Source organism: Puntigrus tetrazona, chromosome 16 (assembly GCF_018831695.1).
Source record: "Puntigrus tetrazona isolate hp1 chromosome 16, ASM1883169v1, whole genome shotgun sequence".
Taxonomy (NCBI): Eukaryota; Metazoa; Chordata; class Actinopteri; order Cypriniformes; family Cyprinidae; genus Puntigrus; species Puntigrus tetrazona.
In genome coordinates, this window is record NC_056714.1 from 2,473,216 (window position 1) to 2,545,304 (window position 72,089).

Consider the following 72,089-nt stretch of genomic DNA (forward strand, 5'->3'; position numbering starts at 1 on the left):
GTCTCGCTACTAGTTTTATTGGATCTCACTGCTGCATTTGACACTATAGATCATAATATTCTCCTGGAGCGTTTTAAACACGCTGGTGTACCCAGGGACGAGCTTTAAAGTGGTTTAAATCATGCATTATCAGACCGTTATCAATTTGTAGATATAAGCGGAGACCGCTCTGAAATATATGCCTGTAAAGTGTGGGTGTGCCTCAGAGGATCAGATTTTAGGCCCACCTGTTTCTCATTATATGCCTTGCCCCTGGGGAACATTGTTAGAAAGCACAGGGTTAATTCCTGTTATGCAGATATTTTACATTCATACACATTTCATCTAAGCCCATGATGAGTTATCAGAAATGTCTAAATTAACAGAGTGTGTTAAAGACATAAAGACTGGATGACTGAAATTTTCTTCTATTGACTCTAATAAAACAGAGGTGCTTCTTATCAAGACAAATTCATGTTGGCAAATTTCTGAGCTCAAACTACCACAATTAGATGGATGTGATATAGCGTTACTCCAAACAGTTAAAGACTTGGGTGTGATATTGGACAATAGCCTGTCCTTCGAACACCATATCACTCATGTTACAAAATCTGCCTATAATCTTAAGAAATGTGTGCTAAGCTCAGACACAATGCTCTCTCTCCAGATGCAGAAAAGCTGGTTCATCGTTCATGACATCTAGACTGGATTGCATAATCACTGCTCGCTGGTTGTCCAGCATCTTCAATAAACAAGCTTCAGTTGAGTGCAGAACACAGCCGCTGTTCTTACCAGGACAAGAAAAGCAGTCATATAACTGATTTTATCACTCCTGCACTGGCTGCCTGTTAATTTCGGATTGATTTTAAAGTACTGTTACTGACCTACAAGGCCCTAAATGGCTTAGCCCCCATTTATCTGACCAGCCTTCTGTCTACGCTACAACCAATCACGCTCTTTAGATCCTCAAAACTCAGAACCTGGTAGTTTCACTTAGTATAGCAAAGTCTACTAAAGGTGGTGAAACGTTTTCACATTGCACCAAACTCTGGAATAACCTTCCTGCGGAAATGTTCAGGGTTCAGACACACTCTCTCCAGTTTAAGTCTAGGCTAAGACATATCTTTTTAGCAAAGCATACTCATAAAGATTCCATAAACCTATGCTACACAGTACATCGCTGATTCCCAATAGTATGAATAGCCGCTACGCTGGTATCCTTTTGTCTCTACCTCGGGATGCATCCCGAGGCATCTAGTTCTGAGCCTCCAGTGGACCCGTGGGGAGATGACCTTCCTGCGATGACGTGAGAAAACAACCTTCCGATCTGGACTAATTCTATCTTGAACTTTCTGCATTATAATTCATCCTGCTGTATTGTAATGCATCCTGCTGTGTAGTGATTTGCTTTTGTCTGTGAATGATTTGCTTTGTTATGTAATAATTTGCTTTTGTGAAGCTGCTTTGGAACCGTATACATGTAAAAAGCGCTATACAAATAAACTTGGATGAATTGAATTGGTGAAACCTCCACTCTTTCAAGATGTTCCCTCACCTGTAGCTCACTAAAAAATGGGAACAAACAAGTGAAACAATGCTGCACATCCTTGAAGTAGGCGTGTATTAACTTTATGCATCTAAAACAGAAGGAGGGTACATAGAGGGTAGTTATGCAATATTTTGTGTTTGTCCTTCAGGAGAGACCCTCTCCTGTCTGGATTCTGTGTCAGTGCTGCGCTCCATGCTGGCCATTGGTGCAACATGGTATATACACTCCATGAGGTGTGCTCTACCCTTATGGCTTGCCATATGTTCACTATTTCATTTGATTTACCAAGTGTGTTGCAACTCTTCTGTTTGTGCTTCAGACAGAAGTGATTTCAGATACAGGAAATCCATGGCCGTGATGTAACATATCAATATGATGCCATTTCACAGTGGAAAAAGTTCATTGTGGAGTAGTGGAAATGTGAAATCATTCTTCTTGACAGTAATGGTTCACAGCAGTTGTTTTCCAGTTCTTATGGCAGTTGCTTTAAATCTCGGTATATCTATACATCAACCAGAAACACTAATTTCATTATATAATTATTTATATTTGATGCAATGGATTGCAGTTTTGGACAGTCATTTTGTTACTCATTACAGTTAGAGTTAGTAAAGAAAGTTTAAGACCAACTAAAAAGGTTTGACTATTTTTGCATTGTTATATATATATATGTATGTATATATATGTATGTATATGTGTGTGTGTGTATATATATATATATATATATATATATTTATATGTATATATATATATATATATATATATATATATATATATATATACCTATATATATATATATGTGTATGTATATGTATGTATGCTTATTAACATAGGATTATTGTTGATGTCTCTAGTAATTATGTCTCTGATTTGAAACTAAAAACTATTTTTTATTTATTCATGTTGAATGCCCTATTAAAACTTATATTTGTGCATAATGTTTGGACCCAGATATAGGTTATCTTCTATTTATGTGTCAGAAATATCATGAGCATTATAATTTTGTGATTCGTGTTCAGCTGCTCTTAATGAATGTATTCTTTATATTAAGTACATTTGAATCATCACAGTTTTTTCTGTCTTCAGTGTCCAATTTCCGTTTGATTGGGAAGGCAAAATTAATACACATAGATCATTTTATTTATTTGCATAAAGTTTGAGTAAATATATTTATATTTTTTATATTTAAGTGTATTTGCTTACATAAATTATGTAAATTGCACTGATTAAATATTTAGATAAATTAAATTATATTCACAATAATTAAAATATGTACAGAAATGTAATGTTAACAAATATTAAACAATGTGCAAATGTAATATATTTGCATAGTCTAAAATCACTACCATATAAGGAAATATATATATTTAAATATTGCCAATAAATGTATGTAAATTGTTAAAAGATTGTTGAAATCAAATATTTCAATATATTTCAAAAGAATCGTTATACGTCAAGATTAATCAATCAGTCATAGTAATCACCACCAGTCCATATTTGGCACGGGCTTCCGGCTGGCAGCTAAAACAGTGTTACGTGAGTAATACAAGTGAAACACCCCAGAGAATGTCGATTGCATTGTAAGTCTGATGTATAAACTACTCGTGCGTTCTGAAGATCACTTTAGTTCGGTGAAAATCGGCGGAAAGATGCGTGAGCTTCAAAGTATTCACAGTCCACAATTTTTTTATGAAGTTTTGATTGACGATAACAAATCCAGCCGCGGCGTTTCTCGGCGTTTGAGTCCATGGAGCTCATCAGCAATTACGGTGTCAGCAGATGATCCAGCTGATGTTGGTGACTTTCCTGAACAACTGAAAAAGTGCTTCAGAACAAAGGAGCTTCTCCTGCGGCAGCCGCTATGGAGAACAGCCCAACAGGATGAATCAATTAGCATGCAACATTAACTATATGCTAAATTAAATTAACAATAGTAAAAATTGTGCAAAACAAAACAAAAAAACCTTAATTAATTCAATTAATTAATTTAATCTAATATATTACATCTGTCACATGTTACCTTATTATGTATTCTTCATAGTTCTATAAATTTGACATACATTTGTGTTAGTAATTTCTTTTACCTTTTATTTCTTTGTTTCTCCTTTTCCTAGAAAAACAAATCATGGAAACAAGAAAAAAAGCATCGTGCATTCTTCGGCGTGACAGGAAACTATAAAAACTTTGCACCCTATGTTGCTGCCGGGACAACATATTGCCCCCATTTCCATGCGATGATCAGCAGATCTCCAGCCAGGTTTATGCACCTTGCCAGTTGGCGTTATCAATCGATCCATGTCCATCTGGTATTGAGCGACAGTTAGCACCAATCGGCTGATCCTGAGGTGACGCCGGTCTCTGGACCATCAGTCTTAGTGACATCTGACGGTGATCAGGCTGATCCGGAGCCATTGCTTGTCCAGGTCCATCCAGCTTTGATTTAGGGTGCTCTGAATCAGTTCGATCCGACTGGTTTCTGAGGAACGGTAAAATGTCCCAGGATGCGTCTACTCTTGATGTAACACCTATACCAAGTCTATCCAGTATCGAGATGAACTCGAATGTGGATTCAACCGAGTCTAAACCGTCATCTGTCTTAGGTCCCACATTCACACTGGATTCTGAGATAACACCTGTCCCAGGTTCATCTGATTTTGAGGCAGCTGTTGGTAAGCTACTGTATTAATCTACTGTTTAATCTGCATAGGACACACTTGGCTTGGCTCTTTTACATATGCTATTAATATTATGCTTCTGTCAGTTCCTTTTATAACATTCTTCATTTAGCATGAGGGAATTGATAGTTCTAATATTTTAGGATTTTTTTCTTGTATATTTATTTTGTATTTATTTTTAAGGACTAGTAAAAGTAGTGTGAAGTTTTCTTTGCATCAAGCCTTGTAGTTTAGAATGAACTTTATGTATATTCTTTCATTATGAGAAATCCACATGATGATTAAACATACATGTCCCATTTAACCTGTTGTCTCATCTAACATCATTATTCAGCCAGTGTTCTTCTTTCTTCTTGATGTCTAGACTCAGTATTTGACTTACAGTTTCTGATTCTTGCTTTTTGTGAGAACAATTGCAAGAGAAGATAGGCATCTCTGCATTCTTCTGCAGAACATGGAGGGCTGTTAAGTGTGCTGCCCTCTGCTGCCAAAGGGACAACAAAGTGGCTCCTGACCCGTCACCTGACCCGTCAACTGACCTGTCATTAACCCATCATCTGACCCATCACACGAACTATCTGACCCATCACCTGACCCGTCATCTGACCCAGGCCCATCAGACTGAGTAAAAGCCAATGCCTGCCCACATCAGTTTGGTTGTGAGCCTGTTGGTGAGATTCGTCATTATTATTGTACTGTCACCACTTTTATCATAGTTGTAGTTTACTTCTCCTTTTGGCTGTTTATTTACGTTTGTGTCAGTTTGCATTTATGTTTACAAATTTATCAGTATTTACATATAGCATGTCAGGAACTACTTTTATAATTTAAATTAATATACAATATTTTTACTAGGGACAAAATACAAACATGGCCTGACATGTCGCAATGTTAGAGCTAAAACATTCCATATAAAGTTTAGAATTAATTTAAATATAATATTTAGCAAGATGCTTGAGCTTAAGTGTACTACTTTAGCAATTGTCCTGCCCGAATTGTATTCACCCAGTGTTCTTCTTTGTTCATGATGTCTAGCCTCAGTATTTGACTTATTTTCTTTTGTCTTTTTGTTTCTTTTAGAAAAAACAAGGAAGAAGAAAGACATTCAAGCATTCTTCCAGCCAATATGGAGGACTTTAAGTTTCCCTCTTGGCCCCAGATTCATGTCGGGTTGAACAGGTGGACATCAGCCAGGTCTCTCTGGTCCCTGAGGGTGTATCACATGATCACCTCCATCTTGTTTTGAGGTGACAGTCACCTTAACCAGGTGTGATTCCCAGCAAGGCGTTCAGCCTCAGTCACACTTAACACATGACCCAGGTCCAGCAGGTGCGGTTGATGACTGTCACAGGACCATCTGGTGAGAGTGCCTGTCTCAAAGTCTACACCCAGTCTCCAAGCTGACAGTTGACATGGGTTTAGATGTTTCAAACCAAAAGCCATCCCAGGTTCATTCAGTTTTGGACTGACTGCACGTAAGGGTCTGGATGTTCTAGAGACCATCCCAGGTTCCGTTCTTGTTCAGACACCTGCTGTGGTTGACTGATCCCCAGCCATCATCCATGCAGGCTGACACCTGAGACTGATCTGGACGGTTCTCCAACAAAAACCTGTCCAATCCTAACTGGTTTTGGCCAACTGCAGGTAGTCTTAGTCTTAGGGTTTTGTAAATTACTTTTCATATTTTCCTTACATATAATAATTTTTCTGGTTCCCTGATATTATGTAAATAACGTTTTTGTCTGCCTTTTTGGAGTTCAGGTAAAGTTAATTAAAAGAAAGTGATGCTCATCTGTTTTGCATGTTTCATTTTCCAGCATCACTTTTCGTCTCATTATGAAATAATGAGAGTGAAGCTAGGAGAAAGGAGGCTTTGGTTCTGTGTGGGGACTCACAAATCCAGTGGCCAGAAGGTAAACTACTTGTGCTTTATTTGCAAAACATTTGTCGCTTTTATTTTTATCTTTGTTTTGTCCTCAGTTGTGTTACATACTTTTCCCTTTTTGTGAAATTTTGATTATTTTTATCAAACATGTTTAAAACTATTTTCTCTTTGCAGGTTGCTATCAAATTTCTACCTAAGAAGTTCTGGAACAAATTTATTAATGTGGTAAGTTAGCAAAATAATATATTAGTAAGTATTATTATATTTACATTGTCTCAATGTCAGTATTACACATAGAAATAAACAGTAAACTAACCTTTTGTATTTCTCTAGCCTGGATCTACAAAACTACTGTCAAGTGGCTATAAATGTGATGCGTGCATGAACCTCCAAAAAGCCCTACATTGTGCAAATGATCGAATGGTTTGATCCAGCCAGTCAGTTCGCCATAGTTATGGAATATCGCATCCATGCGAGACGCTAGACTTTCCATGCAGCCATGGAAATCGCCTAGATGAATCTGACACGTGGCAATGCGCGACAAGCGGTGCTTGCAGCTAAACTTACTACATTGAGCAGGGTATTTTCACAATGACATCCAAGGCGGACGGTGCTGTGGTCAACACAGAACACTGCAGCTCAAACTAATAGACTTTGGCTGTAGTCAACGTATTAACATGTCTTGTTCTGAAGGTGAGTAGACTTCGATGCCATATAATAAATATTGTACATGATTCAAAGCTTATTATCTCATTAATGGCTCATGCAAGACTTTAACAATGAATTGACAGAACTCCGTTTATCTTGTTTCCAGCCAGATCATCAATATGCAGTCAAATCAACAGTCTGATCTTTGGCTACAACCTTTTGGAAATAGTGTGGAGAACGGCCACTCCGTGATTTCTCTGTGCACATCATCCTTTGACTCCAAATACTTCCACTGGTGAGTCTACCAGCACACATCAATATGCACACACACATTAAGTCGGTAATTTTAATATCATGAGTGTTTGGTACCAATGACAAATTAACAAAGTGTAACTACAAATTGCCCACTGTTAAAACTAGATACAATACTAAACACTATGGGTTTTTATACATTTTCTATATGACATTCATGTACTGTGCTGTCATTAAAGAAAGTGCATGACTAACCAGCTTTCCTCTTTAAAAAACTGTACAGAGTTCAGAATCTAATAGAGCAGTGTCTGGACAGGCATCAAACCAAGAGACTAACCTTAGAGGACATTTTAGAGCATCCTTGGTTAAGCAGGACTGGAGGAAGGGCATAGACTCAGGAGACAGGTAGTGTGCTGCTTGAGGAAGGCAGATGCCAACCAACTCTTCAATGAAAAAGCAGATCATTCAGCAGACAGCACTTCACTGTAAAATGGACTAGGGACCTTTCACCTGTGGCATTGAATATTACACCTACTATGGAGTAACATTTGGCCAAGACAAATTTGTCAAGATTCTAGAATATTTTCTCAAAAATCCTAGATAATAATGCACTAAATAAAATGAACTAAATGAAGATAATATAGTGGTCTGAGAGAAACAATACTGAAGATAGGATTCTTTTTAGGGTGTTTACCACAGATAAAATAATACAGGCATAGACAGATTTTGAAACATAATTTGAAAATTCCCAGGAAAGAAAAGATAAAAAAGTTTATATTCTTCTATTCCTGGCCTGTGTTTCTGTAGTTTAGTACTCACATTACGGTGGAGTCTGCAGTTTCCTATTACAACAGACCACCTACCCACCCAGCAGTCTTACACTTAAATATGTTGTGATTCCCAAACCTATACATACATATATATACATACATATTGTGGCAGTTGGCTGCCCACTCCTGCGGTGTGTCATCTTCACCCCGTCCTTTGTGCGCCTTCACCAGGCTCCCGGCGGGAGTGGGTGTGTTAGGAGGCGTGGTGATATTCAGGTCTGGTGGCGTGTGAGCACACCTGAAGTGGATTTAGCACCGTCCGTCGCCGTTAAATGCGTATGCGCCTCTCTCGAGAGCCGGTCTTCCCCGTGCATGCCGCGCTGGTGTCGTGGGTCCAGGAAGGGTGCGTGGAGCTCGTCCGCCCGGCTGGCGTCGGTGGACCCTGGTCAGGCGGCGACGCGCCCGTGTGCGGCTGGCGGACCAGGATGCCGAACGTTGATCCCCCTTTGGCTGGCGGCCGGAGGAAAGATGCGGCGGAGTGCAGCGGAAAGCACGCTGCTGTCGCGCCCGGACCGGAGAGGGGCCTTTGTGCGGCCGTCGGACTCGCCCTTACCTGGACCTACCCCCTGGAACACTACCTGACCTTTCACTATCCTGCAGCACAACAGGGGGCACCAGTTCCCACTTTTTATTTGGTTCTTCTCCCTGGACACTTTATTTTGTATTTATTTTGTGAATAAAAAGCCTTCTCGGCCTGAGCCACGCCCACTGTGTCTGTCGTTGGCTCCTCCGTGACAATATATATATATATATATATATATATATGTATATATATATATATATATATATAGAGAGAGAGAATCTACCACTCTGAAGAGAGTTTGGGCCATGTAATGTCAGTATATTCAGATTTTAAGGTGTTGAATCAGGGCTCTACCTGGGGATACCATAGATGTTTTAAGAAAAGATCATTAAAATGGAGAAACTAGACCTTGAAGGAGAGTCTAATCTGTCTTAAAGGGACAGTTCAAGCTAAAATTAAAATAGCTGTCTTTAAAGCCCACACATTTTTTTCGATTCGAATTGCACAAAACTCATCCCTCAAAAAAAGTGAGGTGCGCTCTGATTGAAGTGTTGTGATTGGCCGAATTCCTCAAGCGTGTGACAGAAATGTTACACCTCACCGTAATGTGTTGCAGTATCTCGGCGCTATGACACACAAAAAAAGATATTACAAATAAGGCATTGATTATCATGACTTGGTACTGTCTTTTTACACACCGTTTTGCATCGCGCCTCTTAAACATAACACCATCTGCATTCACGATCGGAGTAATGACAAATAAGCACTAACCTTCACCGCTCAAACCTCACATTTGAATAGCAAGTATCAGGTTCTTTTAATAAGGAAACATAACATAACATAATCGCCCCATTTATAGTCTCCAGAACAGAATCAGTCCTTCAGAAAAAATGTGCTGAATACACTCTAATAGTTGGGTTGAACTGTTCTGGAGCTGTGTTGTAAACCAAACTTAACAGTGATTTCTAGTTGTGACTTCATCAAGGTGAATAATAAATGACAAACTGATTTTCATGTGAGCTATTCCTTTAATTTGCATCTATTTACGTGCCTGTTGCAGACAAAGACTACATTTAAAAATATGACTGTTATCCTGAGGACAGGAATTGACAAATCATTGCTTTAGAAATGTTCTTCGTCTGACTTCTTACTCTAAAAAAATTAATTGAAAGTTTCATTGGGGAACCAAAAGTGGTTCTCCTTTGGCATCAAAGTGAAAGCCTAAATTTGGAACCTTTGTTTTATACTTTTAAAGTTTAAGTAAAAAAAAAAATTATTACATTTTATATGATTCATGTGTGATTTTTGCACAGTCAATAACAGATGTATAAAATTATTGTATCTTGGCTACAGCTGACATTGTGTGTTTGCTCTGAGAGACAAAAGTAACATACAATGTGTATTTAATCATACAGATATTTGATGATGTATTGAGTTATGTATACTTGGACAGACATATGTAGCTCGAATACACAAAACCCTGTTAAACTAGATGTGCATGTAAACTTGCTATGTATGGATCTGATGGCCTCAGACCAGGATAACTGAGCAGCTGGCATGAAATGAACCTTGTCAGCTAACACTATCACACACACACACGCACACACACACACACACACACACACACACACACACACACACATGCACACTAACCTAAACAAACTTTTATATTGTTTCAGCTGAAGGGCCCTGAAATCTTCAGTCACATACACTGGACAAGACTGTGAGAAAGAAAGAGGGGTAGGTTATGGTCACTAAAAAAATAATAAAATCAATAGAAGCTTAGACATGGAAAATCAACGAATGAATGAGTAAAAACAAGCCACAAGAAGTTATTTCAGCTATTGGCATTTTAGTTCTTTAACATATTTATTCTGGTAGCAATTTTCACTATTAACGAGTTTATTAGTACTTATAAAGCACATATTTTGTATTCCTAGCAAATACCTAAACTTAACAACTACCTTAATAACTATTAGGAGCTGATTGAGGTAAAATAATAGTTAAAGATTTGTTGGTTGCATGAATTGGATTTTAAAATAAAGTTTGACCTTTTATCTAATTTCATCTTAATTTGAATTGTTTTTGCTTTAATTAACTATAGCAAAGTTATATTAGAGAAAGAGGAAGAAATGGCTTTAATCTATAATCTGGAAAGCTGTTTGTGTACTTGCCCCCAGGTCGACGCTTATCATTTTCACCACCGACTTTCAAAAATACAAACCGCATAGACACATTTGAGGCATTATGGGCAATTGATCGCGCCGGGCAGGGTGTGCATCGTGGACGAAAAATATCGTGACTTTCAAATCGAACAAAATGTGATTCAGATCCGAACAAACTCACAATATGCTTCATATGAATCACCTTTATAAATCAACAACTGCTCAGTGTCTCGATTCAGTACCTTTACCTTAAAACTGACAAGCATAACCTTGGACGTCTTGTTTCTTTTCAGTCTTATGTTCTCTTTAGTGGTTTTAGCGTCCAATATTTTTCTGTCCAATATTTTTCCCAAAGTCTAGTGCGCTTTTTTAAACCCTAAATAATGTATTTCTCAGTGCTGTACGACTCCTTCAGACTCTCGCTGCCAAAATCAGCCCTACTGACCACCCCCCACACAGTCTGCAGGGGGCCAGGGAGTTTATGTGTGTGGAGGGAGTGTGTGTGCGATTGTCGGAATGTGTGTGTGCGTTTGAGGGAAGTACTTCCTCCTCGCCAGTATTCCCACAGCCTCCATTTTCCTGTTGTGCTCAATGTGTCCGACAGACCCAAATACACAAGCAAACGCAATCGCCATCGTATTCATTTGCCTTTATCCCGTGCGCCTTTCTTCCCATTCCTTCCATGTCTGTCTGTTAGTTTATCCCCCCGTAACCTCGCCGATGGTTATTGAAATTGCATGGTTGGTATCAGTGAAATTCCTCTCTAAACTGATGTAGCTGTTGATGAATTACTGCCAGAGCTGGTAATTCATTCCAGAGACCATAGTGGACAGAAATCATTTATGGGAAATGTGTTTGAACGAATCCCGTCGTATTCATTTTGACTGTCCTCATTGGGTGTGTGGTTATGCTAGTCGGTACATATACGCACACACGCACTCGCTCTGCCACGTCGTTTGGGGTCCGCTCCCCTGGCCCCCCTTACAGCCCCCAGTGCAGACCAGAGCGCAGTGGGAAAATGAGAGACAGCTTTTCGGCGTGGTGGAGGGAATGCTCGGACGATGAGAACATGTAGTGGAGAGAAGTCAATAAGGAGGGGGAGCTGCTGACTGGCCTGTGGAAAAAGAGAGCGAAAGGAAAGGAGAGAGAGCGACATGTCATGATTCAGAGGAAAAATAGTTTGTTTTACAACCGTGTTCACATTTCAGGGGTCTTTCATATAGATCAGTCTGCGTTAAAACTAGACGAGGAATCAATTTCACGCCCTCTCTGCGTGTTACACATGGAGTGCCTTCAGTTGTCGGGCAGTCTGAGGGTTAGCTCATCCAAAAATGAAAATTCTGACGTCATTTGCTCATCTTCATTTTGTTCCAAACCTGCAAGTCTTTTGTTCATCTACAAACACGAAACATTTGTAATGAAACCTGAGAGATTTCCGTCTCTCTACTGAATGTCCACGCAACCAAAACTAGGATGTTTCCAAAATGTAATCCAAAAGTAATCCAAATCAATCACGCTGTTCTGAAAACATGCTAGAATTTGGCCTTATTTTTGCGTATAAACGCCGGTCAACATACACATTAAGCACACTAAAAACTGTAAACTGTAGATCAACTGTACATACTGACACACAAGAACAAGTATCATTGGTTCCTGTAAAAGGTCAAACGTGCTTGTTTGACATAAAAGAAGAAGCAAACACATTTGAGCTTCCATTTATCGTTTGTGATGTGCCCTATGTGCACTGATTCGTGTTTAATTGCGAATAAAAGTAGATTAAATGTGTTCATCAAACAAAGTGATCATGTCTCTTAGATCGAACAGCTTAATTCGGGTAAATTACATTTATGATGTCTTTAAGTGTCACGGTTTTGGTGAAATGGACTTTCATTGGAGGAACATACACCTCTCAGGTTTCATTATGAATTGTATTTTAAAGATGAACAACGATATAATGGCTTTGGAAAGACATAAAGGTGAACAAATGATGTCAGGATTTTCATTTTTGGGTGCAATAACCCTTTAAACAAGGGCAGTTCGTTAAAAAAGACAATTCTGTCATCACTCTCATGTCGTTCCAAACTAGAATGACTTTTTGTCTTCAGTGGAATACAAAGAAAGTGTTCTAAAGAACACTTTTGTCCATATAATAAAAGTTAATGGGTCCATTTTTTTTTTATATTGCCTTTGTGTTCTATAGAAGGAAGAAAGTCATACAGGTTTGGAATGAGGATGAGTAAATGCTGACAGAATTGTCATTTTTGAGTGAACTGCCCTTTAAACGTCAGTACAAAATGTGAGTACTACTATAAACATTTGTCTGACTCATTTATTAGGGGCGCACACAAACTAGACCCATATGGCACTGAGCCGTGATGCCTATTACATTGCATCACAGGAAATATCCTTACGGGAAGAGTCTTTTGATAAACAAAACCTGTGCTGATAAAAAAATCATAATGGAAAGTAGGGACAATTTGTGGGGGTTACAGCTGAGGAGTTGAGAGAAAGAAGAAGAGTAAAAAGGGGAGGACAGGAGGGGGAAAGAGACGAGAAGAACGAGAGAAGCCAACAATGTGACAAAGAAATGAAAATGATAGAGTGCCTGCGAAGAAGTAAAGGATGAGTGAGAGAGAGAGAGCATAAATAAGAGGTTATTTTGAAGTGAGTGCCTCAGTAGGAAGACAAAAGAGAGGGGGCGAGAGAAAGAAGGGTGGTTGGCAAGGTTCGGAGGCCCTGGCTTAGCTCTGAGTCTGTCTCCTAATGGGCTCAGGGCTCCCTGATTTTCAAAGCCAGAGGGAAACATGAGCACAGGCTCCAACCTCAGCATTCCAACACACACACACACACACACACACACACACACACACACACACACACACTCTCCCAGACCAACCTCGATCTCTCACTCTCTTCCGTTTCCCTTCTCCCCATCTTACAACAAACACTCTCATCCTTAAGCGTTCCCTTTCAATCCAACCTCAGCCTCACCAAACACACTTTCCCTCTCAAACCCACTTCACCCTTAAAAGAATTGTTCACCCAAAATGGAAATTCTGTCATCATTTACTCACCCTCATATCCTTTTAAAGCAGTAAGACTTTCTTCAGTGGAACACAAAAAGGAGAAATATTGAAACGTGTCCTGGTTCATTTTTTTCCATACAGTTGCAATTAATAGAATGATGTACTGCTGGCATTTTTGTAGGCCAGCCGGTAAGTTAGCATCACCCTAAAGCCCTTGACAAAAACCCAATAGGATTTTCCATTGGCTTTTGGGTTGCTCCAGAAAATAAGCTCTGTGAACTTATATGTTTTGCTCATTAAGGCAATCTTCACAAATGAACACAACTTCAGTGGATTTTGAAGCCTAAATATAATCGCTAGAATTAAAAAGCTAAATGTAGGCTATAAACGACCTAGACCGCAGTCTCAAGAGTTCACCCTTACCACCAATTTTCCGACCGCTCTTTTAATCTTAATGTAAAATCTACAGGTTGGACATTTTCAGTTAGAATACTTTGCAAGAGCTTAAACATAAACAAAACGAGCCTGAAAAAGCAGACTATAAATTTCACTTAGGTTTTATTATATTACTGCCCCTTAATCTGCATGTTTCCACCCATGGCACTGTCATTTTGTCTTTGCTTTTAACGCCATGGCAAACGTTTATCAGATCAACTGATGGTCAACTGTTCTGTTTTTGACTGCAGAGTCTCATCCCCAGAGAACTACAAGAGAGAACTGGATTTATTGATTTATTTACTATATATTATACTTCTGCCACACAAGTTTTTAACATAAACTTGTATGTGTTTGATGGTTTAAGCACATCGAGACATGAAAGAGAACCCTCTCAAAAGGGGCAGTTTTAAAAATGTTATAATAAATGATCTGTGCTGTATTTTGAGCTCACAATTCTCAGATATGTTCTTTAGATAAGTTTTTAGGTTTCAAAAAGTGTGGCACGGTAGAACTAGGCCTAATTTAAAGGAATTTATTTTAGCAGCTATTACAGAAATGTAAGAAAACATTACAGGTGTGCATCTTGACACAGAACAATGACACTGACATATTTTAGACAGCTTAAAACTTACATTGTATTGAAAAAATAACATTTTGCCTGCTGTGGCCATGGTACGGCAATGTTCCTTGTTTATTACATCAGAATGAGAGTGTAGTTCCTAGTCATATCATCTACCGCAACGTTTCATTTTCTGTCACGCTGAGTACAGAATGTCAGAAGAGTCAAGTTTTAAATAGGAACATTTTTTAAACGAGATGCTTCCGGTCTAATCAGATTCAATGATCTATGCTAAGCTATGCTAAATATGCTATCGCCAGACCCAGAGATCAACTGAATGAATTCAAAAAACGTTAAAACTCAACTTTATGAGAATGAGAGAATGAGCCTGCTTTTCAAAAAAAGTGTAGTGTTCCTTTAAAACATTTTCTTTTTGTGTTTTACAGAAGAAAGTAAGCCATTCCGGTCTGTAATAATTTGAAGGAGAGTAAATGAAGACTTGAACTGCAGTGCCGCCTCATTAGCATCCTGAGTCATTGTTCTATTGGTGCCTTATTATATGTGTCGACCGCTCTTGCAAATGACAGCAGCAAACTGTCACTGACTCACAGGCACACTGACATGCAACCCATGCTTTATTGTTGTACAACCAAGCCACTGACATGGTTCTCTCTGTGGCACTGCTTTCATAATACCACAGTAAAAAGACTGCCGAATGCCTTCTTCTCTCACACCACAGTCTGCAGGCTTTAAACTGCCTCACTACTCTTCCGAGTCCCATCAAAGTTCCACACGGGTTATACCGAGATGTAAAATGCCATCCGATGTGTCTGTCTTATTATAGATACTGGAAGTTGATCAGTTGGTGTGTGTGTGTGTGTGTGTGTGGGAACTCTCCTCCATCTGACACATCAATTTGTTCTCACCTTCTGACAACACAAGACATCGCCATAGCAACCTCTCACTTTGTCACCCTGCTCTTTGGTCCTGTTGAGAATGCATGAAGTGATAGCACACTTTACAAGCACACAAGATGACCTCACCACATCTTTGTTGTTCATTGGAGATGTGCAGTTATTACACTGAGAATTGCATCATTATAACTCTGAGATCTAGTTGGCTGACTCAGCCTTTCAAGGTAACATTATAACCATTATAATAATAGCATTTAGCAAATACCATTTCACACTGTCTCTTGACTAGAATTTTATTTCAATTGGCTTGTTGTTGTGATGCAAATGAATAGGCTCGCTGTTTCCTGATGTAAGCCTCTATTCTGTTTCAACTGAGAATACTATATTAACAGCCATTTACGAACACTGTTCATAGCACACCTACTGAATAAGCTAAGCTTTTAAAACAAAGACAACAATTTTTATAGATCCATAAGGGATGAATCACTGTCTGGCCAACTGAGTCATTCGAGATCGAGGTAAAGGTTAGAATCATTATATTGGTAGTATTTCAGCATACAATAAGTTTATACTGGTATACATGGTACGTTGTTTGCTTTTTTGTGCTTAGACGCAGAAACAGTGCCGTGTGACATCAGACTTAAAAGTAAATCATTTGGCATTAATGGCATTAATGTTTAATAAAAATACAAATATATTAAATGAAACATTCCTTAACATTAGCATATTGTGCCTATTTGGTTGTTTTTAGGAACTAATCAATAATAGCGCGATATTCTTCGCAAGCTATTTTTCTTACAAAGAATGTTATATTTAACATTCCAGGAAAAAGTTGAATATTCATTACCTGGAATCATATGGACCTAAGAGGTTTGATTTAGGCAAATCAACCAAACCATCTGGATGCTCTAGCAGCCATAAAAACAGTTGTTCTCAATCTTTTTGACTCCAAGCTTGTCTACAACAATTTTCCAGTCTTTTGTGATATGTATTTGTGAAGTTTGCATGTATAAATATATATGTTTTTATTGATTTATTTATACATGCATACAGACATATGCTAGCCTATATGCCAAATACATTTTTTATTTATAAATAATCACACTTATTCTACCTCACATGTCCATGTTTTTCTATTTTTTAGGGTATGTGTATTTAAGTGTTACGACTTATTTTAAAACTCGATTGGTCTCATTTGAAGTCATTTTGAGGCTCACTTGACGACAGAAGTAAGTGCTATAAGAGCAGCATATACCGCAGCAACCACCCACATCATTTAAACACCATGTGTAAATGACTGATTGGTGGTTCTGTCACTTTAAATTAGTTCTGAACATATTACGTGCCTTACGCATTGGAGGGCGGGGCAACGCAGGTGGTCAGCGCAGCAGAGAGCGGCAACGGTCGATGTTCTTCCGAAATTTGCCCAGATAAAAAATTGTTTCTAGTAAATGAGGCTTTGGTTCCAGTTAATTTCAACTTAGTACCCTTTGGTAAAGCGGAGCGAGGTATGTAAAGTTGATTTAGTTGTTGCATTTTGTAATTGTTTCAAGTTAATACAAGCTCTGCTTATTTAGTGGTTGTTTCTACCGCTTTTATTATTTGAATTGTTATTTTTTCACCTGTTTCTTTGTAATTGTAACCTTTATTTACTATATTATTCTGTATACGAGTTGTATTTATTTGTCTTTGATTTTCTTTGTGTAGTTTCACGGTGCTACGCAACTAAGCTTGAATGGCGCTCTTCACGGGCGAAATAAAGAAAGAAAACTTGAAGCACCCGTCAGAAACTCTCCGTCTCTCTTGTTTGTGAGTACCAAGGGGCAGCTACAGTGAAACTCAAGCTTAAAGGAAGCGCGCATCTAGTACAACGCCGTCGTCGTCTTCATGGAACGCAACGCTACAGCAGCGCCATTTCCACGTGGGCAAGCCGCGGGGTCGTGGACGTCATCGGAAAGCTTAAAGAGCAAGGTCGGAAGGTGGCGGTATAACAGTTCCTTTAGATGCAGCGTGAGACTTTGAGCGACAGGAGAGTTAAAGAAGATTACACTGCGAAAGCGGCGCCCATTCACCCTGAACTTTGTAAGTTGCAGTGCTCAAAAAGAAAAAGAATATTTCATGGACATCAAACATTTAAATAACAAAGGGCTCGAAGTTAAAAGAAAAATTAATGCTGTGCAACACGTCATTTATTTCATACTTTAAAAATTGAAATACATTATTTCGAGTATAATTAGAGCATTGCTTAAAGGAACTTGAATCTGTCGAGCATTTAAAGTTACAGTGAGTGTGAGTGTTAACGTTAACAACACTTTGTGAAAATTTTTAATTTTCTGGTGAATTCTTTAGAAAGTTTGTCTTTGAATGTTGTATACTGTTATTTGCATTTGCACTGATCCTGCTTGCTAATATTCTTTGAGGCTTACATATTAGAGGTCTGGTGAGAGTGGTATCATTCACCCCCGAAGTTTCCCCCGAGTCCTAAAAGCAGAGGAGACCATGGAAGAAGATACTGTTGTGCATACAGTCGAACGAGTAGGTGAGAGGTCACTCCCAGCAGAAGTAAGCAACCCACCTGTGCAGCAGGTCAGATCAAGCTCACGTGAGAGAAGCTTCACAGAAAAGGGTCTGGAGATGCGTGAACAGGAAGCCAAGAAACAGGAGAAGGCTTTCTTTAAGTCTTATAAAGGCTGGAAGGGGTCTGCAAAAGAGACTAGATCAAGACTGAAAATGTTCTGTTCACGTGAGACTCTCGAAAGATTGCAGCAAGACATTCAAAGCCAACATGATTCAGTTTATCGGCACTATGAACCAATATTACGTAACCATGCTACTTCTCCAGACATTGTCAATCGTATGGACACTTGTGCTGCACTGACTGCTGAAATCAGGATCTTTTGAGTAAACGGCTGGAAACTGTAGAAGAGGGTTATAATGAAGAGCTTGTGAAAGAAAGAGTGAGACAAGTGCTAAATAAAGATGAGTACGGATCCATCTTTGGACACACAAAAACAAATACAGTAATTTCAGAGTCATCGTGAGGGAACAGGTAGTCAATCAAAGTCCTCCAAGATCTCAAGTAAACGAGCTGATGCAGAGGCAGAACTTGCAGCGAAACAAGAGCAAGCTAAAGCTATGCAAGAAATCCATGACCAACAAACGAAACTAAATAAAATGGAGAGTGATTGGAAGCTTTGTGAAGCTAAGATGCTTGCAGAAATAAAGCAACAGGAGATTGAAATGCAGCTAAAGCTAGAAGAGGAGAGGAAACAGTTACATCAGTTGCAAGTAAACAAAGAAGTAAAGATAGCAGCAGCTAGGTGTTAAAGCGTATAATGATCTTGAAGGCACTATTCAGTGCGTTGATGAAGAAATAGACTTTAGCACTCACCTTGACTTTACAAGAACAGTGCCTACATTTCAACTAAACCCAGAAGCCGAATTGTTCTTGCCACAACACGCTTCCTGTGAGGAGCATAAAGCCCAGTCTCCTCAGCATAATGCTACTCTAGCTCAAGCAATAGCAGACTCATTAAGCACACATCGACTGCCCGCTCCTGAACCCACAATCTTCGCTGGCGATCCTTTGAAATTCATAGATTGGAAAATGTCCTTTATGGCCCTTATTGATCGAAAGCCCATTCCACCTAGTGAGAAGATGTTCTATCTTAAAAATTACCTCGTTGGAGAAGCTGCAAGGCAGTGGAGGGATATTTCTACAGAAATTCAGAGGATGCGTACCAAGGCGCGTGGAAAGTCCTGCAAGATAGGTATGGGAATTCATTCATACTGCAAAAGGCTTTTCGAGACAAACTGATGAGGTGGCCCAAAATTGGGGTAAACGATCCTACTGCCCTACGAGACTTCACTGACTTCCTACGAGGATGTGTCGAGGCGACTCCTCACGTTAAAGGACTAGCCATCCTAAATGATTGTGAGGAAAACCACAAGTTACTAAAGAAACTTCCTGAGTGGATAGTGCGCAAGTGGAATCGAATTGTGGTGGAAGAGCTAGACGCATCAGGGGACTATCCAGGTTTCAAGCATTTCACAGAGTTCCTGCAAAAGGAAACCAGAATAGTATGTAACCCCATCACGTCCCCACTTTTTGTGTATCCGAAAAACTCAGATGAAAGGTTTCCCAAGCGAGCTAAGATTCTCAGTAACGCAAGGCTGATGTGAAAGATTTTAGCTCTAAAAGGCTTGGAACATTCAGTTCTAAACCAAAGGCATCATGCTTTGTCTGTAAAGATGAAAAACACAGCATTGCCCTATGTCCTACATTTGCAGAAAGAAACATTGAAGACAAGAAGGCCTTCATTCAAGAAAATCATCTCTGCTTCGGGTGTCTCAGAAAGGGTCATATCGTTAAAGACTGTAAAAGACGACATAAATGTGGAACATGTAGCCGAAATCACCCTACCTGCTTGCATGAAGAAAGAAATAAAGTACTCCGAAAGACTTAAGGAAAACTTCTGTAGAGGTTCAAGCAAGTCAGGAACTGCACAAAGTCATGACCCATGCACTTACACAAAGTTCTTCTGCTACGTCCAGTATCGTGCCAGTCTTCATTTCTACAGTGGAAGAACCACAAAGAGAAGTACTTACCTATGCTCTGCTGGACACCCAAAGCGACTCAACGTTCATTCTGGATGATCTTCTTGATGACTTAAATGTAAGCACTCAACCGGTGAAACTTAGACTTAGCACTATGACATCCGTTGATACTATCACTGGCAGTAAAAGGGTTTGTGGTCTGCAAGTTCGAGGACTTCAAGCAAGTAACTCTATTCAACTACGGCAAGCATATACTAGAGACTTCATTCTGTTGACAAATCCTATATTCCAACCAAGACAACGGCATTGCAGTGGCCTCACCTCAAACATCTGGCTAACCAATTGCCACCAGTTCAGAATTGCGAGGTTGGACTGTTGATAGGATTTGACTGCCCATCAGCTCTAGCTCCCCCTTGAAGTCATTATAGGTGGTACAAATGAACCCTTTGCTCAAAAAACCAAGCTTGGCTGGAGTATTATTGGTCTCTCTAATCCACACCTAGACAGACAGGGAAGTCAGAGTTTCGTCCATAGAGTGGCAGTTAGAGAAATACCTGCTCCATCACCCATCGATGTCTTGAGGATTCTAGAGTCCGATTTCAATGAGAGAGGCTATGAGAATAAAAGTGTATCTCAGGAGGATGTTCTGTTTCATACAGCATCTTAGTGCCAATATCAAACAGAAGGAAAATGGACATTATGAACTTCCTCTCCCTTTCAAATGTAGCGGCCAACCTCACTACCAAATAACAAGAGGTTAGCAGCTTCCCGCTACAGCATCTCAAGAAAAGACTCAAGTCTAACAAGCAATATTTTGATCACTACAAAGCCTTCATGGAGGAGAGCATTAACAAAGGCGATGCTGAACCAGCCCCAGTGATATCCGAAGGAGAGACTGTATGGTACATTCCACACCATGGGGTATACCACCTCAAAACCCAGATAAGCTGAGGGTTGTGTTCGATTGTTCAGCTAAATTTGCGGTATATCTCTAAACGATGCTCTTCTGACCGGACCTGACTTAATCAACTCATTAGTGGGAGTACTCTGCCGATTCAGAAAGGAACAGGTTGCATTCACTTGTGACATAGAAAAGATGTTTCACCAGTTCTTTGTCCCTCCAGATGAACGCAATTATCTAAGGTTTCTATGGTGGGAGGGTGGAGACTTGGAGAAAGAGCCTCAAGACTATCGCATGGCAGTCCACCTCTTCGGCGCTACGTCATCTCCAGGGTGTGCTAATTTCGGTCTGAAGTACCTGGCGCAGCAGTACAAAGCCAATCACCCATTGGCAGCAAAGTTCGTTGAAAGGAACTTCTATGTAGACGATGGGTTAACTAGTGTTCATTCAGTTGATGAAGCCAAAGAACTGATTGCTGATGCTCAAGCGCTGTGTAGGCGTGGAGGCTTACGGCTTCATAAATTCAACTCAAATGAGGATGAAGCTCTCAGCAGCATAGATGCATCAGAAAGGGTTATTGCATCCAAGCCCTCGACTTAAATTTGGAAGCAACACAGACAGGTCACATACTTGGCATTCAGTGGTCAACAAAGGATGACACTTTCAACTTTAACATCAGCTTCAAAGATCTGCCATCAACCCGCCGTGGTATCTTGTCTGTTATTGCATCCCTGTACGACCCACTTGGATTTGTTGCACCATTCATTCTACAGGGAAAGAGCATCCTGCAAGAACTGTGTCGAAGAGGTATAGGATGGGATGATCAGCCTCCAGATGAATTATGTTCACGGTGGGAGAATTGGAAAATGGTCTTCAGAAGCTTAAGGAAGTCACCATACCAAGATGTTATCACCCAAATGCTTACGGTGAAATCATCAGAACGGAGCTGCACCACTTCTCCGACGCAAGTAATACGGGATATGGGTCTTGTTCTTATCTCCGGTTCAAAAATGCAGAGAATAAAGTGCATTGCAGTTTGGTGATGGCAAAGGCCAGAGTTGCACACCTACAAAAATCACAAGCATACCTAGATTAGAGCTTGCGGCGGCTGTCTTGTCTGCAAAAATGAGTGTCGTGCTGAAAACAGAGCTTGATATGAAGATTGACCAAGAGTTCTTCTGGACAGATTCACAAGTCGTTCTGGCTTATATCAACAACGGCTACACGAAGATTTCATGTATTCATTGCGTAACCGTGCAGATGATAAGGGACATTACGGATCCAGCTCAGTGGTATTACGTAAATACCACAGAAAACCCAGCTGATTATGCCTCTAGAGGGTTACACACCTCTGACATCTCTACAAATCGATCTGGTTACCTGGACCCAAATTCCTGTGGAAGCAAGAAGTAAGTCCAACACCGTACACCGCCATTAACCTGCTGGTTGGTGATCCTGAAGTTAAATCAGTCCAAACGTTCTCAACAACAGTTGATGACAGTGTGGACATTCTCAGTCGTTTCAGTCGATTTTCCTCTTGGTCAAGGCTCCTAAAGGTTGTTGCAAGGATCAAAAGGCTAGGATCAAAACAAAAATTCCCCAGTGATCATGTGACTGTTGAGGAACGTCAAAGAGCTGCTGAAGTGGTGATCAAACTTGCTCAGCAGGAAGCCTTCTCCAAAGAAAAGGGAATGATTGAGAAGGGAAACATTCTTCCAAGTACTAGTGCTTTGTATCACCTAGATCCCATTTTGGACAAAGGTCTTCTTCGGTAGGTGGAAGATTGAGGATGTCATCACTCAGTCAACAACTAAAACATCCTGTGATTCTCCCAAAGGATAGTTACATCTCCAAGCTAATTCTGTCACATTACCATGCCAAGGTTTGTCATCAGGGTCGGAATCAAACTCAAATGGAGCTTAGAATGAATGGGCTGTGGATCATTGAGTCAGCAAGTTAGTTGCCAAGCTGATACACAAGTGTGTGCAGTGTCGAAAACTTAGACGACCTACAGAAGAACAACGCATGGCAGAACTTCCCAAAGAGCGTGTCGGAAGTATCTGCACCCTTTACGTTCTGTGGCATGGACTGCTTTGGACCATTTGTTGTTAAGAAATCTCGCAAGGAGTACAAGAGGTATGGGTTAATATTCACCTGTTTCTCATCTCGCGCAGTTCATATTGAAATGATTGAAGATTTGACAACGGATGCTTTCATCAATGCTTTGAGGTGTTTTGTGAGCCTTAGAGGAGCAGTTCGCAAACTTCATTGTGATCACGGTACCAACTTTGTGGAGCCAGAAATGAGTTTAAAGAGTCATTGAAACAAGTTGACACCAAAGCTCTGGAAGCTTTTCTTGCAGATAAACAATGCGAATTTGTCTTTAATGCTCCTTCGGCAAGCCACGCTGGAGGCATCTGGGAGCGTCAAATACGAACTGTGCGAAATGTACTCAATGCCACACTCGCTCTGTGCCCAGGCAGGCTTGAGCGATGCATCACTTAGAACGATGTTCTATGAAGCAACTGCAATAGTTAACAGTCGTCCACTAACGATTGATGGGATTAATGATCCAAATTCACTCGAACCTCTAACCCCAAACCATTTGATACTGATGAAGTCTGATGTTGCACTTCCACCCCCAGGAAAATTTGTCAAAGGCGACATATACGCTATAAAAACGTTGGCGCAGAGTCCAATACTTAGTTGAGCAGTTTTGGAGTCGCTGGAAGAAGGAGTATCTTCTTAACATTTCTACACGACAAAAGTGGCATACTCCTCGTGAGAAATCTCAAAATAAATGATGTCAGTAATCGTCAAAGAGGATATACTCCCAAGAAGTCAATGGCAGGTAGGCAGAGTGGTTGAAACTGTCAAGGAGAGTGATGGATTTGTAAGACGCAGTGAAGGTACAAATAGGAGACCGAAAATTCTCAAATAAACACAGTCAACCCTCAAAGCCCACTATTATTGAAAGGCCCATCCAGAAATTGGTGGTGCTTCTTGAAGAAGAGTGACTGTTAATGACTTGAGTGATACCCTCACATCAGATCAAGTAATTATATCTCAAAATGTTCTAGTCATTACATACATTCATGAAACTTAAAGGTGGTGATACTATGGTTCAAAATCATGTTATGATTCATTTTCAGTTTGTTGATTCATCATATCATGATTGATGGGAGTGTAAATGACTGATTGGTGGTTCTGTCACTTTAAATTAGTTCTGAACATATTACGTGCCTTACGCATTGGAGGGCGGGGCAACGCAGGTGGTCAGCGCAGCAGAGAGCGGCAACGGTCGATGTTCTTCCGAAATTTGCCCAGATAAAAAATTGTTTCTAGTAAATGAGGCTTTGGTTCCAGTTAATTTCAACTTAGTACCCTTTGGTAAAGCGGAGCGAGGTATGTAAAGTTGATTTAGTTGTTGCATTTTGTAATTGTTTCAAGTTAATACAAGCTCTGCTTATTTAGTGGTTGTTTCCTACCGTTTTTATTATTTGAATTGTTATTTTTTCACCTGTTTCTTTGTAATTGTAACCTTTATTTACTATATTATTCTGTATACGAGTTGTATTTATTTGTCTTTGATTTTCTTTGTGTAGTTTCACGGTGCTACGCAACTAAGCTTGAATGGCGCTCTTCACGGGCGAAATAAAGAAAGAAAACTTGAAGCACCCGTCAGAAACTCTCCGTCTCTCTTGTTTGTGAGTACCAAGGGGCAGCTACACCATGGGAGGTGAGTTTCGCACCATCAAGCATTGCTCACATTTTCTTCTGAACATTTAAAAGTCTATATGTTAATTCTAGCAACTGTTTTACATTATTTAGGCCAAAAAAGAGCGAAATCATTCTTGTTCTGATTCAAACAGCTTTGACATTGTCATCAAATATTTGCCGAGCCTTGTAATGGGAGTGATTCTAGGTGCAAGTACAGTTTTAAGATGTGTGTTAACGGGAGTGAAATGTGCCCTTGGCTGGACTAACATATCTGGCTGCCCACCTTCCCGTCTTCATCCCTCCCTATTCTCACATGTCTGCTAGGCAATGCCAGATCAGGACAAAGCTACAGTGTTCAGGAAACTGTACTGCCGTTCCAGTGCTAAACAGCTGTGGAGCTCCAGGTGAAATAGACCACCAGTCAGTGGGCAAGGACAAAAGAAGCATATATATATATATATACACATGCGCACCTGAGGCTGTACAACAACTATATGGGGGTAGAATCTAACATTGTAAACGATGTGCAGAGAATGAGATTTCACATTAAGCAAAGGTTCCATTCCATTATATTGAAAACAATAGAAATGACCCCTCAAAGAAAGAAAAAACAGCTAATCTCAACCTCTGTGAATTGTAGCACTGGCTCTGGTTAGATGTTTGTTTTATAACCAAACTTCATTGTTGACTGAAAGAATGTTTCTCACGCAAACATGCATTGCCAAACCAGCGTTCACTTATCTATTCATTTCTGGAAGCCTTTTTCATATATCCAGCATATATTGAGTAAGTAAGAGGACGGGTTAGAGCTAGAGCTAGAGCTAGAGAAACATCACCTCTAATGTGTGTGGTCAACCTCATAGCCACTCTAAACTGTAAACAAATTTTCTTTGTATGTTTCTAGTTTAGCTCATTCCATCCAATGGCTTCAGAAACCAAGAATTAGAATCAAAAACACACATTTCGAGATGAGGATGTGACAGAAATCTGTGGCAATGGAAGCGCGAAAGATTATTAAATAGCTTGCTAAGAATTCTAGAACCCCTAGAATGTTTACTTAAACTCTGATCTCTCGGACGGGTTTGAACTAACTTTAAAAATACCAGTTAGGACCGACGAGAGAACAATTTCGAATATCAAACCAGCTAAGCAATCCTCTAAAAGCCCTGCACAGCTTTTATTCAACTTGAATCTGTGCACGTTGCATCAGACTAGGACTCTCAATAAACACAAAAATGTTTTTCAGGCTGACCTAAGTAACGGAGATATAGAAATATTTCTTGCTCTATTGCAAGAGATTTCTTTAACAAACATAGAAAATTAATTAATTGCCTTCATTTATGACTCCTTCACACATGCATTTGGCCTTTTAAGCAGAAGAAGATGGCAATCTTAAAAGTGCAACATATAAACTAAAATATGCCATATTATGCTGCACTCTCTTATTCGAAAATTAATATTTGCATTTAAAATATATGCATCACCAGAATTCACTTATTTTTCATCATCATGAGTCAATTTATAGACCAACAGAAGAGAACACCTTTCACCAGCATCCTGTGAAGAGCTGCTTGCAAGCTTTGAAACCTGTAGAGCGGTCTTGATGTTCATCATCAACAATAGTGTGATAAAGTGTTGGTTGTCTGACAGCAGACTAGTCACACAGGAAACCAGTGGGCAGACAGACTTGTACATTGCTCCAGCTTTGGTTAACACTTCCTGTCGCTGGATGAAGCACTTCCTGTTTTAGTTCCAGCTGTTGAAAGCATCTCTCAGTATAAGTTCAAAGCATGTTGCAACAAACTTCAGTAATTGCATCTAACCTAACTGCATCATGTATAGCAAATACAATTGTATACATATTTTTGGTACAATTATTGCATCATTTTTCTTTTTTTATTGCTTTGTGGTCCATGAAAACATATAAATCTACATATATTTATCAGTAAATAAATAACAATGCACTTTAAATTTTATAATATTCATTTAAAATGCACAACAGGCAGGCTGAATAGGGCATGTAAGTCATTCTTATACAGATCTTTGATTGGACTGGATGGTATTGTGGTATCCTTTCTGCCCAGACCTCATCTGCGAGGTTAAAAGTACTTACCAAAAGACCACAGTCCATACTCAGACCTAATGTGTATGCTAATGCTTTTTCCCCTTCTTTTTCTGGGAATAGATCAGCTAGACTAATTTACAAAACATAAACCATCACTTCATGTCCAAATACAATTAGAAAAGTAAATATACTTATCAATCATTTGTTAGATGTGTGTGTGTGTAATATTACTGACTTCCCCTGCCTGTGTTAGCATAACTAAACACATAGCATTAAGGGTTATTTTTCACGTTAACCTTAGTCACAACTGAAATACTAAGTTTTAATTAATACAATTTTGAGCCATAAATTTTTTTAAGAATTTGACAGTTAACATTCAAATGGCAACAAGGCATTACAATCAAGATATTCACATTTTTAGAAAAATGTTAAAAAAATAAAATAACTTTAAAATGATAGTTTTAAAAATGGAAGTGAATCTCTGTCGCCATCTGCTGTCCATACGCCACAGAGCACGTCATCAGCCTCTCTAGCAGCAGGGGGCGTGGCATATATTTAAACTCATCATCGCTGCATTTGCACTTGCCTCTGCAAACACGCAAACTATCCTGTGCGCTCAGCGCCTCCGTGCCATCACCGAGCGGGGCTTTTCTGTTCCTCCTCAGGCCAGCAAACGGGTTCGGTGGAGGAGAGACACTTCAAGGTGTGAATCCGAGGAGCGATGTTTGCAGCAGATTAACGGAGTTGTGTCGGAGGCACGCGGCGCGCACCGGTAGCAGGAAACACCTTGTTCTTTCGAGTCGAGACATCTGGGAAGTGAAATTTCAGAGTAGTTACAGGAAATCAATAAGCGTACTTGAAGCAGGGGCCAGCAGGTAAGTTTTGAGTCATTCCACTCGAGATGCTCGTAGGGTGCCACAGGTGCGCAGTGTTATGAATCACATCAAGCGTATTTTGGGGTTGCAAACATGTAGGCGATAACATTTTAACCCGTTCAGAGTCGCTCCAGAACACTTTACTTTGATGGAAGTGTTTTTTTTTTGTCCTTTGGTGTCACAAACCCCAAATGACTTTGTTTTAGATTAGATGAGATGCTGCTAATGTATCACTTAATGTATAACGCGCATTGCTTTGCCAAAAAAAATAAGAAAGCTTTGTAAAAACAATTTTATTGACTGTATTAATACAAGTATTATTTTTTTTTGCTTATTTTTTGTCTTTGATGTGTTTTTTCTCAATGTAGCAAAGACATGTATACTCTTGGAAAAACTGTTGAATGTCATTTAAGCTGTGATTCTAATATAAAATTCTGTCAAATGTGTACCGTTTTATGTTTACAGTTATATTGAGTTATAGTTTATCTGACAAATCAATGCAGTGGCAGCTATAACAATAATAATCGTTGTTATTGTTACTATTATTATTATTATTACTATTATTATTATAGTATTTAAAATAGCTAGAAATAACAGTAAATGCCTGCGTCTATATATGGAGTCATTTTGGTAATTCACATTATCTTTGGTCCTGAAATGCACACAGGTGTGATTGGAGCTGGCGGCGATGGAGTGGCGTCAGCAGTCTGCAGTCAGTTGCGAGCTGGCTTTTCTGGAGGCGCAGAGATGGCTTGAGGTAATGACATCACTCTCAAGCATTTTCCCATGCTGGCCACAAAAGTGCAGGTCTTTTCACCCTCATGTTCTGCTGAGGCTTTGTTCTTTGTGCGCTCAGAGAATCTGATGCTTTAAATATGCAAGTCTGTTGCAATAGTCAGTTTTTAAAACAGCCCGACAGATGTTATTGACGTCTTTTAGTATTACCTGCACTTTTTAAAATGCAAAAGAGCGTATCCTGATGTGTGTGTGTGCTCTCAGGAAATGCTTTATTTCCTGAATGTTATTTTAGGTGGACCAATTAAATAAAAACTAGACATGGTAACATTCATCATGATACTCGCTTTTGTCTTGAATGCTTATGGTTTTAAAGCAGACTTACATAACCTAACCCGTTTATGGTTGTCTTTTATCAGCTTTAAACCATTTGCAAAGTAGCATCAGCTCCATAGAATCCTAGATACTATTTGTCTACTTAATAAGTTAAGAAGTCGTTTTGAATAATGATGTAATATTTAGTTAGCTTTTATTACATGTTGTTCATCAGTTAGCAGCAAGGTACAATAAGTAATGCCTTTATTATAAACTATTGTGTCTGTAATACAGTACAGTCATGTATTAGATGACTGATGATGTATTGAATCATTTTATTATGCTGATTTGCAAAAGAAACCTTTCTTACTCTCCATTTCCCCCACAGCCACCTTTTGGTAAGCAGCGGCTGATGGCTTGAATTACATGTTTTTTGTTTTTTTGTTTTTGTAGTACTTCTCAATCTTATTGACTCAAATGCCACCCAACTTTTTCAATGTTAAACAGTTGTACTGCTTAAAATGTTGTAAAGAACAATTTGTATACAGAATGGAAAAACTTTATTTTTTGAATTTGCTTTGCATGTTGAATTATTATTATTATTATTATTATTATTTATTTTTTTGTTACAAAACTGCATTGAGGTCTCACCAGCAAGATCTAACCACCATTTCCTGAGATCTGCCAGTCTTGTGCCGAATAGCAGTGCTTTTTTGGTTGCATGTTGTTGCACGAGATTCAAACATGCACCACTTTAAATCTCTCAGCTCTTTATGATTTTTTTTTAGTTCATTTGCAAAAACACAACTTATACATAAAAAGTTAGCTGTTTATTATTATTATTATTTTTTTTTATATAAAAATTATAAATGATGAAATTAAATAGAATGCATAATGAAAAAAACTTATTTGTTAAACCTTTTTATAAATTGAGTTAATTGTTAAAAATGGAGCTAACTCATTCTGCAAATGAAATCATATATTGAATGTATAAACTGGGATAAAATAATGGAATCGAATTAGATCTTTTGGAGTCTGCCTTGGCTCTGTCAGGCCTCTTTTGATGTGAACCGTACACAAGCAGCCATTGATGGATTACATTCCATGTGCCCAAACAAGCTGATGATCAGGATGCAGGGTGGACAGGCATCAAGCATGGATGCTTCAGTGCATCTCAATCTGAGCACAAAGGACCCCGGAGTTGTTTGCCACATTCTGTTTGTCAGATGCCCACTCCACCACGCATGACTGAGTGCGGTCAGGTGCTTCTTGCTTGGGCACCTCATTCTCCAAACATGTTGTACAGTGTGGCGTAATGGAGGGAGGCTCTGAGGTCGTGTCTGAATGTGCACAATTATAATGTGTGGATAGGATGACTTGATGGATGATCATTTGACTGGAAACGGATCCAGTATGAAAAGAGAGAAAGTGTGGTTTTGGTTAGAGAGCTGTCTAACAGCTCAGTGATAGCATGGGGTGATTTGTGATTGTGCCATCTTTTGGGGAATTATAGGGCACTTGTTGATTTTGCTCAGATTGTTTTGCTTGCTTAGTGACAGTAAAAGTAATTATGTGGTGTGCTATTGCATATGATGACTGAAGATCAGAATGTGCTCTGAAATGTATCTGGTTGGAGTGGAAAGTAGCATGTCATGTTTTTGGGAGGGCCTGTGGTTTCCTGTCTACGGACCTTCACTCAATGAAATGGACTCTTACTTGGCAATTTGTATGTTTAGCTGACAGGATTTGCTTTTATGTTTTATTATATGTGTGTGTGTGTATATATATATATATATATATATATATATATATATACTTATTTTCTCTTCCATATTTTGTTACTACAGTTAGGATGAAGTCAACCTGTGGCAAATTCAGTTGAATGGGCATGATTTAGAAAAGTATTAATAAAAGGTCTAACAGCTGATAATGCATATCAAAAAGAAACCAGGTTTGCGCCAAGTCACATCTGGGGAAGAGTTCAGAAAAGAATTCTGCTTCGCTGAAGGGTCACAGAAGCATGTAGTCTCCATTAACTTTAATAGAAGAAGTTTGAAACAACCAGGACTCTTCCTAGATCTAATAATGCTGACGATACACTGGGCAACTTTTTAAGCAAGTTGTAAACATTTTAATTTGATGGTCCCTTATGAACATTCTGTTGACAATAAGTAACTTTGCACCTGCATGTCAGCTAACTTTCATTAGAATATAAGTAGACTGTCTGATTATTATAGAAGGTTCGCGTACCAACAGGACAATGACTCTAAGCACACAGCATTATTGACAACTCCGTGAATGTCCTTTCGGCCCAGTCAGAGCCTGGGATTGGAAATCTGAACACGCGCATCTGCCCCCGTCCCCAATTTGTGCATGTCATCTGTTTGGGTTCTTTCCTTAACAGGAGGTGACAAAAAAGCATTTTGGAAGTAAAAGCTTTCGAGTGGCCTTAGAGGACTGGGGTCCTTTTAATGCGAGTAAAGTAATTTTAATTTTTTTATTATTCTATTATTTCTATTTTATTTTATTAGTTTTGTATAGTGTAGTTTTGTATGAAGATATTTATTTCTTAAAGCATATTTAATCTGTTTTCAGTCTGATCAACACATTGAAGCCAGGCATCATTAAACGAGTGAACAGGCTCTCCACTCCCCCATACTTGGGCTTGGTAGAGTACATTATAAATGTACATTGTAGATATAGTTAGAATTAAGACTTAATCAACCAGCGTCAATGAAACATAATTATTTTGTGATTAAATGACTCGTGTATATCAGGTATAAACATTGCACAAATGCAAGACATTTCCCCTCGAGTCAGAGGATTTCCAGTAGTAAATGCTGACAACGGTCTCTTTCAGTTCCACACCCTTTTTCTGGTTAACTAGTCTGTCTTTTATGCTGGTCAGTTTTCTCTGGTACTTCTGCCAACCAAGCTTTGTTGCCTAGTACTCTGAACTCATTTATTTAACTGGATTATTACGGATTACCAATGACTTCTAACTTTTCATTTACACTAGCTGCAATAGTCAATGCTGGTTTCTCTTCAGGACAACGTGAATGTGTTTCTGAAGGCTTGAGAAGCTAGGGCTTAATGAGCGCAGCTCTTCCATCCCGGAGATCTGCAAGATGTGTCCACTGCAGCGTGACCGTCAGGTGAGCAGAGAGAAGGCAAAAGAAGGTTTTTGCATTATATTTGTGTAGTTCAATAAGCTTTAAACATCTGATGCAAACCTATCTATACACATTTACATTTTAGTACCGTTTTAGTTGTTTGTATGTGTATAAAGAATGAGGTAAGTGTTTCGTGTGACTGCAGGAAGAGGGTTCATTTGAATATTGTTTGCAGCCTGATTACATTTCCATACCAAATGAAAGGCTGGATGGATCCTGTCGCACATTATCTGTCCAACATCAAACTCAAACAATGATACCTCACCAAGCTAGACCTATGTTTTAGTCAAGCTGCCTCATGTATTTTGAATCTAATGGCATTTAAAGCAGCCAGACATGACACATTGACATTGTTATTATTAAGATCAGGGCTTGAGATGTTTTCTGAGCATAAACCGCTGTCGAGATTTAAACATTTGTCAACTTTAAAGGCATTCATGGTTCAGTTTACTTTTGATGTAATTGTAAAAGTTTTATATATATCATGTGATATAGGGGTTTAAAATAAGGGGGCTTGGTTGATGTCATCCTAAAATGCAAGTCGTTTAAGAAACAGGGAAATTTGACATGAATACACAGACAAACATTTTCTTTGGAAAATAATAATGTGGTATTTAGAGGAAATGGACTGTTTAAAGATACAGCTAATCTCAAAATGAAAATGGTCAATATATATTTTCAAGAACCAAACAGTTATTTGGTCCCCGTTGACTTCTGTAGTGAGAAAAAATACTGTGAAGGTCAGTGGGGATCATATCTTAATTGATGGGCAACACAAGAAAGAAACTCAGATTTGTATCCACATGAGGGTGATTTAAATGATTTTAATATGACAATTTTTTCATTTTTGGGTGAACTATCCTGTTAATCATCTGTTGTTTGAAATTTGCCATTGTTGTTAGAAGTTGAGTTCGGTGCTCAGGTGGACATCGAGTTTGAGATCAACTTGTGTGATGTTCAGTTTCCGTTCCTTCTACCTCGTTTCTTGCTCTCTCTTCAACCATTTTGACTGTCATTTTGTTACTTGATATGAGTAACGATACATATTATTAAATTGTATTAAGTCATTTAACAGCCTCTTTTAAAGGTTTGTTGTGGGCCTCAAGCACCTGTTGGAGAACTGCTACTGTTATCTGTACAAAAAAAAGGTGTTTTCAAAACCATATCAAGTATTTTCAATAACTAATTAACTCAATTTCAATTTCATCACACAGCCTCATTTTTAGGTCCCGACTAAACCCGAACAATAAATCATGTTGACCATCCTGCTGAGAGCTTAATGTCCATATCATTGGCCTTATAGAGGGACGAGGGGCACGAGAGGGTGGAGCGGGGGACACAGTGACCTCTAAATTTAGCTCCATATGACTGTCCCTTTAAACCAAATGCTGTGGTGAAGCTATAGTGGATCTGACTGCTATTTTTAACTTGCATACTTTCTCGCAGTCATGTTGGTTTAGGGCTCAGTGAAATAACATGCGCACTTTCACTTAATAACCTCAGAAGTGCAGCTCAAGTTCTGTTTTCTTTATAGCCTGTCTGACTTATTTTTGAGGTAGCTTGACATTTAGCGTCTGGCGTTTAAATGGCTGAATTCCTCTGTAAAACCATATTTGCTAGTACATGGTGACAAACAGATGGCTCACATGTCCGGTGTCAGCACTCTGAGGGAACAAGTATGTTCCTCTGTCAGATAGTTTAGAGTTTCTTTTGAACACTCGCTGATTGTCTTTGTTAAATTAGCTCCATAGCGTTGTGTATGATTGTTGTGAATAAACATCGGTATACGTGACGATGTGACTTACTGTTTAAAGCTTATATGGTATGTAGGTCCATTTATAGATGTGACTTAATTTTATTAGAGGGTATAGGGTGGATTTAGTTGCTGGTACTGTTAGTGTGAGCTGGAACTGATCTGTGTGTGTGTTCATCACATTTAACTTTCTTCTCTCCTTTTGCTTAGACGCTTTGAAGAGACAAGCAGAGACTGAAAAAGCGTAAGTTTTTTTTTTCCTCGCTAAAGGGCTTTCATTAATCACATAATAATAACTTCTGAGCTAAGCGGTGCAGCATCAAGTTAATCTGTAAATGGTTTGTCTTTAATGTGCACTTTATTTGGCCTTTGACACTTTAGTTTGCATACCAAACTAGTTGATTTGTAATTTTATCTTGACACATACTGCAGAAGCTGTTATTGCGGTGTCATTCAAAGCCACTTCGGCGCTGCTTTGCATGCACTATATCCATTAATGACTCCAGTGACCAACATTTTTGAAATAGGAACAATAAAATTTAGAGAAGTGTTTTAGTGTTACGTCTCCATGTGTAGTTCTTAGATGAAGCTTGCATCACGTCTATCAGAGTAAGTAATATTAGGGAAAAACATAAGTGCTACTGATGATGACTGATTAATTTTAATAAGAGAGTTTAGCATGTAATTTGAACTGGGACTGCACAGAATCTGCAGGTACTGTCTACCATGCATCTTTGTTTCTTTGGTAATCTGTTGTTTTGCTAATATTTGATTCCTCATTAGAATAATTAATCTTAGAATAATTAATCTTAGAGATCCAACAGGCACTACAAAGCCCTATTTGTTGTCTTCATTGTCTTGTACGTGTGCCCACATTCCTGTCCCGTTGGCACCGTGTGTGTGTGTGTGTGTGTGTGTGTGTGTGTAAAATGGTCATAGTTTTGTAGATGAGAACATGAATGTAACTGGGACACAGAAGCCTTTCATGCCACATGCAATCACTCACAGCAATGAATCCTGAGAGGTTTTGCTTTTTGTGCATCTAATATAAAAATGTATGATATATAGTTATGATTTTAATAATACTTACTCATTAAATACAGACTGAAGTTTATCTTTTTGTTTTTTTGCTTTTTTTTTTTTTTTTACCTCTTTTCTTTTATACTGTTGTTTACATACAGGTTTTGATAACTATATACTGGTTAGGACGGAAGGCCCAGTCTGATCCCTTTACACTGGACCACAACTCAACCTAAAAGCCTTTGAAGGATTGCTGGGCACAGCATTATCTAAGGTATTTAGCTTTTGATGTGATTTTTATTTATTTTTTTTTTCATGTAAGTTTGAGGGCTGATGCACAAGATCAATTAGAAAATGTTAATTGGATTAAAAGGTATATTGGGCTATAAAAACAAATGAAACTTTTACTTTATTTTACTTTTTATTTAGTATTTATACAAGCATTCTTTCAGGACCGCTATTGTCAAAATGATAGACCGATCATAGTTTAATTCTTATTACAGTTCTTCTTATTTTTACTACATGTATGTTTTTGTATATTTACACACACACACACATACATACATGCACAAGTATGTGTGTGTATATGTATATAAAACTGTTATGTAGTTGTTTTATGATATATATGACTGAATCGTAAAATTGGAGTGTTTCCTCTTGCCAATAATAATAATAACAACATCAACTCTTTTTTTTTATTATTGCATATTTTAAAAAAGGAGAGTTGAGACTTGTTGCACAAATTATAAAATGTCAACTTAATTTAATTTCTGTCAGGTGTTTATGCATTGGAATAGACAAACAAGCCCCTCGCTTGTCAGAATCATTACTTTCCTCAAGTAGAGAGATGTTACAGTTGGGTCTTGTGTGATTTAGACTTTACAAAGGACGTCATGCAGGTCCAGAACTCCCCATTAATTTTGGCTTCTAATAAAATGATTCAGTCAAGCGCAAGTCAGTGTTGTCTGTCTCCGCATAGTAATTATCAAAGAATTGACAGACATATTGCTCAGCATGTAGGCAGTTTCTTAGGTCAGTAAAAAACAAAACTTAAAAAAAAATGGTGCTATTCGCTAAATCTCACTTTTCAACCCTAAAGTTTTGTGTCTCTATTCACCTTCTTCAGGCTCTGGAGGAGACTGTGCAGTCCAAGTCGAGTGTGAGGGACAGTGGGTGCGCGGAGGGCTGGTTCTCTGACAGGGAGGATCTGTTCAGTCTGAAGCAGCCGGGCTACAGGAGAGAGGACTCAGTCGAGAGCCTGGACTCAGTGGAGTCTCGCACACTCAGCGCAGCTTCAGACTGCACTCTCAGAGCCGGCAGTGAAGGTAAGACTGGTGTTGTGTGTGTGTGTGTGTGTGTGTGTGTATTTAAATGTGTAATGTCCTTTTATTGTACTTGTGCTCTAGTTGATGGTCATCACAGTGGTGTGTTAACATGCACTGACTTTCTTCAGTCTGACCAAATCACATTTCAGATTCTGAGAGTACCGTTTATATACACCTTTTAAAAATGTGAAAATCAAGAGTAATGTGTCGGTAAAGACATTTACATTTAAGTTACTTTTGCTAATCTTCAAACATCCCTGAAGAAACAAGAAAAGTTTCCTGAACTGCAATTCAGCATGTATGATTTCTGAAAGATCACATGAAGCTGAAGACTGGAGTAATGGCTGCCAAAAGTTTCACTTTATCATTACAAGAATACATTTTAAGTCGTAATATTTCACAATATTAGCATTTTTATTGTATTTTGATCTCATAAGACTGCATTTGTAAGAGGCAGCTTTCAAAACATTATCCTACCAACCCTCGACCTTTGACTGGTAGTGCACACACCTTTGTGATCTGATTCAGATGTTATTTACATGGCCATTGCTTTTATTATGAACAAAATTTCTATGCGATTGAGTTTGTGACACAGTTCCACTGTAATAACAATATAAAGCTTGTTAACATACACATCATGACATCATGTTATTCTGAATCTAACTGTGAAAGTAGTTTTGCAGTAGGCTAATATTTTCATATATACGGCAAATTTAAGATCTACACCAACTCAGTCAAGCTCATTTGGATCAGTTAAGGAGTTTCAATGAAGGCTTTTCAGTGCCATTGAGCCATCGATCCAGTTATTAAGCGATTGTTAGATTGCATCTAAATGTACCAATTACTGCTTTACCTCGTGTGAGCAAAATCATCAAACATTTACTTCAAGACATAACGGTCCATACTGCTTATCACCAAAATCACAAAGTCGTGTTTACTTTGTGACTTGGATATGCATCTCTCAAACACTTGGTAATGAAAGTTCGCTACCTAGGCCTTGTCCCTTCTCCCCCATCCAATCACGTAAGTGTGACATTTCCTGATCGCTCTACACCCATTCGGTAATGCACAGAGCTGATTCCAGCTGAATGACCGGATGAAGACCGTCAGGGTGCTCTAAGGTTGTCACCATGCTAAAATGTTAATGTCAATGCAAAATAATGTGCTGTTTAAACCATATAAAATATGCAAACCTGAAACTAGAAATTATTCCAGTGAACAGAACAATAAAACAAGCAAAAAGACGCTTTAACAGAGTAACTTTTTTGAGGTGTGCTTGGTTTCTCACTTGACTGTTGTTTTGTTTATCTGCATATTTTTCTCTCCCAGGTTGCTGTAGTGATGTTTTAGAAGCGAGCATTGTTTCAGGATGGCAGAAGACCATAAAAAGTGATGCTCCATCAGGAGAGAGTACATGTCCCATCTGCCTGAGAAAGAAAAGGCAGGAGTACCAGCAGGAGACAGGAGTTATGCAGGCAACCTCACTAGGTATGATGCTCTCTTTTCCAGCTCCTTCAAGCTTCAGAAACTGACCCTGCATACAAATGTTGGATGACAACTTTTGCTGAGCTTATAACAGATATACAGCAGGGTCTCGGTGGGTTTTGAATTTTTAAATTTACTCACTAAAAGGCCATGAATGATCTTTAAATGCTTTTGTATTCTAAAATGATCTTGAATAGTATTTTTTTCCTTCCATGTTCACAGAAGTCTTTGAATGGCATTTTATGTAGTAGTTACTGTTTTTTCAGTGTATAGTGTTCCTGTAAAAATAAATAAAAATAGGTATAATAATAATAATAATTTAAATAATAATAATTTAAATATTATTTTATTACATTTAATATTTAATATACATTATTTGCATTTGTATCAGAATATTAAATAAAAGTACACAAATATCCATGCTTTATAATGAAGAGAGATTTGTACTTTTTTTTTTTTTTTTTTAAGATCTTTTTAAAGATCTTGATCTTCATTCTATTAAAGATGTATAAATATATTTAACATCATGTAGTTAGATTTCTATTCATTTAAACAGAGTTTTGAGATCATGCCGGTTTGCTGACAAAAAGATTAATGTTGTCCATATAAAATGTTCTTTTTATTGTTCATTTTTATTGTTAATAGTTTTGTTAACGGGTTGGCTATAACAGATATGTAGTGCGTTTAATTGGAGGTGGTTTTCTTAGTCTGTCCACCATCTTTTTGGCTGTAGTGAAAGTGGGAGGGGCTTATGCCACGATCTCCCTCCTGCTTCTGCCTTCCTCCAATGGGCAAGCAGTTACCAGAGTGACAGTGACTCTGATGCGGAGCGCCCTGAACCAGACCTTGTGCAGGACGACCTAGCGGGTCGCAGATTTCGCTCTCTAACCTCCGTGGCTCCTGTGAACTTTGCGATCCCTTCAAAGCCTCTAGGACCCAGGGTGGCCCCTGTGGTGACCCCAAGTGCTAGGAAATCATGGCTCACCTTGTCAGACGCCTCGCGGCTGGCCGCAGTGCCGCCCCAGAGATCAAACCAGAGGTCAGACTTGAAAGAGTTTCAAATATAGACTCTGTCTGCCGTGGTGCCCCTAATATTTGTGCTTTACGTACATCCAACTGGTCCTAACTACTTTTTATTCACCTGTTGATTGTGACTAAATAAGCTTATTAATTTAGAAGACATGCTTAGTTTTTCCCAACATGGTGGTCTGCCGTAGTGGAGCTCATTTGGAAAACTTGCTTGAAGTAACCCTTCAAGGTTCATCTTGGCACTGTGTGGGTTTTCACTAATTTGCTAGAGCTGCTTGTGTTTTGACGTTGCTGTGCGTTCCACTAACTAGCACAAAAATTAAAAAGCGGTTAGCAGTTTTGGCGTGAGCCTTCATGCATGTGCTTGGAAGCATTTTTGCACTCATCTCACACGGATGACTCTGTCTTGGGAAGCAGCGTGTCATCCGTTCCCTCTGTAAATGGACGTGCTGACTTTGAAACAGCCACTTTGGAGGAAGAGTTTCTTCAACAAGCCCTAAACAATGGTATGAGTGACTCTGATGAGGACCGAGGGTATGCCGATCCGGTGCTGGATGACCTTTACACTCGACGAGTGCTCGTCTCGGAGCATCAAACATCTGTCAAAGCCGATTCAGACAAGTTCCTGCCCAAATACTGGACGCCTGAGGAAGATCTGCATGTGAAAAAGATCAGGCTAGGGTCCCAGCGCAGGCCGTGGTACAAGAAGATGCAGGGCTTAAGGTTTGTGTCATATGGAAAGATGGTGTTTTTTTTTTAATAGAGCCAGTTGACAATTTGGCAGAGAATCCCATTTTTTTCCTTCCAGTTCACAGCCGCTGAATCAATTAAATTTTTAGAGAACTTGTTTTAAGGCAACCAGATTTGAGTTTTATCAATGTGTTTTAAAGTTTTTTTTTTTTCATAGTGAAGTAGTACATGCTTGTGAGACTTCCTGTTCTTGGTCTTCCTTTTCATTTATTTAAAAGTGGTCTTTTCCCTTTTCCTCTGCTGTTGCTTCCTCCCTTTCTCTGTCTCTCTGTCTCTCCTTCCTGTAGCGAAAGATGTCTGGTTCCTCTGAGGATGACTCTGATTTGACATCACTCCTTGGCTTGCTGCACCTGCTCCAAACTTTTCACCTGATTCCAAATCCCCGCACACTCTTTGAGACATTCTTACTTTTTTGTTTTCTTGTGTAGTAGTGCATTGGATGATTAACTTAAACCATACAGTATATACATTTGGAGAAGGATATTGTATGCTAATAACAGGCATATGTGCAGAATGTTTGTATGAAAATGTATAAAATGCTTGGTAAATAATAAGCGTATTACTTTTTTAGCTTTACTAAATTTGCTAAAACGCAGATCTGTAATATTGATGCAGCAACGTTTTAGCTGGTAAAAGCAATTTATATGGCATATACTATGTATGTTTGAACCAAAACTTTGCTTCCTTTTTAATGGAGCTTAATTAGATCTAATGTAGCAGTTGTGGCCATCTTGAGATTGTAACAAATTGTTAATTTGATAATATGTGTCCAATCCCGGAGTCTAATTTCATTGTTTCATTTTCCTAGCTTCATATTTATTGGTGTGAGATGCCCCCCAAAAAAGGTCTGATCACATTCACTGCAAGCACAGAAAAAAGGCTGTTTAAAGAAAGCTGAACTTAAACTTGCAGCTCCGATGTAATAAATGTTCTAAAAGAAAAATTCCATAGTACATTTTAATATAACAACAGCGATTTAACGCCGCAAACAACCACAGAAACTGCATTTGTGCAGTAATTTCTACAAGATCCAAGCATAATGAAACCTAGAACGTTTTAGGATTGTTTTACAGTGGACTTTAACCATAAATCTCCAATAACAAAATATGTCTTGGAAGTTTCTTGAGCTGATTTAGTGTTATAGGTGCTTTTTAATATTTTGCAGCACAGCTCTCATATAGTGTAACACATTGTGTGTGTATGCTGTGACACCTGGAGCTCTGTCATGTCTGACATGACACAATCTGAAGTCAAAGGAATGTCAATGTCAAATGATCTTTTTAGGCTAATAAAAGTATCGGTAATATATCAGTATCAGAGAAATATGAATATACTTTTATTATTTTGTTCATCTTAGCATTTTTTTGGTCTGTGTTCAATGATAGACAGTAAATCATACAGGTTTTGAGTGTGAGTATAACCATGGGAGACAAAAAAAACATTCTATTTACTATAAAGACAGTTTTACAATCAAATATTTTCATGATTTCCCAGATTGCCCACGAGACACTCTCGGTACACAGGGTGAGTTGCAATGTTTGATGTTGCTTCAGTGTCATCTTGCAATAGCAAATTCCTGATGGCTTTTGCAGCTCCATTATGCAGGCTTTTTTTAATTTTTTTTTTTGTGTGTGAAATTATTTATTTATTTTTTTAAATGTGAATATTTTTATTTTAAAATCACATTTACAAAATGTTACATGCTGTATATGCCTTGCATTCTGCCTCTCCTGCATCATTAAATCATTATTTTACGACATAAGCTATAATGCATACGCGTATTTATGTTGTATTGTAATATTATACCATTACTTTTCCCTCTCTGTGGAGTTTTTGCTGGTTGCTCTTTCTATTCTATGATGCGGTGATATATTTAACGCAGCTTTACTTGGATACAGTTCAGGTCTTAACCTCTAGATGTCAGTGTAACATAACTATACCGCCATAAAAGGCAACATTTCAAACTTCTGGTCTTTGAAGCGGAGATCATCGTTTAAATGACCATCTCCATCTCCACGCAACAGAAGCAAATCTACGGGTGACATCACACTGGAGCCCATTGCACAGGAATCTGACACCTGCTCCAGCTTTGACATGCTGGGGTCACGGCATGTTCACCAGAGGTCTGTGGGAGAGGTGACCCTTGACCCCTCAGCTATACAGAGAGTTCAGCAGGAGCAGTTACAGAGCATCCGGGACAGAATAAAGGAAAGTGAAGCCAGGTGGCATGAAGTAAGTCATGCTTATTTGGAAGTGTTTTTCAATGAAGCATATACCCTTCATTTTTCAATTGTCATCATTTACTTACCCTTGTAATAGTTTTAAACCTGCATGCATTTCTTTCACCTATGGAACATAAAGATATTTTAAGAATTGTATGCACAAAAACAATATATTTCAGAAAAATGTCAGGAAAAATCAGAAAACTGCACATTTCTCAAAATACCAACCATAGAAAAAAAGTTTCAGGTTTGAATTGACATGATGGTGTGTAAATAGCGGTGTGTGTATGTATGTATATATGTGTATCTATATGTGTGTGTGTGTGTGTGTGTGTGTATATGTATGTATATTCGCATGACTACATGTATATAAATAATATATGTTTTTTATATATATAAAAAAAGGGGGAAACTCTGTTAACTAAGTATTTACTTTGGCTGTTTTCAGAGCCTAGGAGTTGTCACAGAGGAAAATGTAATTCAGAAGGTCATCTGATTTTGGCTGTGTATTATTCCATAAAATGTTGCCTGAAGCATCTTTTAGTTTTCCTGGATGTTGCTACTGTGTTTCTGAGTTTGCACTCATGGATGGCCTGAGTAGAGCCAAATAAAAACAGTAATGTTTATTAAGAAGGGAAGAGGAAAGAAAGAAGAACTATTTACTTTTAATTAGCGCTTTACATTGGGGGTGGGGTCTACTCATCCACCACTGGTGTGCAGCATCCACCTGGATGATGTGACCGCTTGGCCGCAAGTAGCACTCCAGAACGCCCACCACAGCTGAGAGAGGGGCAGAGTGATGAAGCCAATCAGCAGATATGGGGATTGTAAGGAGGTCATGATGGTCAGAGGCCAATCAGCGGTTGGCCAGGATCCCGAGGGTCACACTTCTACTCTTTTGAATGACATCCTGGGATTTTTAATGGCCACAGAGAGTCAGGACCTCTCTTTAACGTCTTACCCGAAGCATGGTGCTTTTTTTTTTACAGTATAGTGTCCCCTGTCACTATGCTGGGGGTGTTAGGACCCACACAGACCACAGGAGGGTCTTTCCTGGTATTTTTTCATTTATCACTCAATTTTCACCTCTCGCATTGCAGGATCTGAGCAGGTGGAAGAGTCATGGCGTAGTACAAACTCTGACCTCCACAGAAAGCGTGAGGGAGAGGGAGCAGATTGAAATAATTACCAGTGGGGAGGGACCAGTGCCATCAGGACTGCACCACTCCGGAGGTGCCAGAGAGAGAGTAATTTTTTTTTACTGCACAGTAATGAGTTTTATTTTTGATACTTTTTTTTTTTATTTTAAAGAATATTCCAACCACAAATGATGATTCTTTTATTATTTAATTAACCATATATTATTTCAAGCCGAATGACTGACAAAGTAGGGTATTCAACGATGTCTGAGCTTTAATGTCTTTCATTTAATAATAGTAAATGGGGACTGTGGGCTGTCAAGGTTTTAAAAGAAGAAATAGAAAAAATGTATATAACGTGATTCTTTCATGACAAAATATGGTCATGGTGTGGTATGTCACTACATGGTAGTGTTAATTTCGTAGGAAATAGATGTACACACCTGTAGAATGTGTATACAGCAAGTACTAGCTAAGTATTTAAGTATTTGGCTGTTGATGTGACGTGAACCAATCATCTGTGCTTTGTGAATGATGTAATTATATCGGCCAGCACCATCTACAGTTTCATGACATAAAATACAGTAGCTTTGCGAAAAGATCACAGAAGTTTAGAACGCCTTTTTGTGTTCATGCAAGAAACTATTTATGTGGATTTTAGAAGACATGATGTTGAGCAGAAATTTTTGTACATCTTAAATAATAGAGATAATAGAGACATTGATAGTCACACCTGTCCTCCAAGCCCTTTCCACCCCCTCCTCTTCCCACCCTTTAGTGCACAGGTGACCACTAACAGCCATGTGCTTTCCAGTAGAGTCCTGCCCCATCCTTAAACTCTTTCCTCAGGATCAGATCAACAGTTCACCGCAGTTGCCGGGTTCACTCTTTCCAGCTCCAACATGCCCGGACCCATGAGTGATGCGGGCTCCAGTGTCAGCAGTACTGGGTGGTCCACCACATCACCCCTCACGAACGGGACATCTTCTGCTCTGACCAGAGGCACTGACACAGAGACGACCTGACTCAGCTGGTGAATTCTTCACCCCTCCATCAGCTGTTGTGCCTGAACAGAGTTCGCTGACCATGGATCCAGAAGCGTGCACGAGCAGCAGGGTCCAGACTTCAGCCGCCCGCATGAAGTCTCCTGAGAGCTTTTATGCAGGGGGAGCACGCGTATCTGCCACTCTACCCAGAGGCTATAGAAGGTCAGGAAGGTTCCTCACGCCTCTCCACGGGCGTCACACCACGTCCATTTGGAGCCAAACCTCCAAAGTGCCTCAATACCCAGAGTATATTCAGCAAGTTCTCATCATGTTATAGATCACTTGTTCTTTCTTTATAAAAAAATAAATAATAAAATGTCTTTATGCAGTCTGATTCTCACAGTGAAGGCTTGTTTCAGATTTTTGCTATCTGGGTCCATTTCACATTGTTTTTAGTATCATTGTAAACAATCAATTCAAAAGTTAAAAAACAAAACAAAAAAAGAAACTCTAAATGCCAATGGCACTTCTTATTTTGCATGACGTGATATTATGCATCTAGACGGAAACAAACTAAAGTGAAAGTGCATAGTGATACCTGGAAGTGGTAGTCGACTGGTAGTCATTAGTAGAGCTCTGTATAGACATTAGGAATAAATATCCTTAAAAAAAAATGGCTTACGTGTGTTCAGTTAGAAGACATCACCCAAATAGCAATTATACTGTGTACCTATAATCTATCTAAAAATAAATAAATGGATGAATTTACTCATTTACTTCCATTGCCACTTACAGTATACTTTACAGTGTCTTACCCCAAAGTAACTATTCGTTTCTAAATGGTACCTAAATGGTTGATAAACACACCTGATAAAGGAGTGGGGAATGAGGAAGAGAGTGGTGGTTTGTTCAGTGTTCCGTGTGAAGTTTAGTGTTACTCCTCATCACCCTGATCACCTAGCGGCTGGCTTATGAATAATGGATAACGTCACTACTACTGGTCTGTACTTCCCGATTGCTTCATGAAACCCAAGCTCTGTGTGTGTGTGCTCGTGTGCATGTGCTCTTTTCCATGATGAGCTTCTCAACCGTGCATGGTCACACATGATCTTTGGTCACCGTATCTCGAACAAAAGCAATAATGTACTCTCTGTATCAGTAATTTTATATGAAACCTGCAATCTAATAATATAAAATGTAACATAAAATGCAAAGTAAACTAAATGAGGTCAAATTCTCTGAGGCATTCCGCGTTTTTTTGTGCTCTTAAATACATAGCACTAATTTAATTTTTAATGCTCTTTCTTTATAAATGTCTTTTATAATGCAGTCTGTTGTCTCGGTTTCAAAACCGAATACGACACTACAAGTGCTGAAGTGGTTATCGGGAAGGAAATAACCACTTTATTTATTTGCTATTTATCTTGGTTTTTTACAGATGGATGACTCTCACAAAAAGCCTGATAAGTGGGAACAGAGCATTCAATCATCCCCTCTTTCCTTAGTAGTCAAGGAAAGGTCACAGCCTCTGCTGATACGGGCCACTTTCGTTCAAGCACTCATCCAATCAAGAAGGAAGAAGAGAAAGAGATGGAAGGTTGTCAGCACCTCCAATTAATTCTTTTGCCACTAAAGTGTCTATGGCCGCCTCCAGTGTACAAAAATCTCCTGTTGCCTCTGAAATCAGGGGATATTAAGGTAGGCTGCTTAACAATCTGATTCAGTAAATAAATCATGTTCATCGTGTTTCAGGATATCCTTAACTTATTTATAACATGCACTGGGTGAAAACAGCTATCTATATGGTTTATGATTAAAGAATACAGTATGCTCACTAAATATACATGTATACAAGTACTTAATGTTAAAGTTAGATTTTGTACTATTTTAGTTTTGTTTGTTATACTGACTGGAGGAGATTTCTTGAAAGATGGTGTCATGGATCTTCAGGTGTCACATTTCTCTACCTGTGCTTATCTCCTCTCTCTCTCTCTCTCAGGTGGGTCAAAGTGAAATGCGAGTCTGTTTGAGATCAGAAGCCAAACAGTGGGAGAGACTTCAGGATTCAAGGCTCACTGGGACTCAACTGGTGCTTTGTGAAATCTGTTCAAGCAGGTAAGACTTTTAATATTATTCAAAGCAGACTGTTTAACTAGAAAACTGCCATTCATTTTAAATGCATCCAGGCTTTGCCATTTAACTCAATAGAGGCTGAAATTGTAAGTTATCTGTGAATCAGTCCACTTAATACTGTGCAATGCTAGTACGATATACAGCATACTGAAGATGTTTCTACCAAACAGAAATTCTTTAGAGAAAAGGCGTATTGGTGCAAATTTGGCTGTGTGTGTTTATGGATGATCGGAGGGGGTTGATTTACAGTTTATTCAGGATTTCAAGTTGGGGAAAAAATAACTACTTTGGGAAATCATGATGAATGATTTCGCTTGATTACGCTTTCTGTACTTGCAAGTTTGTGAATGTTTTTGTATCACGCTGTCTTTATAGTTAGATTCATAGTTTCTTTTAATTATTGAGAATGCACGAAAAAATGTTTTGTGCATATATTTCTTGTGTGCTTGTGCACAGCCAAGCTAAGTCATTCTCAGGATTCTGGAGTGAGATTGAGATGAATGATTTATAGAGAACAGTGAAGGTGTTTCTTACTGTGCATTAGTCTGATTGGTTAAACTGAAGTAGCCCTGTTGGGAGTCTGGTTCTGCGTTTAGGAAGTGTCCTCTTGAATGAAAGGAGCTTGAGATTGTGACCGTGTGTGCTTAAAAACTTGAGCAGGTCAAGGCAGTCATGCATCATCTGTGAAGTGAATATAACATAAAGACAATCTATGTTATATTAGCTTCCATATGTTTCATTGTACAGAAGAGACTGAGAGCGTTTGGTTCTGACACTTGGGTTCATTTTAATCAGCCGTATCATGTGGCGTTATGAGACTGGCTGTAGTGGGCTCAGGTTGATCTCCTTCCCAAGAATTCCATTAAACACACTAACTCTACATGTAGAGCCTCATCCAATGATGTATGAAGCTGTTCTGTTGTTTTCGGGTTCCATTTAAGGCTGTCAGTCAGGTAATATGTTATGATTAATAGTTTAAGTTAATGCATTTTGATCTTTTTTTGCAGAAGGAGAGCCTGAACGGTAAATGAAAAATGCATGTGAACCATCTGTTGAAGTGTTTCACTTTATGTACTTGTATGCGCTGTGATAGAGTAAATGTAATGATTTATTATTAATGTAAAATAAGCGTGAGAAAAAAATGGTAATGATGTGCCCCAATTCTGTTCTAAATCCAATTGTTCAATTGGATTAACTAAAAGAACTGTGGAAACGCATCTCATGTTGCTTCAAGAAACCTATCTGCAAAGCTACTTAAACTTAAGGTTTTAGGCACTTGTGTAAAAATGCTGTAAAATGAGTGCGCTGTAAAAAATAATGTCATCAGTAGATTTTCTTTTATTAATTGTATCTTTTGTCCTCAGTGCACTTGAGCATGGCTTTTTCAGGCAGCTGCCACAGTTCAAGATTTAGTCTCAGTTTGTTTGTTTTCTTCATATCATTCTAGAAAGACATGATGATGATGATGGTGAGATCAGATCTGTGTGGAGTACTGGCTCTTGTCAAACTCCTTGTACAAACAATGCTTTCAATGGTTTACACTTCACCATATTGTTTCACATGCCAGTGAATGAGAGCCCTTGAAAAGGAGATTTGTATTCAATACTAATCTAAAATGTCTTGTTGGTCCAGATCTAGAAGTGAACTTGATTGTGTACTCCCCACAAGCCCTCACAGTCTTGCCTTTCTTCATCTTCTTAATCTTCATCACACAGGCAGCCCAGCAGAGTTGTGTGGTCTGCTGATGGGTGATGAGATTGTGGCGCTGGGTGGATGCAGGGTGGCTGGAAATGAATTATGAGGCAGTTTAAGGGCAGTATGGATACAGCACAGCAAAAAGGGCACTTTACTGATGGACATCCGACGACACGGCCAGAAACGGTGAGGATGTGGAAACTGTATGTGATAATGTAGCACTGTTTAAATAATCGCCAAAAATGCCAATTTGCTTTAACTGATTAAAAATAACAGATTTAAAGAAATTCACATGCGTATTTGTTAGCCACACATCCTCTGCAGTGAATGGGTGCTGTTAGAATGAGAGTTCAAACAGCGGTTAAACAATATAAAAAGATGCATGTTTGTAAGAAACAGGCATTTTTGACTTCAAACCATCGCCTCTATTGCTAAAAGACTAAAAGTTAAGAAGCTAAAAGTTCTCTACACTTAATAATGCCTTCACCCGTGTAAACACAGTGCTTGATTTGTGCATATATCTCTCCTGATTCAGTCAAGATGACTTTTATACTCGAGAAAGTATTTATTCGCATTTTATATGGAAGCTATGATTAGAAGTTAAACTGTTGACTGAATAATCTTGATAGATTTGTTTCACACGAACACACAGATTGTGGAGCTGTTATATTACTTTTAGATTTGTTGATTGTTGTGATGGTTCTTCTGACGGCACCCATTAGTGAGCAAGTCATGTAATGCTAAATTTCTCCAAATCTGCTTTATGAAGAAATAAAAGAATCTGCATCTAGGATGATTGGATGGTGAGCAAATGTTCATTTGTTTAACCAGCATAATTTAAAATGTAAGTAAATATTTTAAGTGCTTGTTTTTGTTTCTGGCATGGGTCCTCCTCCTTCTGCTTTTTATGAGCTCCAGAAATTGAAGGTGCCATTCCAGATTCAGATGCTGTATCTGTTGCTTTCTGTCACTGGGAAGGTGGTCTGTCTGTCAGTTAGTCTCTCTGTCAGGTTTGAGTAGTGTGCGGGTTCAGTTTAATTTTTTTCCCCCCTTTACCACTGGATCAATAATCTTTGCATCAGTTTCATCAAAGGGGATAAATATGAACACCTTTTGATTTTCATTATTGGACACATATGATGGTATAATTTTAGGCCACTTAAAATTCCACTTTTCAAATCACAACACTAAATCGCAAGTTCACTAACATGTGACTTGGCATTTCTGATGTATGTTTTGGGTACTGGACAGACTGGGGCAGTGACCAACCTTCCCTACCGTACAAGAGCCATAAGACCATCAATTTGACCAGTGCCAATTCAACACTTATAGGGCGGCCCGAGCAGTATGTCTCGATTAGTGCAACCTCTCCAGTGGAGACCATGGTGAAGACGCAATTCAACGGACAGCCTGCTAATGTGAGTCAGGACAGGAGGATAATGAATGTGGTGGAAATCAGTCAGTTTGGCTATTGTTTTTTTTTTTTTCCCAATGTGGTTATTTTTAGTACTTATCCCAAAGTTTGTAATTCATATGCTTGCTTGTACTCTGATCTTTTAAACAATAGTGTACAATAATTTGTTTAAAGGAAATTAAAGCTTATTCAGCATCAATAAATGCTGTTTCTTTTAACTTTAAATTTTGGGAGGAAAATTTATCCATTTGCATTGATTAGTTTTTGTTTAGTTTTTTTTTTTTTTTCTTCATAAAAAAATCAACACATTAAAATAATTTCTAAAGGATCATGCATGCTTAAGACTGGAGTAATGGCTGCTGAAAATTCATCTTTGTAATCGGTAATAAATTGCATTTTTTTAATTTTAAAACTGCAACAAGCAGATTCATTTGACTTTCAAATTAGTGACTTTCTGTCTAATTTGATTTTTATTTATTTTTTTTTTCAGGGAGTGCTGTCTAAAATGGTGAATGGACGGATCCAGGACAGTCCAGCTTTCTAAGGAGCAAAGGTGGGTGCTCAAGAGCCCTTTAGCAGTCAGAAATTGTCTTTTTTTAAAACAACATAAATTCTACACTCAAATATGTGGAAAATGACTCTTTCCACTGTTCTCTCCCCCACCTGTGTTGTATGACTATGAGAACATAGTTTTGAGAAATCATAGAAGAAAGTTAAATTTTTCATGCAGAAAGGTACTTGGCGTTTACTGCGGCTGTAGCAGTTTAATGCTACGTGGCTGTCGATAACTGCAGCTCATTCATTGAATTATGCGGTGACTGATTTGTATTAAGCACACTCTTAATGGAGTGTATTAGTGCGCTCTATTCATTTGAATTTTAATATGAATGCTCAAAAATGGGTTTGCTTATTCTAAGTTCTAAGGGCCTGGCTAACTAAAGCATTTAGTATACAAAGTAAATCTGTAACGCATTTAAGTTAAGCTCTTTTCTCACTCCTGTATGTACTAAAAGCTTTTTTTAAGTCAAGCTCTAGGACTGAGCAGTAACATCTGAAATTGCTCGGTGGGTTTCTTTTGCTGTCTATTTTATTGCTCTTCAAGCTAAAGCTAATGCTCTGTCCTTCAGGTGCCACAGTTAGCTCCTGGTCTATCTCTGTGGTAAATAAAGATGTGTGCTGTGATTACACTGTAATTGACTGTATGTGAGGACTGCTGTTTGTCATCTCTTTTTCCGTATCTGTCATGTTTCCTGTCGTATCATTGCACAGTTGTTTACAAAGACAAATTTGAGTCTTTCTGAGCAAAACTGCTTTCAATACTGTAGCGTGCGTTACTCTGAGGGTTTTTTTTTTTTGTCTTGCTTGTTGTTTAAAGCCTGCATACCAGCGTATGAGTGTGAATTTGCTGTGTGCTCACTTGACCGTGGTGGCTTTGGTTACAGTTTTGTCATATGAGCAAGGGGTGTGTGTCAGAATCCGTTGAGCAGCATGGACCAACTGGTTAAAGGCATGGAAAACTCACGGCTATGTTAGTGCTTTATGCTGTTTAAATGGATAATCTTTGTCTCTTTTACCAGGTGGCTCGGAGTCTGCCATCTCTGATGTGAGTCGCATCTGTCATTCACATTTAGTCTTTATCTTTATTAAATTCTGTGACGATTTTTGGTTCTTTTAATTTATTTTCTCGTTTGTTTTGGGGGGGTATCAGCTGCAGGTCCCTCCATCAGTACCACCTCCTCTCGCTGGTCATGGGATCATGCAGAGAGGAGAGACGGCGGGCAGGAGAAATGGCAGATGGAACAAGAGCGCCTCCTGCAGGTACCACCAAACACCATCATACAAATGCTTGCTTTTGATCATTTAATTTTAATAATAAATATTAGTTTCAGTACAGTTTATGTAGTTTTTTTTTTTATAATGTTCATAGTTATGTCAATTTAGAAATACTGGATAATACATATAATACTGTTTCAACCAACTGCATGAATTGTCCAACTGAAATAAGTGTATTTAAACAGTACTTGCAGTTCAGCTTTTACATGTTTTGCTGAATATATTGTAAGTTGTAAAAATTAATTGAATATTTACTTGTGGACTTTTTTCTGAAATGGCTTCAGGAGAAGTATCAACGTGATCAGGAGAAGCTGGAGCAGGAGTGGAGGAGAGCTCAGCAGGAGGTCTATGGAGAGGAGCACAGTGGTACTGAGGTCAGAAGACTGTCAGAACATTAATCTCTTTCTTCATCATTCTCTAATTTGTAACCCTGGACCACAAGACCAGTCATAATTTTTTTTTTTTATTTTAAAATGTATAAGCTGAGCAAATTAGCATGTAAGGTTTGTTAGGGTGGGGCAATACTTGACTGGATTTGACTATTTTATCTGGAATTTGAGCATGCAAAAATCTAAATATTGAGAAAATCGTGTCTTCGTGTCTCATGACCTTCAAGAAAAATTGATCATTTGGACCCATGCAGTGTATTGTTGGCTTTTGCTACAAATACTCCCCTGCTACTTATGACTGGTTTTGTGGTTTTTAGGGTCACAGTTTCTCTCATTTACGCACTAGCACGACATGTAAATTAAGTTTTATTCAGACGTTCCATTGCCTTTAGACTCTACAGCATAATGAATGGTGAAATAAGAATCACAACCATGTTATTATATACCTCCTGCTGATATTAGGAGCTGAAATGCGCAGATGTCCTGTCAAACGGAAATACTACTTATATTCCATCGCCCTTCTTCAACCAATCCGTTGGTACCGCTTCTGTGGCATCCAATCAGAATACAGAGAAGGTGGAAGCAATACAGAACAGACAGACTGCTGTACAAACAGCAGCAGCACAGCAGCCACTAAAGGAAGAAGAGGAGTGTGATTCAACCACAAAGAGTCAGTGGTAAGAAAGAGGTCGTATCTGTTATTGCCAAGAAAACATTAGGATTTAGCATTTCTGTAAATACTACTTTCATTCAATAAAAAAAGAAATTGTAATTGCATATTGTAAAATACAAGCGCACTCACATGAAGATGATTTTGTAATTTCAGATATTTAATAAATTCACTGAAGATATTGCATAATTGCAGCTGGCAAAATATTCCCATATAACTAAACATAACACCAGCAGCTATCAATCCACAAGAATCCAGTTTGTAAGCTGGAACACTTTTCTTGTAATTGTTGATCTACATAAAAACTACATAAAAAAAGACAGAAGCTTTTAGCTGATGTGTTGAATATAGATAGATGTTTCTCAAAATCTAACACCATGAGCACCGTATTTTTACCCTACCCTGACAAAATGATGTTTTAGTTCATGTGGCATGTGTTCATCTCACTGCTGCTTTGGTTATTGCTCAGATGCCTGTCTGCTTCTGCTTTGTCCTGCTTCAGCTCCGAGAGTCCTACGGGTTTGCCAAGCTTACGGTTTCTGACAGGTCAGTTTGCTTTTTGTGGCTGCGCTTGCTTGCGTTCAGTGGCTGTTGTGGCAGATGTGATGTGAAATGCGTCTGGCTTTTTCTATATTTTTTCATTTTTGTACAAGGGAAACGTGTATTTATTAAAATACTGTCTCATTTGTAATGTGAAGGAAAACTTGATTCTGGTTCAGATTTCGATTACATTTAGTGCTATTTAATGTTACCTTATCGTTCTCATCACATTCAGTTCTCTTCCCATTGCCAGAAGTCCGGGTTTTATTGTTTGTGATCGTTGTTGTTAACTTTTTCAGTTACACTTTTACAGCGACACTTTTTGTTAATTCCTGTTTTGTTCAATTCATGTATTTTAATTTGCGTGAGACAAAGTCAAAATCTACCCCTGCACTTCAAGGCCTTCACAAACAAGATGCTAAAGGTCTGATTACTTTAAATTTTTGGTTATTTTTTTTTCCTGAATTCCAGAGTAGTTGAACACCAAGTACAGTTTCTCGTCTTCTCTGCCTTGTCTCTTCATTGGCAGCAGGAAGCGGTAAAAAGAAGGGACAGCTGTCAAAGGCAGAAAAGGAACGTCTGCAGATCCTGGAGGAGATGAGGAAGAAGACTCCGCTCCTCACTGACAACAGTTGGATCCGTCAGCGCAATGCTAGCATCAACAAAGAACCCATCACTGTGGGAACATCAATCAGGAGGTCCTGATGAATAAACATTTTCCTTATATTGTTGAGCACAGATTTTCTTTGTCAGCTCTACACTACCATTCACTAGTGTGACACATGCAATAATAGCTGCCGAAAATAATGTATTCAAATAGAAAGCAGCTATTTTACAATATCGCTGCGTTTTTGATCAAGTAAATGCAGGTTTGGTAAGCATAAGCTTTTTTTTTTTTTAAACATTGCAAAGTCTTCTCGACCCCAAACCTTTGAATGGTGACGTTGTCTTGGTTGACAAAGGAAACCACATGATTTTCAATCTCTGCATCACAGATATGAATCTCTGGACAACCTCCACTCAACCAACTCTTCCTGGTCCAGGCAGTCCTACACTTCAAGTATCGCAAACAGGCCCCATTCTGCTTTGGGAAACACTGGCACTTACAGGAGTGGACGCAGCAGCCTGGGCCCTGATTCAGCCATCTTCTCCACCGGGCTTAAACAGAGCTCCTCGTTTGCCTCAACTCTCCCGCTCCACCATTCACAGCTATGCCTGAGCCGTCAGGCCTAAATCCCGTCCCAAACTCTCAGCAAAGTGGCAGGTGTGGATTAGTCCTGACACATTTTTAAGTGTGGTATTTCAGAATGAATTCATGACTTGTCTTTTGTGAGTAAATCCAAAGCATCGGATTTATGCATTTTCATTTGAAACTTTTGGGCCAGTTTTGAGTGTAGCTTTCTTTTTTCTTAAGAAGGATTTCACTCTACCTTACTTTTAACCCCAGGTATTTCAGAAGACAGTGGCTGTGTTCTCAATGGAATACTAGTGTACCGCATACTGTGTGCTATATACTGCATTGTACTCTACAGTTCAAAAATTATTCAAATTTATCAAAACATCATGGCAATCTTACAGATCACTAAATTTTTGAACAGTAGTGAACAGTACATGCTGCAGTGTATATTGTATACTGCACACAGTAATAAAAATAAACGCTTTGCAGTCAAGGTAGAAATGTGAAAACTTCAAGTGGATGTTCCACACACCATGCTCCAATTGTGCACGTTTTCGGCAATTTCATGCATAAGTAAATTAGTGTGTACAGTATACATGCAGTATAGTATGGTAGTATGCTATTCTGAACTATTCAGTACTCTGCCGCCAGCCTCCCCTCTTAAATGCAATCAAATCATTGCAAGGACAGAGCAATTCTGTCTTTTATATGACATTGAACTCTGACACTGGCATGTGGTGCCTGTAGGCTGGTCAGTGGCAGGCGGATGTGCTCGAGGTGTGAGCAGCCTCTGGGGAAGGGAGCTGCCATGGTCATCGATTCCCTGGAGCTCTGCTTTCACATTGGTTGCTTCAAGGTGAGACCAGAGGTCACCTGAAAATAAGTTACCGGGCACTCTATGGATCTGTGCACCTTGCCTTGGGTTTTTAGCCTTTGTCATTTGGGGTGTAGGAGATCACCTAATATCAATAAATCTCTTTTTTTGGTGTAGGCAGTCAGATTACAAGCATGCAAAACAAATAAGAAAAGGTGTAGATCTTAAAATAGTGATTAATTACTCACTCTTATGGCATTGCAAACCCCTAAGACCTTCCTTCGTTCATCAACATACATTAAGATGTTTTTGATCAAATCTGAGAGCTTTCTGAGACTGCATGGACTGCAAACACGTTCGAGACCCAGAAAGGTGGTAGGGACATCATTATAACAAGAAACTACTGATGACGTTTTGATGTGACTATTTCAAATCAAGAAAAAAAAAAATTGTGCCTGAAGAAAGCTACCTTTCTAGGTCTTGAGCATTTCTGTTGGGAAGCTCTTGGTTTTCATTAAATAATTAACATAATTGATATTTATTTATAATTGATATTTATTTTTCGTTAAATATCAATTATCAATCAATATCTTATCAACTTGTGTCTCAAAGATGGACAAAGGTCTTATGGGTTTGGAATGCAATGAAGGTAAATAATTAATGACTGAATTTCCATTTTGGTTGAACTATCCCTTTCATTTCTGTTTTAAGTTAAAATATTTATTTATTCCTAATTTTCAAATTGATGTCCAGCCTGTTTTCTGATTGCCTCATTGCCAATAAACTTGAAAATGAACACAGCTTCTAGCTAACCTCTAGTAACCTCTAGTAACCTCATAACCGTTACCATTTCATCACCAGAACCCTGCCAGTCACTGATCACACAGGCTTTTCCAGTCACAAAAAATATACTGTATTTTCCGGAAAAAAAAAAAAAAATTTTTAATAATGTTAATCGTTTTGTGTCGTTACAGATGTACAGAAATATACAATTTTCAGAATACTATTGTTATTTATCTAGTGAGAGAAGTTACCTTACACACCATGCAACTTTTGATGTGCTTCGACTTGGGGTGTAATTTATGTTTCGAAAATACAGTATTTGCTTTCTTGCTAAAGCTTTCCAGTTGCAAGGGTTGTGTGTTTTTTTTTTTTTTTTTTTTATAATTTTTTTTTATAGTAGCTCCTTGTTTCTTCACTGCTGCACAGGAAGGTTACATCACTGCTTCACCAGCCTTCACTAAAGAAATCACCTTTTCAAATCTAGCCGTGGTGGAGGATCTGCCCACACTGACCCAATAATCAGTATTTCTAATGAATAAATCATTTTTGCCTGATTTGGAAGGCTTTGGGGGCTTTGGAATGGAAAAAGGGTTGTATCCCTCATTTTGATGTGTGTCCAGACTTGCTGTTTCTTGTTGCTCTTGCAGTGTGTCAGCTGCAGGACTGACCTTGGGAGAGGGACTGAGTCCGGAGCTCAGGTCAGAGTCAGACACAGACAGCTCTTCTGTAACACCTGCTACAGCCGAATCAGAGTACGCGAGAACAAACGTGTATGTTTAGTGCTGTCAAATGATTAATCGCATCAGAAATGTTTTTCACGCATAATATTTGTCTATCGTGTGTGTATATATAAAAAAAAAAAAAAATTGTACTATTTTCAGTGAGAAACCTTTGCTTTTGCTTGTTTTATTAGAACAACACTGTGCTAATTGAAAGACTGTATGCATTTTCTCTTAGTCTGTTCCTCCGTCTCCAAGTGACCAGAATGCTTTGCAACTGATCGAAGAGGAGCGTACCACAGAAGTGGCCTCAGGAATCACAACTATTAGCACAACCTAACCACCGCAGCAGGCCTTATCCACGCTTTCCTTTCACCGCTTTGACAATCAATATTTTGAGACTGCTATTTCTGTGATTGTTCTCATATTAAGACCGCTGCATACTGACGAGTTCGAACGATGTTATTGTGATTACTGCTGACACCCTGAGGTTGTTTCTGTGCTGGCTGACATCCATCTAGTAAGAAGTAATTCTGAACAGTTATGCATTCCATGTGGCAAGTGATAACATGTCTAATGTGTCGAATGACTTCTTATTTTCGTTTTTGAAGCAGGTCCTTGCTGAGAATCCTCATCTCTTTAATATAAGCTTTCCTCATAATTATTCAATAAATCTTGTAGCACACTTATCGAGCACTTTTTTCCTTTTCATTAGTAGGTATCACAGTGGTGATGGTGCAGGCATTACGTTGTTGTTGTTGTTGTTGTTTTCTGTACCAGTCATTTAGGAGGAATCTTATTATGCAACAAGCTGCTTAATAGAAATGTTTGATCAGTCATACTTACAGATGTTAAAATGCACTATCCAGTAGGTGGCGCTCTGGCATTTTTCTCTCCATTTTAGTAGATGCAGTGTTCTGCCAATCAGATGGCCTACACATAGACGCGCTGTATTGCATATAATTGTAATATCAAATTACCTGGGATGCTTTTTTTCTAAGCCCCTATGCCAGATGTTTCTGTTTGATGTTTACATATCTCTCTCCTTGTATGACATAGGCTAGATAAAACTGGCTAAACAAGTTAAATTGAGTGTTGCCATGGAAATAAAGCTTACTTTTAAATGGAAAATGATTATGTACTGAAACTGTTCTTTACTGAAGAACTACCTTCCCCTCTTTTTCTCCCTATACATATCATTATCTCTTCATGTCTTGAAATGGATACGTTCAAGTCCTAATAAGGATAATTTAAGAGTGGCTGCACATCTCCAGACTTTTCTGCTTCCTGTCATTAACTTGCTCCCACAGTCATCTCCATTCCTACAGCTTTAACCTCATTCTCAGTGGCTCTGCAGTGCAGATTTGTCTGAGAACTTATTTGTTGGATTAGTAACGGCTACCTGCAGCACGTTGTTCAAAATTTTTCCATTTTTCTTAAAGGTGCTGTATTGTTTGTTTGTGGGGTTTTTAACTCATTTAAACATTTGTTATATTTTAACTTTAGAAATTTTGGAAATGCACTATTTTTTTTTTTCAGAGAAACAGCTAGGTAGAATTCTACTCTGAAATGTGCATTTAGGGCAGATTCCAGAACGGAACTGCAGCGCAGTTTCAACCGCGAGCTGATATTACATACTACACCTTTTAATCCATATGATCCTGCCCACTTACGGTTTACGGAAAACACAACCAAAGTCCCTTTGGAAGTGGGCATAAAACGGAAGTTAAGATTGTATTTTTTTCCTTTAGTGTGAAGTATTTCAGGCTTCTGCAATGTGGGGAAATAAGCTGTGCTGGGCTTGATTTCATCCTGTGGTATTTGATTGGATTGTCTGGATCTCACGCCATCACTGTGACCGGAAGAGAAGAGGAGTCGTTTCTAGGGGAGAGGGGTTTACGTTTTGATTAAAGATTGGTCACATGAATAAAAAAAAATAATAATAATGAAGTGCACTGATAAGTTATTTATAATAAACACTACAGTATTCCATTTTAAAAATAAGACTTGTCAATTTCGATTTCGTGCCGACTTTAAGTCATGTCACTTGGTGGCCATCTTTTTGGGCATCCAAGCGCAGCTCCCATTTCTTTAAATGGGGAAAATCCAAACTATAGGCTACGAGTGGCGCGTAAAAAAAAAAATGCTATAGCTCGTAGTGATAATAATGGCTGTTGTTAATAATCTTTTTCCAGTAATCAAGCGGATTAGTGTTTTCTGTTACAATGCCATATCATTACTGACCATAAAATGCAGCATTACTATAATTTATTTTAGACTGAGTTCATCTTCATAGATGAGCAGTGTAGCCTACATGTATTTGTGAATGATTTTAGTGACGCTTTGATTCACAGCGCAAAGAAAGATACAGAGCTAGAGGCTTACAAATGCAGAATTGACGCACTGCATGTAAGCAATAGTATCTGTTATATTCTTCTGCAAAAATAACGTAATTCCTTTGGAATTATTCAGCTTTCCAGAACTGCCGTTTTTCTGGTAATACGCAAAACTAAGGCTATCTCACTGCATGGTGCTCACCTGTTGTCATCCCTGTTTTGGCAACAGGAAATCAATTTTGAGCGAAAGCGCAGACAACGTGAATAATATTTATGAACCCAGGAACCCATTAATGCTAGCGTGTTTTATGTTGTTGTTAGTAGTAGAATTTGTAACATCACAATTTTGCTTCACAGTTATTTTTAGTTTTCACCGTTTTATAGAAACGCAAACAAATTCATGGTTGTTCCGATTACTAAAGCTCTATCATATTATCATATAATGCTATAAAAATATGCTATGGTGATTCTATTTCCCAAAGGTGTCCATAGAGAGTTGATATTATAATATATTGAATTTAGTATGCGTCTCTCACATTGTCCCACTGAAACATTGTGTAGATTAGTGTACAATGTTTTATAACAATTTATTCTATTTAGTGTTTTAAGGAACATTATTAAAAACAATGGAGATGGTGGTGTTGGTCTAGTGCTTTTTTATGACGGATGGCATATAAGATGATATCTGCCACCTACTGGACTGGAGTGTGAAGCACTGGACCTTTGGCTGGACGGTGAATAGTCTGTACTTTATTTACTTGCGCTAATGTTTTCTACAAAATCTTATGGCATACACGAATGAAAACGTTTTGACATATCCTAGAGCCTTTTTCTTACTCTGCATGATCTAATTAAATGAGAACTGGTGCACAGCACAACAAAACCACACTATAATATTGGTTCGTACCATACAAGCCACACAATGACTTGAAAAAAAAATCATTACTGACTGAGCATTCAACTTATGACTCTTTGGAATTTTGTGTGAAATTGGTAAAAATTGGAATTGGAAAAAAACCACACACTTTTGAGTGTGGCTCATATCACTGAACAGGTCTCAGTGAAAGGGACAGTCTTTAGTGGATATAATTCTATTTCTCGCTCTATTTCTCGATTTTATGGTTATAGAAGAAATGGAATGAAACTTGCAAGCTTCAAATATTAGCAAGTTTGAAAGCTCAAGTCATAATTCTTTCAAATGTCTCCTATTTTGTACCATAAAAGAAAGAATATCACATGCATTTGGAGCAATAAGATAGTAAAGGCCTGTTCACACCAAGAACGATAACTATATTAGTGTTTAATGCAACGACAGAACAGACAGAGTTCTGTTCAATACAGTAAGCTTGCTGCAGTTTTGTTGTCTGGCCCTTTAAAATGCTCAGGCTATTATGTATTATGTGTGCCTGCCATTGTTTTAATGGTTCATAAATGGGAAGAAATCTTTCTGAAAGTGGTTCAGACAATATCTTCCTCTGTCCTTATCGATATAGTGTACTTCTATTCTCGTCAAATTAAAACGTCATAGTTTTTTTTCATTGTAGTTCTCTTAACTACAACTATATTTTATAGTTTATAACTTAACTATAATATTTGCACAAAAGTGATGAGAAAATGCTATTTTGTTGAACAGATGGTGCTCTTTTCCGTCCCTCTTCATGCATGCAGATACCTCTTCCCTCAGTAGTATGTTCTTCCCAGAATTGTTAGGGAAGTCATGACCTTAGTGCACTAGCCGCAAGGGTTCACATCACCCATAAAGCACAGCATTCCGTTCATGCGTGCAACCAAGTCTCAGATGTGTCCTCTTGCTTAGTTTGCCAGTGACGCTCAATCTGCATGCAATCTGAGCTTTATATCTGCTGGCTGAGGTCAACAGACTCCCTCTGAGAGACCCAGGACAATTGGTATCATTCTTCAACTGACTTAAATGCACCCAAATAACCCCGCAATTCAATTTCTCGTATATAGGGACATTAAAACCAGCCTGGGTCACATGATACTAAACAAAAGAAGGCCACACAATTTGAATAAAGTCTGCCTGCCATGGTTTGTTTTTATTTGTGCCAGGTTTGCAAAGCCTCCTTTTATTATCATAACCTATTTTAGTCCTTGCTTGTTTTTCTTCATTCACGTTGACATTTAATCTCTCTTTCTGTTGTGTTCAAGACCTGTATATTTTTACCGTTCCCTTCAGCTAGTTCACAACACATGGCCTTTTTAAGGGCACGGTAGCACTTCGGTGTCTTTATATGGGAGTGCTGTGAGTTTGAATTTATTTAAGCTTATTCTTTACCGTCATGGCAGATCTAGGACTGTCCTCTAAAGCCCTAAAGCAGAATAACAGTTCTCAGCCAAATGTAGGATGTTTTGTTTTCCCTTGCAAAGCATATCCATGCAAACAAGAAGCAGCTCGTGTCAGCTTGGGAAAACAGTTTGAGAAAATGCAGTTTGGAAAATACCTCCCACCCCTGAGTTCGTGCATATTGTGGTCTTTCTGTCTATCCCTCAGATAATGCTTTCCAGACTAGCTATTACAGAAGTTCACATTAAATTGTATATTACTGTACACTCTAAGAAATAAATCTACAAAAGCTGTCACCGGTGGTGTATCTTTTAAAAGGTACAATTTTGTACCTATTAGGTTTATATATGTACTCTTTAAGTACTAATATGTACCTTTAAATCAAATTCAAATTTTATTTGTCACATACACATACATACATGGTACGACATGCAGTGAAATGCTTTTAAGGTGCCAGAACGGACTGTTTAGATACAAACATTTACCTTTTGAAAAGGTACTGGCCCAGTGACAATTTTTGTACCTTTATTTCTGAGAGTGTACCACAGATCAGTGGAGTTTTGCATAGATGAAAATATAAAAATATAAAAAATCTCACTGGTGTAACTTTCCTGTTAATGTTTTGGGCCTTTTGTGAGAAGTGTATTCCTGGAAATCCATGTAAACTGCATTGTCTGCGTGGAAAATACGCATTGCTGAGTTTCCCATAGCAGTGAATGGAAATTCAGGACTCTATGCTTAAATTATAAACAACATGCAGTTACACATAATGATGAATGACTGTTAACAGTTCAGATGTAAAGTATTGTCCTGTGGGTGTTTTTGGCACAAAAAAATTGCACAAGTGCTTCTTTTGTAAGCTAAACGTTTTATTTAAGTATAGTTTCGTATGGACAGGTCATCTAGTGTGATCTTGTGGCTGGACCTTAGAAAAGCAGTCATGGACAGGGTTTGGCTTTGGCCTCTGGACAGACCGCAGTCTTGAAAGACCTCCAAGTAACGACTGGTAACATTTTCCACTCACATGAGCACTCTTACTATTCCGCATCACTTCCAGATTTAGTCTTCTTCAGTTGATATTAATAAAAGTTTGTAAACTGAACTAGGCTCACATTTAGTTCTAACACACATATTAGACTTTTCATATTAGACTAGATAACTGGTTCAGGTAAAAAAAAAAGTTAAACCGATGTCACTAGAAGTCTGCAACCTTTAGTCAAAAGAGCATAACTCCTAACGTTAACAGAAAGGCCTTTTTATCTGAATGGATATCAACTGAGGAGTGGCTTTATCCAAACTTTTAACCGGACAGATTGGCTGACTTCTGGGAATAAAGGGTAGTTTATCACTGCGGGTGTAGTTTATCAGTCCATCTGAAAACATTGTCATACAGGTCCAGCCAGTACTTTTGTATTGTGAAATTTTGTCTCTGTTATAATAAACAACTTGTATGAACCGGGACTGATGGATTCACATTTTTGCTGGATTGCTTGTTATAGTTGGGATATTATTTCTTGTTTGCAGATGCTCTGCTAAATGTTTAAGCTAGTTGTTCTAAATTGAGTCAGTTTATCAGTTTGGTGTAGAGTTCTTTTGGGACGAGTTCTCATTTAGAGTTAACTCTCTTGTGGAGAAACAGAATGCTGAGCAAAATTAGAAAGAAGAATTAAGATCGAGAATTAGAAAAGCAAAAAGGATGCAGGAAAAAAAAAAACAGGTGGAGAATTAAAATGTTGCAGACTCAATGCAGAAAGTACATTTGACCTACAGGAGATTCATGAAAAGTGTGCGCGCTTGTTTCTGAATGCTGTTTGTGGTCTGAACTCATTCCATTAGCATCTTGTAACCTTTTTCCTCTCACATTTTCCCACATTGTTTGTGCAGAAATGTTCAGTTTGTTCTTCCTAATAGGGATCCATTGTGATTTTACTGTATGTCTTTACATTAATTGGCCGTGTTTGACACTCTTTGTTTAAGGAGAACTGTTCTGATATCTTTTAAAAATATCAGTTCATATTTTGGTACAATGCAGCCCATCTCAGGCTGATATAGAGTCCAATTTGTGTGTGCACTTGGCTACAGTAATCAGATAAGAGATAGAGTATAGCTCCTGCTCTGTATTGTGTGTAGGAGGGACATTCTGACTGAAAATAAGTTTTATTATAAAATGACTCAATAATAATAATAGACCAGCTGTCATTCCATGACACACATAGACAGGTGTGTGGTAGAATACTGAAATTTTCTGGGAGAAGAAGGTTGTCATATCATGCACTAAAAATAGAACCAGTGGACAAAATATTAATATGTCTATCATGGAAGATGCCATACTGAAGAAGCTGAACCATACTGTTAAGTATAAGTTCTATAATTATTAACAGAGATGACTCACATTTGTTCAGTGGAATTAAGAATGTTTTTGAGTTGCAATTTAAAACCGACATCATGGATGTCTAGTATTAATAAGAACAATATTTGAGATAAAAAATAATAATAAATTAAAATCATTTAAAAAGGCAAGTGAACAAATATTTTATTTGTGGGTGGGTAGGAAATACAGAGAGAAAAGAAAATAAAAGCAAAGCAAAAAAAAAAAAAAATTCTGATAAATAAATGGCATGTAAATAGAATGTGAGAGAACTCTATTGAAAGTCATATGATTTGAATCGCCTAAACTGTGCACTACAAGAATATCTGGATGCCTAAATAAACTGGAAAATCAACTGAGAAATGTTCAAGAACGTGACAAATGTGTATTATATTAAAATACCAGGCCTTCGGTCTGTCTCTTTGGTCAGTATTGTTGGTTTTGTGGTAGTGATACAGATAAAGCACACAAAGGCAATTTCCATTGTTGTGTGATGTTCGGTTTTAGAAAACTGCACAGTTTGCTGGTTTTATCACACTACCCAGAGAATCATTTGAAATTCACTGTTATTTATACATACAGAACATGGCTGCATATCCGTGTGTATAAATATGAATGTGTTTGTGGGCGTGGGGAAATGGCTGTGTTGAGCAGGTCAAGTGCGCTGCCATTTTGTAAATGTCACAAGTTAGCATTACGGATCAGTGTCTTCTGTTGACCTGAGATAGTTTTCTCACTGGGTCACTGATAGTTAAAATTAGAGTGCCCAGCTTCAGCCACGATTGGTTTCTCATTTATCCAGTAATGTGTGTGTGTGTGTGTGTGTGTGTGTGCAGTCAGTGTGTATCCAGCTACACAGAGCTCATTTCACACGTTCTTGGAGTGTGGAGGGTTCACAGTGCTGCAGACATTCGAGCCCTCTCTGGTATCTTTAATTGCTCATTTATTTTCTCTCATTTGCTCTAAAATATTCTTTGCTATCTCTTGATTGTAAAGGTGCCTTTTAATAGGGCTGCACTGAGGCTTCCATTAACGCACTGTGTTCTCTTCTTATCCATTTCCAGAGAAAATAAGAGAAGAGAGGCCGTGCCAAGGGCTGCAGGAGGAGATAACACTTTTGTACAGAGGCCTCCATTAGAAGGATAATTACTTGGGCCCGAGAGTCAAGACATAGCAATGGCTTGGTTAGTCGATTTTATTGACAAAGCAGGAGAAGAAAATTATACACAGAGGAACGAAATTCAGGGCTCAAAATATTCAAAGCATCACATGCCCAAAAGTGATCGAATGCATTAAGTGTGCGCTTAATGCTTTGAGTTGCACTTACAGTGTGCATTAGGGTTTCATGGCTATTAGTCACGATGCCCATAGTGTATTGTAAATGTATTGTCCAGTTAATTTCCTCATTTCATTAAGCTGTAATGTTACTTTCCATTTCACCATAATGGTTTCCATGAATGAGCCCTCGTACCATTGTGTAAGCTATTAAACAAGGTCAGGTTTTTCAAATTAGTTAACCAGTCAGCCATTGTACCCTTGTATTTAACGTCTATATGTTGATGCTCTCACCTCTCAAAGTCTTTCTAAGACCCTGATAGAAAAGACAGACTCTTTTATCTGCAGTAGCTTTCCACTACAGATAATTTCATAACTATACCCTTGCAACTTCTTCTGTAACTGCCGATATCTATAAAACATCTATTTCTACACAGCGGCATGCACTGATAAAACTCTTCAGACTGAGTCATCATCACAAAGATGTTTCACTTGCTGTTGGTTTGAATTTTTGTTTCAGCGTGCTTTGTCATTTTGATATATTTCTTCGATCATATTTATATTTAACATTTTCATGTTAGTGATTTATGCTTCAATATATTTTATTTCAGTTGGTTCTAAAGAGAACATTTCTATATTGTGTTTTATTTCAGATTTATTTAAATAAACAAAAACTAGTTTTAGTGTTCATTATTTTACATTTACATTTATTCATTGAGAAGACACTTTTATCCAAAGCAATTTACAATTGAGGAATATAATAAGCGATTCACAACAAAGAGGCAAATAAACGCAGGAAGTACATGTAGTACAATGTTTTGGCATTGTTCAGCATTGTACAAGCTAGACAAGGAGAGATTAAGATCAAACAGTCAAATAACGATAAAAGGATCCATTTTCAGGATTGAGCATTCCAAATAGTGGTGGGAAGTTGAACGAAAAAACTTCTGGAAAAGGTACATCTATGTGATGACCACTGAGATTGCTCACTTGCAGATCTTAGACTTCTGAAGGGGATGTTGATTCTGCAACCCAGTGCAAAGAGATAAGGAAAGGTGTGACGTGGACTCCTTTGGTTCAGCTGAAGACCAGTCATGCCTCTGCATTCTGAATCATTTGTAGAGAGTTTGATTGTGCATGATAGACATCCAGCTAAAAGAGCACTGGGCCTGGTCAAGAAGTTGTGAAGCATGATCTGTCATTGCTGTCATTGATAAACTGACTTATGCTGGTCATTGACTGAACTTGATAGGGTAATTGTTGATTAATCTAACTGGATGTTGAAATTGTGCTGAAATCCATGCAGCTACCATCTGGTTGAAATGTATAGAGCTGTGTGTCATCAGCATGAGCATCCTAGAATTGATCCTTGAGGTACTCCAGTGAGCAGGTAATGCGCTTTGAAAACATCCCTCTCCAGGGCACCTTTGAAGGACCTATCAGTGATGCCCAGTGATGAAAGGGTGGACAGAACAATCTGAAGATTCAAAAGCGGCAGATAGATCCAGCAAAATGGGAACTAATGATTTTGAGTCAACTTTTCAATCCACAAGGCTTCTGAGACTGAGATTATCACGGTCTCAGTTGAATATCCACTTCTGAAACCTGATCGATTAGTGTCCAGTCAGTTATTCTGTAAAATAAATAAGGATACCTGGTTGAAAACAAATCATTCATTTGTTTTGGCTATTTATGGAAGGAGAGAGACAGGTCTGTTGCTATCTGTAAATTAAGTGTTTAATGTTGCTTTTTTGAGCAGTGGGTTACCTGAGCCTGCTTGAATGCATTGGGGAGGTGTCTGTGAGGAGAAATGTGTTTGATGATGTGTGTGAGTGCTGGTAACAGTGTAGGGAGATTGCTTGGAGAAGGTGTGAAGGGATTGGGTCTAGAGGTCATGTTGTAGGACGGTTGGAGAGGAGAAGTTTGATACTTCCCCTCAGTGAGGGGACAGAAGGAGAAGAGGGCAGTTTAGCAGTAAATGTGGTTAGTTTGAGTTCCTGTCTGTGTGGAGCTGAGAACTGACTACTGGTTGTTCTTGTTTTGTTTGTGGAAGAATCTGGCAATGTCATTGGCTGTTAAGGAGGTGGTGGAGGGGACAGAAAACAGAATTGAATGTTTTGAAGAGATTATGTGTGTCAGAAGAGCTGTTGATCTTGTTGTGAAAATAAGAAGGCTTAGCGGTATTGACTTCTGCAGAAAAAAGTAAAAGCAAAGATTGATACATAATCAAGTCTGACGGATCTTTTGATTCGTGGCCATTTCTCTCTGCTGCCCTAAGTGTGGTCCGATACTCATGAAGAACATCAGATATCCAGGGGTTAGAAGGCAGCCTGTGCTGGCCTGGAGGATAGAGGACATAAATTGTCTAGACAAGAAGTTAAAGTGAGAATAAAGTATCAGTGGCAGTGTTCATATGCAGTGATGTGAAATGGGTAGGTGAAGAAAGAGAGAAAGAGACTGCAGAGAAAAGATGCTTGAGGTGTGAAAGGGAATAGAGGTTTCATCTAGAGCTAACCAGTAGAGGGTTTGTGCCTCACAGTTAGCAAAATGTTATGAAGTAGTTGTCAGAAGTGTGTAGGGTTTTACAAATGTTATCTGTAACACAATGGCTTGTGTAAATCGTCACTGGATGGAAACCTTTGCTGCATGTCTCCTCAAGATTGAGAGTCGCAACAAATCCTCATCGAGCATCACGTCCTGTAATAGTTAGGTTAGATGCATTTGAGTAGGCCTGTTTTATTAAAAAAAAATCGATAGCTGTAATGCTCATCGCTTTTTTATCGCATCAATTATAGATCTTAAACCTTTAAAATAAAGTTTAGGAAGATGTATGTATCCATAGTCATTAGCTTTGTTTTAACTGAAGCCTTTTCTCTTGTCAAAAGGCTCAATGTGACCACCGACTTTGTTTGCATGCAGATTAATTTCCTCACGATTAGATAGCCTAGTCAGTTTATCGTTTTTATTTTGGTATTGCATCACTCATAGCTCTAATGTTTAAAAATAGAGTTTAGGAGGATGTATGTAACCACAATCAGCTTTAGTTAGCCTCGTAAAGCCTTGTCTCTTGTAAAAGGCTCAATGCGACCACAGACTTTGATGAACACTGCTGGCAGCTTGTGGCTGGCGTCTGTCTCCGCACCATTAATCTCTGTATCTCCCTGCTCCCAAGTCTTATCAATCTTGTATCTCAGATAAAACCTGATTTTGGGGAAATGTTATTTTAATTTTGGTACACAACAGTATATGATAGCAATATAAGGTATAAATCCAACTTTAATGATGAAGTGTTTAATAACTACTTACTAATAGTAAAGTTATAACATATGGTACTACTGTAGTATTAGTAACACACAATCAACTATGAAAAATAATGGCTTTACACTCTTTACTAATCACACAACGTATACATCTTCTGTCATCCTGCTTTGGTACACTACAGTCAGCAGAAGTGAGAAAAATGTTTATTACATTTAAAATGTGGATATTTATCCTAGAAAAATTACTGGATTTGCTACAGGAGGCGTTTATTTAACCTCCCAACAGTGTGAGAGAAGTTTTATTATGGATGCGTGTGCTTTATTTAATGTCTTCTGAGCTGTATGCAGCAAAACAAACATGGAAAGACTTGGAACCGACACTTGACAATTTTTCATATACATCTAGGATGCTTCAAACGTAAGTAAAAGGTAAAAGGTGTTGGCGGCCAGATTTGTGTGGTGGTAAGGTGTTGGAAGTCAAATAAAGCTGCAGAAATGAAATCTGCAGCATAAGACTCGTCCAAATGAATACTGAACTCACCAAAAGACTATAAGTGGACTGCCATCCTTGGAGAACAGCAGTCCATCCAGCTCCATCAGGAAGATGCCCAATTGCTTAGGAGGGTGAGCAAATGGCTACAACAAAGAATTTTACTGGAGCTATTTACAGTAATAGCACGAGATTAAATGAGTTATTATTGCATTAGGAGCGTAGGTTGACTATTTCAATTGTTAGAAATAAAGAGGCCAGTACCTCCACCTCCCAGTCTTGTGCTAAAGAAAGAGAAATTTTTAGAGAGAGCATCAGGGTTGCTGAGTCTAGAATTGCATATAGAAGGCGCAGCTGGGCTGCCGTCTTCATTTGATGTTGGAGTGTTGCTAAAAAGACAGCACACATTAGAAAACATTACAGAGGTGGAAAAAGAGGAGATAGAAAGGGAAAATAGGAAAGAAATGTTTAAGTGCATCGCTGGTTTCGTTGGTTGGTTAACTCCTTTAGCTGGTAATGTATCAGTCACGGTGTGATTAGGATGTTCAGTGCTTCCGCGCCATCAACTGGTAGATCTAAATCTGTAAGGTCAGACAGACGCTTTATAAGCACATTATCACAAAATATGTTTTAGACCATATAATGTTTATTTTAAGTTTCACCATTTTAGAGAAATACACACATAAGTGCTAATACGACTGTATAATTATATACATTATAGTTTTGTTATATAAAATACGCACTGAATAGGTTTTGGTTCCCTTTGCACTGTACGCCTCTGGCTGCTTAGTTGGGGCACGTTTAACTACTGAAGTGATTAACATGGAATTACAGAGGCCGCCTCTACATTTTAATAATAAATTATTCAACTTAGCCAATATACATCCCTTACTCCCTGTATTCTTCTATTTTATACTGTTCAGTGCTTTGATGCAATCTGTGCTGTTAAAAGCGCTGTATAAATAAAATGATTGATTGATTAGTTGATTGATTGATTGATTTGTTATAGAAATGGCAAAAATGCAATCTTTACAAATCTGACAATGTTTTATTCATAGATTATATGAATGAATTACTGTATAAAGTTTATTCCTGCTCTTCTCCCAGATTAATGAGACTTACTCTTACAAAGTGTTTGGGTGTTTAAACTTCCAAATCAGAAGAATTTACTTGCTTCATACTTCAGAAATAAGGACATATAAAAATATTTTAGTAATATAGTGAGTATGTTTGGGAATATTCATATTAATAAAAGAAAAAAAAATCCATGTAGCCGTCATAGCGCCATTATAGCTGCGGTCACGAGGTTTGAAATCAAATCATGCAAATTATTTACAGGTAATTAAAAAGTCTTTTTTGTCATTTCTAATTACAGCCACCGGCAAAATAACGCAGCAACTTAAACTTTTAAAAATAAAACCAGCAGTAAAATGAACGAATCCTCCCAAGCAGCATATATTTAATTAATAAGAACATTTTGCTATCTAAAAATAGTCCAATCAACCTAGACTAATAAAATAAATACATTCAATGGCTTATTGTGTATGGATATCCTATATCAACATTCTTGTAAAGCTCCCTACTTTTATTTGCAAAAATCTGAGAGGTCAGTTTGGGCAGCATGAAGCACAAAAACCAAGCCATATAGAAATGGTTTACTGTCTTGTGTAAAGGGAACATGACCCATAATCCAGATCTGAATCCACTGAACATCGCTGACTGTAGACTGTCATATCTCATCAAAGACAAAACAAAACAGTGATTAGATTTGTTTTCAACATCTAGAAAGCATATAGTTCCCTCTTAACATCACAGTGTAAACATAGTCCCAGTGCAGCTACTGGTAGTCATGTTGTCATTGGGCACATTTAATATTTCTATGATATATTACAGATGAGCCAGTGCCTAGAAATCCACATTGTCCAAATATAAATGAGAGTGCTATCTGTAGGTTTAAGCCAGGAGATTCAAATGTAGCCCAAAGGAGAGGGAGGAAAAAGTCATTGGCTGTGACCTAGAACCTCTTTAATAGAAGACAAATGGGCGCAATAATGCAACATCTATCACATTTTCATGTCCACTGGTTTAGATTTTTTATTAAAACAAAATTCAGCTTTAAGAGATGTATGAAGGGCACATTTTGGCTATACATGGAAACTTTTTATCAGGCCTTCATCTCATCATTTCCATCAGGTAATAATATATTACACAACTAGTTAACACATGGTAAAAAAAATTAACGTGGACTAAAACTAAAAATGCTTAAGTAATTTATAAGAATTTATAAATCGTTGAATTTCAAGATTTTACTATAAATCATGATTAAAAATTGAAAAAAAAATTACTTAATTACATATAACTGTGAGACAAACATGAAGTGTTGCATTTTAAAGATTCCTAACATTATTATTATAACCTTAAATCATTAAGTGTTAACTATAAATAACTTTAAACTTTATAACTATATATATATATATATATATATATATATATATATATATATATATATATATATATATAAATCAATTAATTAACTATAAAGATACCAAAAGATAATTTGTTATTTTTAGATAAAATATTTTAAAATATTATATATAATTTCTAGATAAAATATTACTATTACAGAATACATATTTTATGTAATAAACATATCAATTCTAATCATTCTTTTAAAATTATTCTCACTTTTATAATGTCTTTATTTGCAGTCCTAGTCCTATATTTATTTATTATTTGCTCATTTTATTTTTATATGCATGGCTACCATTGATTGTTAGGACTAGAGCCACAGACTCCTCTTTTTTTTTAGCAAGGGAGTTCACAGCGTGCACTGGCAGAGTCTTTCCATAAGAATGTGAGGGAGTGACTTTGGAACTGTGCTGAGACAGCTCCAGTACATGGCCTGATCTCCAGTGTACTATAGCATTTCAGTCATTTTAGTGGCTGAGTCTAGTGGACTCCACCGTTGGCACTTGAGGTCGGTGACCAGCCAACCTGAGTCTTAGGTGATACTTCATGGAAAACAATAGCCCAAGAAGGCAGACAGCGGAGGAGTCTGGAAAGGTATATAGATGACTCACCTCACTGTTTGTGTGTGCCTGTGTGTGGGAGTATTCTTCTGAGATTTTCTAACTGACTTCTCCTCGGAAAATTTGGCCGCATGTTCTCTCTATTTAGTCAAAAAGCCCACAAGAGCTTCTCCCCTTATCACTCTGTATGGGACTGAAATGCACAAATACAAGCAGTGTATCAAATATTCACAAATTCGATTTTCAAGACTGTGGCCTGTTCTTTGTCTATATCCCTCCATCCATGTCATAAGAAGGTCCTCATAGAGACAAAACAAAAGGTAAACAATATCTAATGAGCACTTTTGTTCATAAACATAATTACCAATGTCTTGTATTTCAATACAATGTGCCCAGAAAGAAAATGAAGCAGGCCTTCGCTTCATTAGTGTGTCAATGCTGATGAAATCTAATGTAATTCTGTCTCCTGTCTGCCTATTGCACTGTAATGTTTGTCCCGCAGAGTATCTCCGGAACAAAGTAGAGACCTCAGATGATGGTCAGCTAACATGGCTATTATTTGTTAATTTTACATAGCACAGCCAATCTTGACACTTTCTGCCCTCATTCCTTGCAGAATGTTTGTTCTCATAGCAAAAGCGCTGTCTCCATTTTTGACTGCTTTTCAAAAGTTCTCGCTGAGGAAGTTGCCATCGATCCCAATTACCTCTGAAGGCTTAGAGCAGGAAATTCATTCATCATGCATAAGAAACCATGTATTTTGTGTGCCGCAGTAATAAAAATGAAGACTGGCGCTAGCAAGTATGTGTTTGTGTTTGGATTTCTCCGTAATAAGGCTACATGACCAGCTTCATCTCTCTCATTATCTTGTTGCTTACCCTGTCCTTGCTCAGCTTCTATGTGAATAATGGTGTATGTCTCAAAACTGTTACTTTTAGAAACATGCATCTGGAAAGACAATCTCAACCTCAGGCTGTTCTTTATAGAGCTAGTATATTTAACACAAAACTGTACTTTGTTGTAATATTAATGCTACATTTTTTATAAAGTTTGTGCTAGTTTATATTGGATTACATTAGAATAATATAATATGTTTGTAAACTTGACATTTTATAGTGGTATTCAGACCTTCCTTTCTGACAATTACCATTTTATTTATTTAAATGGACAATTTAATAACTTAATTAATGCCAGTGAAGTATAGAGTACAATGTAGATCTGTTTTAGGTCCTTCATTTACCTACCCTACATAGAGTCTCTTTGGAAATTACCATCATTATGTAAAATTTGTATAAATCTTGTAATATGAAATTTAATCTGAAGTATGTAATCCTTTACAGCAAACATATATTTAATGTGAATTCTA

The 72,089-nt window shown here is 38.2% G+C and overlaps 1 pseudogene; it reads left to right on the forward strand.

The window, feature by feature from the left end:
* The first annotated feature begins 28,241 nt into the window (after positions 1-28,241).
* Positions 28,242-56,000, forward strand: LOC122360339 (annotated as a pseudogene).
* Positions 56,001-72,089: the final 16,089 nt, after the last annotated feature.